Below are 72,089 nucleotides of genomic sequence, written 5' to 3'. Positions count from 1 at the left end.
GGGCGCTGCACCTCTTTGAAACGCCACGTTCACCAGTCAGGGTTTAGATGACTTCTCAACAGCGGCTTTGCATAAATCAACTTTGGGAGTGATGCGTGAAGGGGCTGCATCATGGGGGCGAAGCACGCTAACAACCTGACAGTATCTTATTTTGCACAATAGTGGGGACAAAGAAATGAGGTTAGATTTTAGCTGCTTGACACCGGGTCAACTGCGGGGGTTGGATGAGCCTCAATGGACCCACAAACAGTAATACATGTTATGCAGCTACACGTCAAGAGGCACTTGGCTTCCTGAGATAATAGTTTGTGATGCTAAAATAACCTCCTGTGTTCAGCATCACTTACTCAGTTTTACCCCAAATGTATCATTTTGTTTTCAACCATCAATGGTGTAGTTTCTATCAAACACAAAGTAGAGTTCAAAACTAACCAAAGACCCACAATCAGCTCTATTCTCAGAGCAGTGGCAGATGTTGGGGGGAGGGGACTGCAACCAAAGGTGTGATAAAATATGGCAGAGATCTTGCATACACAAAGGATGATTGATGAACGCTGCTGCCTGCAGAATTAGAAGATTTCCAGTGTTTAAAATAAAAACTGTGTTAAAAATAATGACTAGAGAGTAGAGCTCTGTCCATGGGGGCCTCGCGGTTAGTACACTTGCTTACGAAATAGATGGTTCGCGGTTCACGACTGTCTGTGCCTGTTCTCTGTGAAATGTGAAATTGCATCAGGAAGGGCGTCCAGCGTGAACCATCTGCCAAATCAACCTGCAGAGCTGAAACTGTTATGCTCTCGTGACCTCAACTTTAAAAGAAAGAAGCCAAAAGGACTTATTTACAAGAGTCGGTATTTCACTTTGCAGAATGCAGACAAAAGGCTTTTTAATGTTCAAATGTTCCAGCTTGAAAATCCACATTTTCAGTACAGTCATCAAGAAATAGCACAAGACCTGTGGTTGCCATGCAGGACTCATGAGCAGTCGATCGGTGATCAAGACACTCCAAGCCAAAAACACCTCATCGCAACAGTCTACAGCACTCAATCTAAAACTGACAGTACAAGTGCATTTGGGGTCTTAAGGCCAAAGCCAAGCATCACAGCACTACAACGATGGTAGAAACCGGGTGAAGGACCAAGGGATCAAGGCAGGAGGAGTAGGGAAACAAAGAAACAGACAAAGATGGCTCAGATTATGGTATTAGACATCCATACAGACTTATCACCCTGTCAAATCTCCCACAGAGAAGTAATTGTTTTAAGCTCCACTGTGGTGACCAGAACTAGTTCTCTGTACTTTTTGCATATGCATTAACTTGGTTGCTCGCTGTACAACAGCAACCATTTTTCCCATAGTCATTAATATGTGAGGTAAAGGTAAGAGGGTTTTGCAATTAAACTGTTTTTAAAGCAGTTTTAAACGACAGGAACATGTATTTCAGTAATTTAACTTTTTGTTTCTAATTGTTTATACATGGTTGTGTCTGTCCTTGTCCTCTGGCTCCCCCTTGTGACTATTACTGGGTTTGGCTCTGTCACTGTTCTGTCTTTCTCCTGCACTTCCTGTTTTGTCTTGGTGGGCATGGTTTCCTTGTGTGCTCTGGTTAACTTTCTTCCTGTGTCTCTTCCACAGCTGTTTTCAATTTGTATTCACCCTCACCTGAGTCCCATTTGTGTGATTGCCTTCAGTGTGTATTTATACCCCTGTGTTCTTACTCCTGTGCTGCCTGGATGTTGTACTTTTTGTTCTCTTCTTGTACATAGTTTTCTAGTGTTTCCCTTGCAAATGGCTTCTTGATGGTGAACCTGGTTTTCCCCTTGTGTATTTTTTTTTAAGGTTGCCTGTTACTTATTGAAGATTGTTGCTTGTTACTGATTGCTTTCCTGTATACTGACCATTGTACAATATCTGGCTCTGGCAAATAAAACAGTTTTTCTTACACCAACCTGTCATTTCTCTGCATTGGGTTCTCAACCATCCTCCACCTGTTCAAATGGCTAAATCAGCGTATCAGTTAATATTAATCCATGCAAAGTTGTTTTGTGTGGAAAACATCTATCTCAGTTTTTTGTTATTGTTTATAAAAATGTTAATGTTATAGTGATGGCAGTAGTTAGGGTTGGTTAAGTCCTGTCTGCTTAAACACCTCAGTGACACCACGACAGCAGAAACATTGATCCACGTCCGGTCACTGTTGCAGACCTTTAAAACTGTTGCTGCTTAAACTCGTTATCTTTACCGCACATGGGATGTGATGCAAAATTCACTGCACATGGCATTCTAAAAGTGCAGAATGTTGAGTATTACAAGAATTCATTACATCTAAAACACAAAGTAAAACTACTGAACTATTTTCATTGTTGTATTTATTTGGTGTAATATTCAGATGTGCCTCACATAAGGGGGGTCACAATGCACGTACACTGTGCTTGTCCACACAATGAAACTGAACAGAAAACAAACATTAAATGAAATAAAAATAAGCAACTGAAAAATACAAATGGTCATCTGCTTCACTTCAGGGATCTTTGGTGGCTGCTATTTGCTGGTGCACTCAGCAAAGATCCCTTAATGCGACAGATTACCTCTCACTTGAAGGTGCTATGATTTTTATGTCACTAAATATTGCAGTTGTCACACTTGACGACATAAGCAAAGCTTCCCTACTCGGCCACTCCTCTTCAAACCTTCCTCCTCCTCTATATTGAGCAGAATAACAGAAGTTGAATTCTTAACAGGTCAAACAGCTTTTCTCTATGTGGGAAAAGCCAGATGTGCATGGTTTTGTGTCTGGCAATGTTCTTTTTTAGCCTTTGAAGGCAATTTTTTTAATTATTTTGACAAAGTAATTGTTATCCACCATCCTGAAAGATTCAGCAGCTACACAGTGAGTAATAAATACTGCTGTTTCTTCATCAAGGGGGAGGAGTAACAGTTTCACGGGACAAGACGAAATAACCTAATCATGAATGCATGACTGGACACTGAATTTACAGTAAATAGGACAGACAAATTTAGAGGACACACAAAGTTTTGCTTCATTCTCCGCACAGGAAACCATTAAGCCTCTAAATCTCCACGTAGAAAACAACTGTTGGCTGCTGTATTAATCTTCTTAAAATGTCATTCATAGCACCTTTAAGTTCACTTTTTGAAATAAGTGTTCCAATTTCCTGCCACAATCCGACTCTTAAAAGTAATAACAAATGATGCTAACATACCTGACTAATTAGAGGACTATATATATCTAATCCCTTTACATCCTGCTCTACTTTGTGCTCAGACAATGTACCATCTGGATATTAAAAAAAAAAAAAGAATTGGCCTTGCCCCACATGCGCACACACGCTTCAGGCCGTGCACCGTAGACTGTCAAGATCAAGCTTAAAGGACATGTCTCACGTTTATTTAACATCTTAGTAACAGCATAAAACTACTCATGATTGTAAGTGTCTCTGCACAAATAATTAGTGATCTCTGATCTATTTTATTCCTCTCACTCTGAGCGTTAGCGGGTGCATTTCTGGAAAACGTTTTTGACAGTCCTCTGCATTTTTCAGTGTGTGACATCCTTATGAGCAAAACAGAAACCTCTCAGTGACTGACAGACAGAGGGAAATGAACCTGCCCCATCCGAAAACAAAGTTTCTGAGCTGCCGTTCGAAAGTGATGGCTCAGATTTACAGAGAGGAGACGACACGCTTCACCCCGAAATTCTTAACTTTTTCAGAGTGTGATTTTTGAGCCTAAAGGAATGCGCTGTTTGTGTGGATGCTGTCTAATGAAGCTGTGGACATGGACGTGGGACATCTGACACTGTTTTTAACAGGCTGCCTGGGCACAGAGATGGATTTGTTACATTGGAAAGTCAGAATACATTATTTCCAGGAATTAATGGACAATATTTTATGTGCCACAATCGAGAGAGAGAGATGCAGCCGGCAATTTCACACATGCACGTTTCGTTGATCGCATGAAATTTACATTCGGACATTAATCCATAACACAACGGTGAGTGTGGCATGTTCCCCTTTTGTGTTTTGTGGATAGATTTCTTTTTGTTGTATGTTGGGGGGTGTGGCTGGATATTTTGGTGTTCTTTTCTTTTCTTTGCTCTCCAGGTGGCATGAGAACTGATTTGTCTGTGGAGAAGGTGCTGGCTGAAGAGTCTTTCACCCTCATCAACATCATGTGTAGCACCTGTGACTGGTGCTCACATGCAACCTTAAAGACTTTCAGCTGAAGCAGATAATTGGATGGCGTTCTGCATTTAAGTCATGTGTGATTCAAGCAGAACTGCCGGGAACTCGACCTTGTGATGTTCGTTTGTGAGACGCTGAGGACCGTGCCTGGGTTTGACACATCGAGCCCGTGAAGCAAGGAAGGGTGAGGACACATGCTGTCAGCACACATCAAAGGTGATTAAGTGTTTGACTAATTGTTGATAATAACTTGGTATTTTGTTACGCAGTATACTTGAATTTGAGATGAGAATTGTGCAGCTTGCTTCTCACTGCTGTGGCGTGCGGACGAGTGATCCTCCACCTGTTGTGAGAAGCTGCTCATTTGCATAAAGTTTAAAATACAGACCTGAATGTGTTGCTGATAGTATGTGTCTTTTGAAGGATAATTGTTGTAACTGCTGACTTACCTCACCTCTTCTAATCCTTCGCAGAGAGTCGGTTTGTCGTGTCCACCTGGGGGGTGTTTGGCGGTAGTGGTGAGTCCAGGAGCACCGGGCTTCGATGCTTTTGGGCGCTGGAGAGCGTGCCAGCCTTCACTCCACCAGAAGGACGCTATTTTAGTTTTAACACTTTATTATGCACCAGCGGATGAAATCAATAAATTGTTTTTTGGAACCGCTTTCTGGTTATTTTTAGCGCTGGGTTCCGTCTGACGCAGGTCCGCTCCTCAACCCGCGTCGACACATAACACTTTTTCTTTTTTACTGTAAGAGAGTGTAAATTTGGAGCTGTGTGTGTGTGTGTGTGCGTGCGTGCGTGCGTGCGTGCGTGCGTGCGTGCGTGCGTGCGTGCGTGCGTGCGTGCGTGCGTGCGTGTGTGTGTGTGTGTGTGTGCGTGTGTGTGCGTGTGTGTGCGTGTGCGTGCGTGTGCGTGTGTGTGTGTGTGTGTGTGTGTGTGTGTGTGCGCGCAGCTGATGAGACGCTCATTCTCCTCCGGCAGCAGATGTATTTTTTTTAGATTTTATTGATAACAACACTCAGTTAATTGTGCACAAAGCTGATCCTGGAGCAGAGATGGTTATTGACAGGTTGCGTTTCTGACTCATGGACGTGCAGGTGCACAGAAACCCTTTTATCGTGACTGCATTAAAATTGACAGTTATCACTTAGAAACGAGTCATCATAATCAATCAATCAATTCAATCAGTCAATTTTTTTATATAGCGCCAAATCACAACAAACAGTTGCCCCAAGGCGCCTTATATTGTAAGGCAAGGCCATACAACAATTATGTAAAACCCCAACGGTCAAAACGACCCCCTGTGAGCAAGCACTTGGCTACAGTGGGAAGGAAAAACTCCCTTTTAACAGGAAGAAACCTCCAGCAGAACCAGGCTCAGGGAGGGGCAGTCTTCTGCTGGGACTGGTTGGGGCTGAGGGAGAGAACCAGGAAAAAGACATGCTGTGGAGGGGAGCAGAGATCAATCACTAATGATTAAATGCAGAGTGGTGCATACAGAGCAAAAAGAGAAAGAAACAGTGCATCATGGGAACCCCCCAGCAGTCTACGTCTATAGCAGCATAACTAAGGGATGGTTCAGGGTCACCTGATCCAGCCCTAACTATAAGCTTTAGCAAAAAGGAAAGTTTTAAGCCTAATCTTAAAAGTAGAGAGGGTGTCTGTCTCCCTGATCTGAATTGGGAGCTGGTTCCACAGGAGAGGAACCTGAAAGCTGAAGGCTCTGCCTCCCATTCTACTCTTACAAACCCTAGGAACTACAAGTAAGCCTGCAGTCTGAGAGCGAAGCGCTCTATTGGGGTGATATGGTACTACGAGGTCCCTAAGATAAGATGGGACCTGATTATTCAAAACCTTATAAGTAAGAAGAAGAATTTTAAATTCTATTCTAGAATTAACAGGAAGCCAATGAAGAGAGGCCAATATGGGTGAGATATGCTCTCTCCTTCTAGTCCCCGTCAGTACTCTAGCTGCAGCATTTTGAATTAACTGAAGGCTTTTTAGGGAACTTTTAGGACAACCTGATAATAATGAATTACAATAGTCCAGCCTAGAGGAAATAAATGCATTAATTAGTTTTTCAGCATCACTCTGAGACAAGACCTTTCTGATTTTAGAGATATTGCGTAAATGCAAAAAAGCAGTCCTACATATTTGTTTAATATGCGCTTTGAATGACATATCCTGATCAAAAATGACTCCAAGATTTCTCACAGTATTACTAGAGGTCAGGGTAATGCCATCCAGAGTAAGGATCTGGTTAGACACCATGTTTCTAAGATTTGTGGGGCCAAGTACAATAACTTCAGTTTTATCTGAGTTTAAAAGCAGGAAATTAGAGGTCATCCATGTCTTTATGTCTGTAAGACAATCCTGCAGTTTAGCTAATTGGTGTGTGTCCTCTGGCTTCATGGATAGATAAAGCTGGGTATCATCTGCGTAACAATGAAAATTTAAGCAATACCGTCTAATAATACTGCCTAAGGGAAGCATGTATAAAGTAAATAAAATTGGTCCTAGCACAGAACCTTGTGGAACTCCATAATTAACTTTAGTCTGTGAAGAAGATTCCCCATTTACATGAACAAATTGTAATCTATTAGACACATATGATTCAAACCACCGCAGCGCAGTGCCTTTAATACCTATGGCATGCTCTAATCTCTGTAATAAAATTTTATGGTCAACAGTATCAAAAGCAGCACTGAGGTCTAACAGAACAAGCACAGAGATGAGTCCACTGTCCGAGGCCATAAGAAGATCATTTGTAACCTTCACTAATGCTGTTTCTGTACTATGATGAATTCTAAAACCTGACTGAAACTCTTCAAATAGACCATTCCTCTGCAGATGATCAGTTAGCTGTTTTACAACTACCCTTTCAAGAATTTTTGAGAGAAAAGGAAGGTTGGAGATTGGCCTATAATTAGCTAAGATAGCTGGGTCAAGTGATGGCTTTTTAAGTAATGGTTTAATTACTGCCACCTTAAAAGCCTGTGGTACATAGCCAACTAACAAAGATAGATTGATCATATTTAAGATCGAAGCATTAAATAATGGTAGGGCTTCCCATAACACGACATCACACTTATGTCAACTTCGGAATTAATCTGTGCCTCATTTCTTAATGTTATCAGCTGCATTCCATTGAAGCGCACGCTGGGACGCTTCTAGTAACTGTCACTTGTCGGAAACACCCGAGTACTCACGTGTACTTTGTTATCGGATGTCTCATAGCTGTTTGCTGCAAATAACATATACTTTGAAACCAGGCACAGAAGTGCACAAAGTAATCCCGGTGGATCATCAGATGGCCACTAACAGCTTAAATCTAAATTATGATTTTGGTGCAACATGTTCTACGAATATGATTCAAAATTTGAATCTCTACAAAGGTAATGGATCCAAATGCATTCTTGGACAATCAGTTTGGTTTTTAATCACATTTATGAAAGAAGAATGAAAATACACACTACCTCACTGTGATTCATCATGAAAAGTCAAATTTCCACATCGAGGACAATCACATTTTCGGATCGTGAACCAAATGCGACATCAGATGACCCAAAAAAAAAATCTTGATATTAACTAGACAGTAACAAGGGCTTCATTTTAAATTTTTCAAAGAAAACCTTGAAAGGTGCATTATGGAGCTTTTAACATCTACTGGTAAGGTTTCAGATTGAAACCAATCCTCACCCGCTCTCTCCAAGCCTGCACCCATGAACATGCCCATGAGCTCATGAACGAGCGTTCTGGTGCCTGTGATAGAAATACACCAGACTGAAGACAGCAGAGCTGAAATATCACACAAAATCTGTCACGTTCGAGACAAATCGAGGGGAGCAGATTGGATTGAAACTAAATGGTGCCTGGTGAGTGTTGCACTTTTATCACCTCTGCTTTTTAAGCTTATTGTTTTCATACCAAACCAATGTCCCACACCTTTATTTTAATGAAAGCGGTGGGATGAAGCGCTCCTCACCACCACACTGACACTTTTCTGCCAGAACACAAATGCTTTATGTTCAAGATCCACAGTACTGATACATTATGGAGAGCAAATGACTTGGTAGTTAGCAACTGACTGACGATGGCACGCACGGTAATGTTGCCTCAATTGCCAAAAAAAACACAGTTGCACTATGTTCACTTTATTCTGTATTGTTAGCTCTCCTGTCCAATCGAATGAAAGCCAACTCATGGTTGGCTTAAAGAAAAATAAGCAGATGTGCCACCATTTCTCAAAAACTGTGTGAAGGGATATGGATCCATATTTTCCCCAGATGTTGATCTGTTTCGGTTTGGTCTGATGAGTTACAGTTATAATGCTTTATTACTGTTTGTTTTGTTTTTGTTTTGTTTTTTTAACCAGTCTGTAAACAGATTTACAGTTGAACATTTTAACATAGGATTCTGTGGAGCCAGCCTCAAGTGGCCATTCGAGGAACTGCAACTTTTTTTTCTTCTGGGTGTGATTTATTTTTAAAAGCCTAATGTTGGGGCTTGTCTTCAGCAAATACACCTTTTTTTTTGTTTGTTTGTTTTTTAAGTCTGTGTTGTGTTGGAAACTGGCCATTTGTTGCCGTTACCTGGTTCCTTGTTGCCAGTCACAAAATCATTTGTGGGACACAAATCACAATCCTGTCTGGATGTCCTGTACAGGACAAGACAACTCGGAGGGCGACGGAAATCCAAATGGACTCCTTTACGCTGAGGACAATAACAAGGCTGTTTGTAGGCAACCAAGAAAGTTGGTAAATGGCTCATTATCTCTGGATGAGTTTACAATCTGTTCAAACACAGGAATTAAAATGTGATTAACAATGTAAAACTTTATGTTGCACCTTTTTAAAAAAAAAAAAAAAAAAACTAAATTTTTCATCAGAAGGTCTGAAACTGAAGAAGCAGTTTCAGGCCCTTAATTTTGAAAAACGTGCCTCATGAAAGCTGAATATAACTGGAAGATGATTTTTTTTTTTCACTGAACTCTGACTACTTGCAATATTTGGAAATTAATAAGTTCCATTAAAAGATAATGAAATCTGGCATTATTAATGTTGTTAGCAGCTTCAAAAATGAGGTGGTCAGAAACATGTGGTCAGAAAACCACCGAAAGTGTAATTTCAGTCATCATAGAATGCCTATTGTCTGAAATCTATTTATAAACCACTCACCTTTCTTGCTGAAATAAGCGCCCAATTTTCCTTGCACAACTTTTTTCCCGGATGCCATGATCATCGACTCGACTGGACTGACGCTATGTTTGTTTGATCCAGTTTGAATTTTCCTCTGTACACCTGCGTGGTGCATTGTGGGATCAAATCAAAAGCTGTGTTCACCGCAGGGACATGTTCGGCACTATCCGGGATTATTCAAGATTTTTTTTGACGAACGATGCGTAAAGAAATCTGACCAATGCAACTGCATCAGTCCAAACCGGTCTGGATCTGGGCCTGCTCACCACCGAGGGATTACCACGACTGTCTCCTGGTTGGTCGTGCCGGATAACAACGTTGAGAATTGAGTCTGGCCAATATACTCTAGATATCTGGAGGCCGATACTGACAGCACTGATATACACTCAACAAAAATATAAATGCAACACTTTTGGTTTTGCTCCCATTTTGTATGAGATGAACTCAAAGATCTAAAACTTTTTCCACATACACAATATCACCATTTCCCTCAAATATGGTTCACAAACCAGTCTAAATCTGTGATAGTGAGCACTTCTCCTTTGCTGAGATAATCCATCCCACCTCACAGGTGTGCCATATCAAGATGCTGATTAGACACCATGATTAGTGCACAGGTGTGCCTTAGACTGCCCACAATAAAAGGCCACTCTGAAAGGTGCAGTTTTATCACACAGCACAATGCCACAGATGTCGCAAGATTTGAGGGAGCGTGCAATTGGCATGCTGACAGCAGGAATGTCAACCAGAGCTGTTGCTCGTGTATTGAATGTTCATTTCTCTACCATAAGCCGTCTCCAAAGGCGTTTCAGAGAATTTGGCAGTACATCCAACCAGCCTCACAACCGCAGACCACGTGTAACCACACCAGCCCAGGACCTCCACATCCAGCATGTTCACCTCCAAGATCGTCTGAGACCAGCCACTCGGACAGCTGCTGGAACAATCGGTTTGCATAACCAAAGAATTTCTGCACAAACTGTCAGAAACCGTCTCAGGGAAGCTCATCTGCATGCTCGTCGTCCTCATCGGGGTCTCGACCTGACTCCAGTTTGTCGTCATAACCGACTTGAGTGGGCAAATGCTCACATTCGCTAGCGTTTGGCATGTTGGAGAGGTGTTCTCTTCATGGATGAATCCCGGTTCACACTGTCCAGGGCAGATGGCAGACAGTGTGTTTTCTGATGTCAATGTTGTGGATCAAGTGGCCCATGGTGGCGGTGGGGTTATGGTATGGGCAGGCGTCTGTTATGGACGAAGAACACAGGTGCATTTTATTGATGGCATTTTGAATGCACAGAGATACCGTGACGAGATCCTGAGGCCAATTGTTGTGCCATACATCCAAGAACATCACCTCATGTTGCAGCAGGATAATGCACGGCCCCATGTTGGAAGGATCTGTACACAATTCTTGGAAGCTGAAAATGTCCCAGTTCTTGCATGGCCTGCATACTCACCGGACATGTCACCCATTGAGCATGTTTGGGATGCTCTGGACCGGCGTATACGACAGCGTGTACCAGTTCCTGCCAATATCCAGCAACTTCACACAGCCATTGTAGAGCTTATGGTAGAGAAATGAACATTCAATACACGAGCAACAGCTCTGGTTGACATTCCTGCTGTCAGCATGCCAATTGCACGCTCCCTCAAATCTTGCGACATCTGTGGCATTGTGCTGTGTGATAAAACTGCACCTTTCAGAGTGGCCTTTTATTGTGGGCAGTCTAAGGCACACCTGTGCACTAATCATGGTGTCTAATCAGCATCTTGATATGGCACACCTGTGAGGTGGGTGGATTATCTCAGCAAAGGAGAAGTGCTCACTATCACAGATTTAGACTGGTTTGTGAACAATATTTGAGGGAAATGGTGATATTGTGTATGTGGAAAAAGTTTTAGATCTTTGAGTTCATCTCATACAAAATGGGAGCAAAACCAAAAGTGTTGTGTTTATATTTTTGTTGAGTGTATATCTGATGATCTATAGACACATAACAAATGGTAATGAAATGATACTTGGGCTTGATGTTTTACAGCTTAAACAAGAACTTTATTATAAATAATAAAGTGAGTCAATGAACAAGGAAATGAGTGTGTGGCTGAAACTGGAAACATGATTGCCTGTGAACAGGAAGTAAAGCCAAGAAAAAGCATAAGGAGCAGATGTTTCAGAATAAGAGAATTCACAAAAAAAAAACTTGAGAAAACAGATAATACAGAAAAAAGCATCATGGAGTAGAATTAACTGGCAACACAATCACCAAAAGAACAACACAGAGACACCAAAGACGTGATCAGATCGCCAAACATGACTGGGTGGTTTTAGAAGTTTTACACTGTGTGCAAATGGGGTACACAGCACAAAACTTAAGTTTGACCTTTCCGGGCAATTCTAGATCCCATATCCACGTGGGCCAAGTTTGGTGAAAAACTGATTTTTGTCCTTTTGACCACAAAGATTGATATTTGGTCAACTGAAGCTCACTTTGGCGATTCCAGAACTGAACCCGCCTCTGCATGTTTGTCACGTTTTGTTACAAATCAGAAAGAAACTCAAATTTTGACCGTTTTTGATTGCCGTATCCTTTACCCCAACGATTGACCTTTGGTTAATTTGATTTCACCTGGGCAAGTCTGATGTCACCTAAAGAGCCAAAGTTTGACCTTTTTGACAAAAAAAACCTTAACCTTGACTGACCTTTTGCAGAAACAAACCCTTTTTAAAGGCATTTCTGCCACTGACCTTCTTATTCAAGCACCAAGAATCACATCAACTGGATAAAATATCTGGGACCAGCAGAGCAACAAACACACATTATAGTTTGATGTTCACATCAAAGCTGTGAATTTGAACTCATAATTCAGGAAACAAAGTTGGATTAAAAAAAAAACGGAATTCTCCAGTCGCGTCTGACTCATCAAACTGTCACCAAAAGGTGTTGGAACACATTCAGGAGACGCTCTGCTTGTTCATTTTAATTTTCGATGATGTCGGCAAACAACAGGGTTGAGTGCAGTAAATGAAGATGATTAATAAGACGATAATCTGCTTGCTGTGTTCTATTAGGAGACAGGAAGTTGTAATGGCTGCCGAGCCAATGCCATCGTCGGTGTGTTCAGCTGAGTCGGATTGCTCAAACTGGGAGCACGGCGTGTTGTGCAAATTAGCACAAGCTTGGCATCAAACACTGCAAAAAGTAATAATGAGTGAAAATGTTCTTTTTGGCTGCGTGTGTGCCGGTAATGATTGTGCACGAGGTGCATTACTGAGCCGTCATGCTGCTGTGCTTCAACAACAACAACGACAAAAAGAAAAGGTCATCATGGTTCACGTGTCTATCGCGTTGAAGTTCCCCCGTAGAGCTACTCGGGTTTTGTTATTTCTTTTTAACTTCTTGACCTACGGTTCTCCAAAACCGCCTTGAACCGAACGTGCTTTTCTTAATGACTTTGTGCTGTTTGGAGGAAACACAGAGAGCTTCAAGCATAGAGAATGAGGCCTCTGAACAGCTGTGAGACTTCTTTTGTTGACGTGTTATATTGTGTGAGAAAGCGCACTGCAGGCTTGTCGCTGGAACGCTGGCTGTCGCCGTTATTAAACACAGCATGTGTTCAGCCTGCAGGTGGTCTTTGGAAGGAGCCCACAGACGACCTGTTCAACGGGCTGCTTTGATTTTCTCAAGAATCCTGCATTAATGAGCTCAGATTTTACAGTTAATATTCAACATCAGGCTCAACAGCAGCTACTAGTGGAACAGTGGAAAGAACATGTACATGTCAGGCACATCTCCAGAGGAGGGGGGGCGGAGGGCATGTGACCACATGTCTGATTGTGTGCACAATAACTCAAAACCCAGAGAAAGAATTAGGAGGAATTTCTTTTTTGCTGTCTTTGAGGCAAAGTAACCCTGTCTGTCATATACCATGGGGACAGGTCCCAAAACCGGAGGCCTGTCAGTGCCACCGCTCATCTCCTGATTCCGTAACACTGAGCAGAGGAGTCTACGACTCCCCCTGGACAGGACGCCAGTCTGAAGCAGGTCACTTCCCCAGCTGAGACCAGTACCTGTTTACAGGTGATGGATCGAGACAATGCAGATTAAATGTCTTGTGTGAGGTCACAGACAGGCAGCGTGAGCAGGATTCAAACCCATGTCTACATACCAACTTTATGGTGGGTAGACCAACAGGTATGTATGGACATAATGCAAAGATGACGTACTAACATCAAAAACCAGACTGCAAGCAAAATCAACTTTATAAATTACACAGAAGTTTGAATTGTGCACACATTGACCTGCCTGATGTCTGCCCTCGACACGCCCACATTCAACCACAAATATGCAACACACTTCATGAATATTCAAACATATGCTCCAAACATGTACTTATCATGGAAACGGAGAGGAAAAGCAGAAAAAGTCCATCTGAAACTGAATACCGTGTGTGTGTGTGTGTGTGTGTGTGTGTGTGTGTGTGTGTGTGTGTGTGTGTGTGTGTGTGTGTGTGTGTGTGTGTGTGTGTGTGTGTGATAACAGCAGTGGTTTGACCCGAAAAATAAAATATAAATCCAGAAAGTAGCAACACTAGGGGGCGACAATAAGTTGTTTTGAACCCAGTCAATCAAAATGAATCACTCACTCCATGTTTCTGCTTAATATCAACATCACCGTCAATTAAACTTTACAAATCACAGAACATCTAGATATTGCTGTTGTTGTTGTGGTGGTCATAGGATCGATTCCCACTTGTGGCCTTCCTGTGTGGAGTTTGCGTTTTCTCCCCGCGTCTGTGTGGGTTCCCTGCAGGTGATCTGGCTTCATCCCACAGACAAAGTCAGACTGGTGACTCTAAACCAACCATAGGTGTGAATGTGTTTGTTTGTCTGTGTGTGTCCCTGTGACAGACTGGCGTCCTGTCCAGGGTGAACCTGCCTCACACCCTCTGACTGCTGGGATAGGCCCCACCGCCCTCCATCCTCCCCGGGATGGGCTCCAGGCCCCCGTGACCCTTAATTGGAGGAACTGAATGAATGAATTTTTTATTCATGGTACAGTTCTCCCAGAACTGTTTGGGCTGTTGTGATGTAAAAGTACTGCTGTCTTTGTTGAAGCTGTACATCCTTTCAAATGTCAAAAAAAAATGACAAAATGTAATTTCTACCAACAAATCCAGTGGTAGAAAGCCAAGCATTATCATGTTGGTTTATTTTTGTAACATGATGCAAAATCACAACTTGTTTAAATGAAGACAACTGGAGGAAGTGTACGTGGACATGCATGAGGTTTTGAGCTGACCTTTGACCTGACACACTTGCTGAATGTGTTCCTGGGACGTGCATTCTAATATCCATGAGACATCTGTAAATCACTTCAGATCTGGTTACAAAAACAGTGTTTCTAGATTTACAAGTGTTTTATTTCTCACTAACTTTTCCAAAACATATGTATAATATATTAGATTTATACAGAAATAAACTGTTTCAGAACATTTTCCACTGTCTTGATTTATTTTGTTTACACGAGCAGCCAGCTGACGTCACGCTGCCTTTCTTTACTCCGATTGGCTGTCGAAGAATTGTGCTTCTGTCGTTCAGGGGCAGAAATTCTAAATGGTTTACAGATGCTGCAAATTTTAATCATTATGAATCTATTATATAACTGCTGAGAAATAAAATTATAGTGATTCATCCATCCACTTTTATACCTGCTTACTCTAATTAAGGGTCACGGGGGTGAGGCGGGTTCACCCTGGACAGGATGCCAGTCTGTCACAGGGACACATACAGACAAACACACACATACATGCACACCTACAGACAATTTAAAGTTTCCAGTTATAGTGGTGCTAAAGATTTTTTTTTTTTTTCTGACTTGAGCCCAGAGGTGGAACAACTTTAAGATAAAATCTGAGCAGCAAAAATAATCTGAGCCCATTTTTAATATAAAATTTCAAAAACATTGTTTAAACATTTGTTTAATCCCACTGAAGGAGGCAGGATCTTGTCCAAATGACGGTGATAATCCAGTCATGACCACTAATTTTCATTTCAGCAGCTGCTGTGTGTTGATGAATTATTAAACGTGTGGTTTTATGTGATTCAGATTAAAGCTTTAATAATTTAACGGTCTCATTGGAGTAATTTTGGCTCACGATCATCTCTAATAACACTAATATTCTAAAGTCATTATTTGTAATTAAATGTACAAGTTATGACTCACTCACGCACAGTATCACCCTACAAGGTCTGTCAATAAAGTAACGGTCCTTTTTATTTTTTCAAAAAAACTATATGGATTTCATTCATATGTTTTTACGTCAGACATGCTTCAACCCTCGTGCGCATGCCTGAGTTTTTCCACGCCTGTCGGTTACGTCATTCGCCTGTGAACACGCCTTGGGAAGGAGTGGTCCCGACCCCCGACATGTCTATCTCAGCTTTCAATGCTTACCAGTCCAGTAAGTATCAGAGAAATTGTGGAGAGCTGGGCATGTCCAAACTTGTCCTCTGACACGCCAAAACGGAGGTGTTCCTTTGTCTTGCTTCCACAGCGAACCGGTCGTGACGCGCGAAGCCTCCGCACGGCTTTCCATGACAAAATCTCTTGTTAAAAGTGAAATCTGCCAGAAAATGGCTGATGTCCAGCTCTTGTGATAACCAGAGAAAGAGCACACGACGGTCTCGTATCCACAGAGCCATCAGCTTAGAAATGATCCGGTGGTTTGTGCCTCGTCGTCGCAGATTGGAGCGCAGCGCGCCGAGCGTCCTTAAAGGGGTCCTTAAAGCTTTGGTAACAGAACTTATTCTCTGTGAAGCCCATAAAATTTTCACCAAAAGCCAGATAAATTTTTCGAATGGTTTCCAGGTGCCAGTCTCTAACAGCTTCTGAAAAAATTCTGATGGAAAAAAGTCCTTTTCATTCCGCCATTTCCTGAGAATGAAAATGAGCCGAGGGGGCGGGACCACTCCTTCCCAAGGAGTGCTCACAGGCAAATGATGTGACCGACAGGCGTGGAAAAACTCACGCATGCGCACGAGGGTTCAAGCTTGTCTGACGTAAAAACATATGAATGAAATCCATATAGTTTTTGAAAAAAATAAAAAGGTACGATACTTTATTGACAGACCTCGTATAATGTAATATTATTTTTATATGTGTGTAATGCTGCTACACAGAAACATGTTCGTATTCATGGGTCACAGTTTGCAAACATTTTGGTCTCTAGTTTGTGTTTTATAAATCTCAGCATATGCATTGTTGTGCACATCTTTTAGTCCTTGTGTGTGTGTGTGTGTGTGTGTGTGTGTGTGTGTGTGTGTGTGTGTGTGTGTGTGTGTGTGTGTGTGTGTGTGTGTGTGTGTGTGTGTGTGTGTGCGCACACATCAGTTTAAAAATGAGGCCTCACGACCCTGAAGAACTGGATTTTTGTTCTCCTGAGATCGTAACCAAATATCTCCGTCCAGGGACCTCATGACTCCATAAATTATTTCAAGTCACATTTAAGTCTAAAAGGCCACAAAGTCCTTGAGACGTGAACCTCACGGCCGACAAAAGTGACTGTCAGTCAGTTCAACACTTCTGATGGCTAAGTCCAGGAAATTCACTGACACTGTGGATCTTTGTCTTCATCAAGGAGGATCACAAACCCAGACGCTCACTGGGCTTCTCAAATGCTTCATCCATTGATTCTACAAATATCACAGTATTGTCTGCAAAGTCAAGACCACGTCCTCACCGACTGACACCCAAGGTGCTCCGATCTCCACGACCTCACCCAGCATCTGGTCCAGAGCGCTGATCGGAGTCTGAGCCTGAACACATCCCTGATGAACACCAGAACTCATCACTACGTGAACAATTTAATATTTAAAATTTAATCATGTGCACAGTTTATTCCTCTAATGTTGAGAAATCCATGCTCAGCTGCTGATTTTTGTAAATGATGCAGATAGATATTACTAATTACAACTAAGTGAAGAGATTCATGAGCAAGGAAGTAAACATGTAAAAAAAAAATACATTAAAATTATCCAAAAATGATGTGGTTAAGAAGACAACAGAAGGAACAGCACTGCCCTCTAGTGGTTCAGTCAGTTCATCACAGTGTCAGTGTCCTGGGCACTTAAATATCAAATGATTTTAAACTGTATCACCTCTATTAAAAAAAAAAGCCTGTTCTGTTCATGTTGATAAGTCAAGTGTTTCCTCTTATGAAGCACCAAAAATGTTGCAGAAAGACACAGGCCCCGAAGTAGAAAGTCAGTGTTTTGTTCTCCTGGCTAAAGTTATTTCTGGTCATTTGTAGTATTTTCCTCTTTCACCGTTTATTCCAGCCACATCTCCCTCTCATGTTTTCATTTAGATTCTTTATTGTCGTTGTAACAAGTGCAACAGAAAATAAGGTGTGAAGGTAAACCACACGCAGACCTAAAAGGTCTTAAAAGAAAATAGACCTAAAATGTAACAGAAAGAAAAAGGTGTGTTCAGAGTGCAGCTTAAGAAAAAGAAAAGTTATAAGGACGTAGTAGAATATGCAAAAAAAAGAGAAACGTAAGTACAGAAACTGTGGGATATTTGCACATAAACAAAAATTTCCCTCATTCCCAGTGTGTCATGTGACCTGGCTGTTTGGTTCCATTCAAAACTCTAACAGCAGTTGGGTAGAAACTGTTTTTCAGTCTTTGTTCTTGCTTTAATGGTCCTGTGCCGTCTGCCTGATGGCAGCAGCTCAAACAGAGAGCGTCCAGGGTGGGACGAGTCCTTTAGGATGGTGTTGGCTCTCCTGAGACACTAAGAGCCATGAAGGTCCCCCAGTGTGGGTAGAGGTCACCCAGTGATCTTCTCTGGAGCTCTTTCCTGTTTTCCCTGTGCAGCTGCTAAACCATTGTAGCACATGGCCTCAATTCACCGTAATTAAATAAATGCATTAATGTTTTCTCAACAAAAACCTGAGGTTTTGAACTGAGGACAGAGACTGTTGTGTGTTTCACTCCTAACTGGGAAATTCCCGGTTCCATCTGGAGATAAGCTTTGGAGACACCACCTGTGGGCCTCCACTCTGGCCCCACATCACAACAGAACTGTAACTCAGAGTTTCAAAGGAGCCCTTGCTTGTTTATCAGTTAAATTTCAGTCACTGTGAATTACATGTCATTATAATTGCTTCACTTCAGAATCTGAAATTTCCCAGGCCAGGAGAATCCACATTTTATGGTCTCACACCAAGGCCAGAACCTCTCCAGACTGCAATAGGATATCTTCCATGATAAGATGTGGCCATAAACTTTGAGCCTTGGTAACCAGCTGTTATCTAGGTATACCATAGGTATAGGTGAGGAGAGTTTTGTTTAAATAGGAATGCACAAGACCAGTATTTTATGTTATGCTTATATAAAATTCTAATGTTGTTTGTGTTGATTATTCAAACAAAATGCTTTGCATATATTCACTTCATTTAAATTATGTGTTCTTTGTAACTGCTGTTGTGTTTAAATGTGATGTTATTTTTCTGACTTATCCATGTTGTGATAATGGAATATTCTGTTATGTTATATTCATCCCAAAAATGTCTTAGAACAAATAGTATACCAAAATAGTTAATGTGTTTAAATAGTTAAATCATTTCTTTGTCTTTCTCTTCACATGAAGTCTGTGAAGTTACCCATCCACGTAGGTGGGGTTTAATGACGTAAGCCCCCTTTAAAAGTTTTGCAAAGGAGCTCTTCAGCCCTTCTTCTCCTCTTTTCAGCCTCTTCTGCCTCTCTTCTCGCTTCCTTTCTAAAATGCTTAACTTTATTTTTGGGTCAACAAGGCCCCATGCTAGCCTAGCTAAGCTACACGTGGCTTCATTTGTTGTTTTATTCTTTGATACCTTTTAACAAATTAATAGCCTGATATTGTTAAGGTTTGTCAAGTCTTTCAAATTTTTAAGGGAACTGCAGAGCTAAACTTTTCAAAATAATAGCGGATTTACAGAAAAGTGACTTTCCTTTTCTGTACTTTCCAACGCTGCTCTTAAAGTTTTCAACTTTTTTCTAAATTCACAAGGACTTTTAATCTGGCTCCAACAAACTTTTTAAAAGCTACCAGAACCCATTTTCAACAAACATCTTCCACCTCTGGGGTCAAGCAAGCTGATGATAGACCTGACTGCAAAGCATCAGCCATCCTGTCGGTACAACCAGCTGACACTGAAGCCTTGGGATCGCCGGGGAGACCACTGGTTTAACCCCTGACCCAAGTGAGCTCACGCTGCAAAGAGCCTAACACATCAAGGACAGACGGATGGTTCATCCGAACCATCAATCAATCAATCAATCAATCAATTTTATTTATATAGCGCCAAATCACAACAAACAGTTGCCCCAAGGCACTTTATATTGTAAGGCAAGGCCATACAATAATTACATAAAAAATTCAACAGATCATCATCTTCATCACTTCAACAGATCAACTAAGTGACCCAGTTAAAGGTTGCAGAAAAAGGGTTTTGTTGTCAATGGATGCAAAGTGGCTTGTTTTTAAATATATTCATATAGTTGTTTAATAATTTTCTTAATAATAATTGGCTTCAAATTTCATTACTAAATTCAAATCAGATTTATTTACTTAACGTCTTTAAACTTTACCTCACTACTTTCTTTCAACGTCTCATAAAGTAAGTCCCTTCGGCTGCTCCCTTGTTTGCACTCGGGGTCGCCACAGCAAATCCAAGGTGGATCTGCATGTTGAATTGGCACAAGTTTTACGCCGGATGCCCTTCCTGACGCAACTCCACATTACATGGAGAAATGTGGCAGGGGTGGGATTTGAACCCGGAACCTTCTGAACTGAAACCAAGTGCATTAACCACTTGGCCACCACCCCCTTTCTTTCAATGTCTCATGAGTAAGCAAATTGTGTCCATAAATGAACTTATTTAATCACTGTCCACTCAAAATGCCAGTAAACTGTTCATGTCTTGTATATTTGTAAATAAAATGTAAATATTTCTGCTGTGGTTCATTTTGTGTTCAGAAGGAAACCTTTGGTCAATCGTATCGTAGAATTCAGACTTTCAGACCTGAGACTGATTAATTAAATTGAAACTGATTGATTAATTGAGACTGTTTAATCATGTTTAAATTAAAGTACCTATGCTTTAAATAGGTGGTTCCCTGAGGTAATAAGATATTATTCTAATTAAATAATTATTAAACCCTAAAATTGTTAATTATTTTGGTGACCCATTAAATGAGGTCTAAGCCAGTTTAATTTAATTTGGGAGTTAAACAATTCTTTCAGTACATATTTTTGGTGCTCTCCGTGAGGCCAATAACACATTGCGAGGCTTAACTACTCATTCACTACATTAAACTGATGCCTCCATGAGGTGCCATTCATTCCAATTAAATTAATGTAATTTGTTACACCACGTACAGAGGCAGTATGTGAAGCTTCATCAGCTCCTCAATGAGACAGGAGGATGAACAGCATGAAGGGGTGGAAAAGGATAATTTAGTAGAACACAAAGAACAAAAATGTACAATTGTATCCTCCTTGTCAACATCAGAGTCATCTGCTCAACTATAACAGCCTAAAGTTTAAAGAGTGAACAGCAGAGGTGTCAAATCCGGCTTCAGAAAGTAAAAACCTTCCCATGTGTTGCTTCTACCTGTGCACCTAAAGCAGGTGATCTCAATAATTAGCTCATCCACCTGCCTGAAGAGCTGAACTAATTACGATCAGCTGGTTTATTGGGAAGATGGAACAAATATGTGGCTGGACTTTTACTCTCTGAAGCTGGATTTGACACCCCTGATGAACAGCCCTGACACTTGCTGGCTTCTTTTGCAGCTTTGGTAATGATGAGTATAAGAAAATGTGATGTACAAGTGTGTTTTAAAGGCTCAGCATTCCTATTGTGCATCTCAACACTATCACATTGTCCTCATTCATATCCTGCACCACCCTCACATACTCTAAAAAAACACAACTCCTGTCTTGACACTCTATGTGAGCTTTCTCTGCACACACATGCAGCTACTTCTGGATAGAAGACACGTCTGCGTCATTGGCTGGACTCTTGACATGTACGGTGGGTGAGGTTCCAACTCTGGACACAGCAACATATAAGATGTGATGCGACAGTACAGGTGTGTTTAAAGGTGATTCCTGATGTGCTAGAATGGGCCCGTGACTTTTTTTGTTGAAAGACAAAAAAATGGTCTTGTGGCTAATTGTAATCTTTAGAGTTTGAATGGTACCTGAGTATCTGAGGAAAGTACAGATATCTTGAGATCTTCCATTGTCTGCTTGACTGATGTGGTAGCTTTTGAAGATGGTTGAACTTTTGGTGGAATCCAGAGAGCTGAATTCAGAGGAGACACTTGTGCACTAAAATACACTTAAATACTGTTCTGTAGTAAAATGATCTTGTGACAGTTTTAACTGACTCCATGTTTGGATCTTGGTAACAGGTTAACATCTCATCAGAAACAATATTTAGAGGACCTGCCCTCCTATTCTGACTTCTTTCTACCTGAATGAAGAGAGTTACAGGTCTGCATTTTTGCAGAAATTAACTTTTTTGTCTCTGTCACACCGCAGCCAGGGGGCGATGTTGTAGAGAAGCATTGAAGGAAAAAATAGGAATAGTTTGTCGATTTTTCTGGCGTTTCTGCCTCAGTTATTTTTTATTGATTCCAGTAACACAGACTGACCTTCTCACTTATTTTGTGCCAAACATACAGTTTGAAGCCCAGATGAGGAGCTCACCGGCGTTATGTCAGTGACCACAGTCACAACCCTGATTCACCTCAGATCAACCCAACAAGATCCCAGGGGTAACAAGTGAGTTCTGCAGTTCAAAAGTGCCAATACAGACATGATGTAACATTCTTCATCCATAGCGACTTGTGTTTCCGAAGTCTTTCCGTGCTAACCTCGAAACAACCCCATATTCCGGGTCCTTTTGAAGCAGCAGGACCTTCGTGGCCGTGACGATGGTGGGGATCGAACCCACGCGGCTCACACAAAAGACTATTCCTCTACCAGGTCAGCCAAAGGGGAACTCCCCGTTAGCCAAGCTAGCGGGAACATCTTTTCAATTGGGACCCGGGACTTTCATCCCGCTAGTTTCATCACTTCGTGCACAGCCGTCATCATGGTCTGGCTAGTAGCGTGTTGTGTGCATGCATCATCCCAAATATACCCGGATGTACAACTTGCCAGCCAAGCAGTTTTAACATTAGCGAAGAGCACTGGCAAAACAAGAGACCCCGTCCAAGCAGGACTCTAATCCAATTAATTTTTTCCACAAATCTGATTGGTTAATCATGCGAGATTTCAGACCGTATCAGGGTAACGGTGGCAAAATATTCAACCGTTTCACATGTAAGGATTAAACAACTTGAAGCTGTGCATTATACATTTTGAATGCACAACGCGGAGTCTAAAACAACGCTTCGCGTCGTGCTTTGCGTCGTGTTTTAGACTCCGCGTTGTGCATTCAAAATGTATAATGCACAGCTTCAAGTTGTTTAATCCGCTTATACCCTGGTCCCACACAGCGAGCTAACACACATTTGTGGAACTGTTGATACAACTGTTGCTACACACAATTCGACAGAACACCCGGCTGCATGCGCTGCTACGCTGATGCCATAATGGCAGTTAGCTGAGAGCGAGAGTCGCGTGCCGCCCCCGCTGCAGAAACTAGTGAATTTTAAGCTACCATACGAAAGTACTGATGTAAATTCTGACACAGAATTACCATTTCACATGTGATGGATTACTCCACGCCCTGGAGTGACGCTACCTCACGGTAAGGCTCACCGACCAAATTATCTACAGAAAAATAAACCGTGCCAATGGAATTGGATTAGAATGGGAATCACCACCTTCTGATGATTTGCAGACAGACATTCATGCTGTTATACAGTCACAAATATTAGTTTTACTGGCTCCACTAATGTGTGGCCAGGATAACTCCTCTTTACTCAATTTGTGACCGTATAACCAGCATGAATGCCCGCAAATCACCAGACACAGTTATTCCCTAAATATACTGTATCTGCATGTTGCAGCATTCTGCCTGAAAGGGGGGCATTCCAAAGCACACATGAGCCAAACTGGTCTAACAGCACGACAGGGGAAGTCCTTTCTTCTCATGGTCACATCTGGACAAAAGAATGGTACCAAAATCTTCCATCACATAAAGCTGATCGGTGTGATTCATTGGACTTTCCCTTGTCATCACGACTCATCTGCTTCCTTCAGGAACACAAATCATTGTGTTTTTGTCATGTTTGTTCACATAACCCAGATGTGGTTGTGTCTGTGTGATGGTTTGCAGTGACAAAGGTCATCAGAAACCACATTGAAGCTCTCGTCCACCGGGCAAGTTGTATCTCCGCTAGATGCATTGACCCAACACACTGGAACCCAAATTTACCCAGGTTTTTCAATCTGAACGATTTGTTGATTACAAAAAAACTGTTAAAGGACCAGAACCAACTCTTGATATTCTAAAGTCTATTTCAACTCTTTCAATTATTACTTCGACTAAACCAACTCTGCTCACTGAGGTGTGGATCTAAAATTGACGTGTTGTGAGCTTTTGTTGAAGTAACATTGGTCATTTAACGTTCACGATCCGGTGCATCAGCAAAGCAGAGTCATTATCACAGCGGTCTGTAGACGAGAAACTCAAAACCAGCTGGATGAATCTGGTCAAAGGTGACAAAACGGTCTGAAAATATCTCAAGAAGCCAAGCTAGAAACTATAAGTGTCATTCAGCAAGATTTGTGACAGATTAGTATGAATGACTTCATAATGTAGTCAGTTACACACTGTGATAAACATATGTGCATTTATATCATGTGAACGTGTACAGCTGTGCACAGCAGCCCTGACTTTCATTTCATGTTGCATTCTTTGTAACAAATTGTCTAGGCTGTAACACTTTCAGAAAGGCATTACCATGGTAACAAATTAAGCTAAACCAACACTTAAAGTTGTCGAACTGCTTTGAGTCTCTTGATCAAAGCAAATCCCCCCCATCGCTTACATGTCTCATTTTGATCGTTGGACTCAACTACGGCAAAGCTACTCAACATTTTTGTTTAGTCACTTTAATGTCAACATTTCAATTCATGGTGCAACAACAAATCAATGATTTAACCTCTTAAACCCTAGAGTTCCCAAATTTGGGGACTCGCCCTGTTTTGGAACATTTGAGCACTCATAACTACCAAATGCTGACACTAACACACTTATTATAAATCAAAATGTCAAGCAAAGTCTCCTAGAAAAGTATCCACTTCAATCACATATCAACTAACCACAGCTGCAATCGCCAAGCAAACAAGACAAATCGGAATTCGTTTTTTTTGGGGTGGGGGGACTCATTTACTCCTACCAAGTATCATTTAGTTTCAGTCTCCCCCCCCCCCCCCCCCACATACACAACATCCCCTAGGACCTTTTAGCTGATCCAAACTTTCGCATTTTTGACATTTTACAAGCTGAGACATAAATCATAATGTATGGGTATGTGATTTTGGTGAAATAGGCTCTAAGGCCTAACCAGAGCTCAAAAATCACCTGCAAGGTGCTGAACCAGAGGTTTGCAGAGCTTGTCTTTACTGTACAGCGCCACCAAAGGGAGAGACTGTGCAAGCAGAATTTTGTCACACCAGCTTGTGAAAAACCATTGAATTTAGGTGCATTAAGACGTCAAAAGACAGACTGTTCACATATTTACACCAGCTGAAAGCTGCAACACGGGGACAAGGACATACTGGTCCATCGTTCTGGCCAATACGCAACTGATCAGAACAATTACAATCCAACATCTCACTGGCCAACTGATAAATTAAAAAAGAAAAAAAAAAAACAAGAATTTGTTCAAGTTTTTATTTGTTTTAGTACAACAGTTCAAGTCAGCTAGTCACTGTAACTATCCAGATGCCAAAGTGTATTGCTCATTTGCATTCCACCTATAGACCCCGTCCCACTGATGTCCAACACGACATCGATTCACGTCTGGCAGTTAATTCACAGCAAGGAGACCTGTGCTTCAGAGCTTCAAAATACAAAAGCCAATAGGACAGCAGTGGCACAAAGCATGATTTCAGGAGAGACCAAATACGGGGAGCAAAGCTGCACAAAACACCTGCGTGTGTAACAGCTGACGCCTTGTGCTACTTTAAATTTACACTCGATTGCTGGAACAGTTCACACATTTTCAAAAAAACGTACTATGAACTAGGCAAGGACCAATGCAATAGAAGCATGCTTCATAAAAAAGGCAAGTACACATGATAGTATGCAAATGAAGGGCCAGAAGCTGCAGACAAAGCCACATATCCAACTGGAATGGACTCAAGGTGGATGGGGGGGAGCAACTCGCATCTAAAAACCAGCACAAATACCCTCTGAGGCACAACTGAAAAATTGGAACGTGTGTTCATTTCAAGAAGGTGGGGTAGTGAACACAACAAAATACTGGCCAAACAAAAAATAAATCATTCTTTGGATACGTAAAAAACCCTATACAATCCCCCCCAAGTGCATGTTTCAGTCTTCCGAGGTTCCTTCTTCCGAGCCGCCCCTCTTTGGTTTCTTTGTTCTTTCGTACTTCTTACCAACTTTTTGTCCTGTCAAAGGACAGAGAGTTATTTCACAATAAAAGCACCACCTCTATCAAATGTGATAGCTGATGTGACAATGACCTTCTCTTTGAATTTCTCATTCATCGCTGCCATAATTTGCTGTGCGGTTTTCTTTGTTTGCCTCCATCTTCTGATGAGTTTCTCCTCTGCCATCTTGCTGAAGTTGTTGTTCTCCTCCAAAGCCTTCTGCTGGACCTCCTTCCCATGCTCACGCTTCTCAGCCAAGTGCTTCAGAACCTCAGCTTCATGGTTCTGAGTGGAGTGGGACATCAGATCAATATTCTACATTAACACCCACACACACCTGAGGTCAGAATGAGGACCTAAAGTCTGATATGCATCATATTCCAGAGTACATGTGGTACAGTTTCTGTAACATCTGCTCTTTAACTTAGGATTTTTGTGCATTGCTATCATGCATTTTATTGTTGTTTATTTTCTTTAGTGCTTTGATTCCTGTGGAATCCCTGTACAAGGACTTTTAATGAGTGATTCTCTTCCCCCATGTGATCAGGTTTTACCTTACGTCTCTCTTCTGCAGCATCCAGCTTCCTCTGGATTTCCTCCAGTGAGACATCCTTCTTCTTGGGAGGAGACAAAGGGAATTCACCCTTGCCATCAGGAGCACCCAGGAGGACCTCAAAGGCCTGTCCGGAGGCCCTCTTGTCCAGTTCCTTGAACCTGAATATCTATCAACAAATACAAAAAAAACATGAAGTGACGCAGTGCAACTTGTGAGAGAAGACAAGATCTCCTAGCATACCTTCAGGAGTAGCCATCTTTCAGTGCACTGGCAGGTCAATTTAACTGGAATTAGAGGGGGCAAAGTAAAATTAGCCTCCATCCCTCTGAAATTGCCTCAAGTGGATGGTTTTTCAAGATTCTACTGACTAGACGAGCCAAGACACGCCAATTTTCAACATCCACTGGCGACCCCCTCTGGTAGTCTACGGCAGTGCAAGAAACCACCGCCCATCAATCCACACAAAACGGCACCGACCCTCAACCGACTGCATTCAACAGCCGCCGTTTGTCCAACATGTGGCCGCAGCACCCCTAAAAATCACTACACAAGCAGCCATGTCACTCCAGAAACGACAAGGGGGCGTTTGAAAAGCAAACTACAGTGTTGGAACCAACGACAGCAAGACACGTTTAACGGAGACAAAAGGCTGATCGGGCGGGTGGTGGCAGTGCCAGGTGCAGACAGGCAGAGACTGAGCCCGCTGCACCGACAGAGGGAAAAACACCAACACACACACCATCACAAATCAGATTAAACAAGAATGAGGACACCCAGGGGAGGTGGAAACGTGCACCTGTTTAACTGAGTCCAACAGGAGGGGCGTCAACTCGGGTTATCGGAGCCTGCAGCTACAGAGAACAAAAACGGAATAGACAATTTCGGAAGTGATGCACAATACCACTTACAAAAAACTGACATCTTGAATAATACAATCCAGAGCAACTGTCAGTTTTATTTGGTTCAAATAAAAAAGTCTGCTGATGTTAGACTTTCACTTGAGGTGAAGCCCCAGCTCTCGTGATTTGGCGCTATAGAAATAAAAAAAACTGAAAATTGAGTTGATGGTTATTGACGAAGCTCCCGTGATTTTTTTTTCCCTTTACATCTCCTGAACATTGAGCACTTCTTTTACATTCACACTTAAACACCACATTTGTGTCGTTTTGGCTCCGTCACGTTACCACAGAACGCGCCTTCTAACGTCAGAAATAATAATAAAAACAAACGTTTTATTGAGCCAGCAGTGATCATTTAAAGCCACTTTTTCTTTGAACTCTCTGGTGTTAGTGACCAAATGGTCAAACAAAGGAGCTTTTGACAGCAACGTGACGAGCAGCTGCAAACAAAGACACACTGACGGAGATCGAACGGAGATTTATTCACACGCCTACAGGAGCCGTCGAGGGACAACAGACAACAAAACCTACGTCAATTACGTCTGTCTGCGTCCATCCGTACAAAGAATTACCGAACTGCCACCAAACACAATAAGCGCACACTCGTGAGATTTAAAGTTTTAAAAGACCAACAAAAGCGCCGTTAGCTCACTTAGCAACACGACCGACAACAAAACGCCAAACACAAAAATCACCATCAGACTCAGGACGGCTGCGCCTTCTGCACCACTCTCACTCAACTAAAGAAAGCAGAATAACCTCGGCACGTTTACTGGCTGTAAAAGATGGGTTTTGTCGTCGCACCCACCGTCTCCGAGCTACTGCGGCGCTCCGCTCTCACCGTGACCACTACTCCTCTGAGCGCGAGCGCCCCAAACCCCAAATAAATGGACCAACGATGCGCGCCGTCACGGGGAACATGGCGGGTCATTGGCTCGCCTCTGGCGCCCACTTCCTCTTGTAATTGTAGTTTTTGTATTGCTTAGCTTGAACTTAAGTCCATTTCAATATAAAATTTGGCTGCTGTTCCAACGAAAGGAAGCTGGCTTTGTTTAAAGCATTTTGTACACTGCACATCTGTGGATAAACTGTCCCCATATTATTATTTTTTTTTCTTTTGTTGTTGTTATGTATGGTGTTTTGTTTCTTTTATCTGGACCCTGAGTCTGTGATAAAGTCTATCTAATATAGTGCAGCAGATAACAAACAATCCTTCAAATGGTGATGCAAGCACCAAATTCGACACAAATACTAGACATTATGAACAAAACAGACTGGCTACTTGAATTTTCAATAGGCAGCCAGGTAGGGGGTCAATTGAAGAATTACACAGGGGTCAAACTTTAAAAATGCTCCGATCATATCGAAAACTATACAACATTATTTTCCTGATAATAAATATCCCAAAAAGGTATAGTTTGGTCAATCTATGACTGAAAGTTATGGGTTAAAAACAGGAAGAATGGCAACAAAAGTCAATTTAAGTTTGTACCAGGATCAAAACTTAAAGTTGCTTAAATTTTGTTAAAAAAAAAAAACGGATGCAAATTATTGGTTGAATTATTAAGGAATAGTTAAAAAGGAATAATTTGTTATGTGGGCCGCCCGAAGAGGAGGTACTGCTGGCCAACGCCAGAGGGCGCCCTGCCTGTTGTCGGGTTTCAGGCACCAGAGGGCGCAGTCACCACCCAGGAGCCAGGACTACCAGCTGTCAGAAATCATCTCATCACCATCCCATCCCATATAAGACTGGAGGAGACACCACATCTCTGCCGAGATATCAGTTTACCACTCAGGTAAAACTCTCAGCTGTGTCTGTGCTCAACGCACTACTCATTGTCTTTCTTTGAGAACCTTTGCAGACGGACCTGTTATCTTCAAATCAGCTGGAGCTGGGTTTTGGACATTTGAGGAGTGGCGGACTTCACTATCCTGTTACCAAAACCAGAGAAGTATCAGTCCGGTCACTGCACGTATCTGTGTTTTGTGTCGGAGGTGGAGATTCTCCCACAAATGGAATCGAAACTGAATTGCTGATTGTTCTGCTGGGTGTGCACACACCTACCATTAACCTGTCTTCTGTTCCTGCCAGCAGTACCAGATCTGACAGCTGAAGTAGAGGCCACCTGGGGACTCGGGACTTGGCGGCTTCGGTGTACTGCAGGTCTTCGTTGGCGGCGGAACCTTGTGGTCCCCGGCTCTTCTCTGGATAGGCTTCTCCTACCCTCGGACCTGCCCACACGTCACCTGTTGACTTTGTAATTGACTGTCTAAAAATAGTATTCGACCTGTTGTGCACATTTGCCACAATAAATTGTATTTATTTGACTACCCATTGACTGTTCATTGCGCCCCCTGTTGTGGGTCCGTGTCATTACATTTCCCCAACAGGATATCTCCAGCCAACGTCATGGATCCCGAGGGGCGTCAACCACCAGTTGAACAGCCAATGGAAGAGCAGGGTGCACAGGCGTCTGCAGGAGGCGTGATTGGTGAGTTGCAGCAAATCCTCACCGCCTTTACTGCTCGGTTGGATCTAATGACCGAGCAGAACGTCATCCTCAATCGTAGAATGGAGGCTCTCAACCACCGCGCAGGTGGAAGCGCGCGCCTCAGGGCGCTGCTGCAGCTCCTCCTCCTGCTGACCGGTGTCGAATATAGACATTCCACTGGTCATTCAACGACCCCCACCCACCATCCCCTGAAGCATACATAAGTCCCCCAGAGCCATACGGGGGTTGTGTGGAGACGTGCGCGGACTTTTCAATGTAGTGTTCGCCTCGTCTTTTCACAGCATCCCGTGATGTACGAGTCGGACGCCAGCAGGGTGGCTTATGTAATTAATTTGCTTTGAGGGCGAGGCACGTGCCTGGCTACGGCGCTCTAGGAGCAGAATTCACGGCTTCCTTAGCTCTTATACTGGGTTTGTGAGGGAGTTCAGAACAGTCTTTGATCACCCAAACAGAGGCGAGACTGCTTCTACAACGCTGCTGTCAATGAGACAGGGGCGTCGGAGTGCAGCTGAGTATGCGGTCGACTTCCGCATAGCAGCTGCGAGGTCCGGATGGAATACCGCTGCACTCCACGCCGCCTTCGTAAACGGACTGTCGTCAGTCCTGAAGGAGCATCTGGTGGCTAAGGATGAGCCGCGGGATTTAGATGGGCTTATTGATCTGGTTATACGGTTAGACAACCGATTGGAAGAACGTCGACGGGAGCGAGACGAAGGACGTGGCCGGGCACGCGCCGCCCCTCTCCCCTTCCCGTTCTGAAGCAGCCCCCGCCTTCCCCACGCTCCAGAGCCCAAATGCTCCGTGTGACAACAGCTCCCTCTGCTGACAAAGCTATGGACACGAGCAGGGCCAAAATAAAATTAGAAAACAGACAGAGGAGGCTGGCCCACGGAGAGTGCTTTTTCTGCGGCTCTAACAAGCATCTGCAGAAACAATGCCCCACTCGGTCATAACACCAACGCTCACCTTTAGAAACTGGGCTAAGGGTGGGCCATAACACACATGCGGGTACTGCACGTAAATCAATCAATCAATCAATTTTTTTATATAGCGCCAAATCACAACAAACAGTTGCCCCAAGGCGCTTTATATTGTAAGGCAAGGCCATACAATAATTATGTAAAACCCCAACGGTCAAAACGACCCCCTGTGAGCAAGCACTTGGCTACAGTGGGAAGGAAAACTCCCTTTTAACAGGAAAGAAACCTCCAGCAGAAACCAGGCTCAGGAGGGGGCAGTCTTCTGCTGGGGACTGGTTGGGCTGAGGGAGAGAACCAGGAAAAAGACATGCTGTGGAGGGGAGCAGAGATCGATCACTAATGATTAAATGCAGTGGTGCATACAGAGCAAAAGGAGAAAGAAACAGTGCATCATGGGAACCCCCCAGCAGTCTACGTCTATAGCAGCATAACTAAGGGATGGTTTAGGGTCACCTGATCCAGCCCTAACTATAAGCTTTAGCAAAAAGGAAAGTATTTAGCCTAATCTTAAAAGTAGAGAGGGTGTCTGTCTCCCTGATCTGAATTGGGAGCTGGTTCCACAGGAGAGGAGCCTGAAAGCAGAGCGGGCTAATCAAGAGCTGGAACAGGCCCTGCGGTGTATGACCTCCGCGCACCCGACGGCCTGGAGTCAACATCTGGCCTGGAACGAGTACGCTCATAACAGTTAAGTTTCCTCAGCAACCGGCCTCTCCCCATTTGAGGCATGTTTGGGGTACCAGCCCCCATTGTTTCCGGCAGTGGAGGGAGAGGTCGGGGTTCCCTCGGTCCAGGCCCACTTCAGGAGGTGCCGTCGGGTGTGGCGTACAGCCCGCTCTGCCCTGCTGAAAGCCCGGACGAGGGCAAAGAGCCATGCAGACCGCCAACGTGACCTGGCCCCAGAATATCAGCCCGGGCAGGAGGTCTGGCTGTCAACAAAGAACATTCCTCTCAACACGGAGTCGCAAAAGCTGATGGACAGATATATCGGACCATTTCGGATCACCAAAATCATCAGTCCAGCCGCAGTGAAGCTGAAACTCCCGGCTTCACTGCAGATCCATCCTGTTTTTCATGTCTCCAAGATCAAACCATACCACACCTCGGACCTTTGCACCCCCGGACCTGCGCCGCCTCCTGCCTGCATCATCGACGGCGAGCCTGCATGGACTGTCCGCAGGCTCCTGGATGTTCGCCGGAGGGGTCGGGGTCTCCAATATCTGGTGGACTGGGAGGGTTATGGACCTGAAGAACGCTCCTGGGTGAAGAGGAGCTTCATCCTGGACCCGGCCCTCCTGGCCGAGTTCTACCAGTGACACCCTGACAAGCCGGGTCGGGCGCCAGGAGGCGCCCGTTGGGGGGGGGGGGGTCCTGTTATGTGGGCCGCCCGAAGAGGAGGTACTGCTGGCCAACTCCAGAGGGCGCCCTGCCTGTTGTCGGGTTTCAGGCACCAGAGGGCGCAGTCACCACCCAGGAGCCAGGACTACCATCTGTCAGAAATCATCTCATCACCATCCCATCCCATATAAGACTGGAGGAGACACCACATCTCTGCCGAGATATCAGTTTACCACTCAGGTAAAACTCTCAGCCTTGTCTGTGCTCAACGCACTACTCATTGTCTTTCTTTGAGAACCTTTGCAGATGGACCTGTTATCTTCAAATCAGCTGGAGGTGGGTTTTGGACGTTTGAGGAGTGGCGGACTTCACTCCTTTTTCCAAAACCAGAGAAGTATCAGTCGGTCACTGCACGTATCTGTGTTTTTGTGTCAGAGGTGGAGATTCTCCCACAAACGGAATCGAACTGAATTGCTGATTGTTCTGCTGGGTGTGCACACACCCACCATTAACCTGTCTTCTGTTCCTGCCAGCAGTACCGGATCTGACAGCTGAAGTAGAGGCCACCTGGGGACTCGGGACTTGGCGGCTTCGGTATACTACAGGTCTTCGTTGGCGGCAGAACCTTGTGGGCCCCGGCTCTTCTCTGGATAGGCGTCTCCTACCCTCGGACCTGCCCACACGTCACCTGTTGACTTTTGTAATTGACTGTCTAAAAATAGTATTCGACCTGTTGTGCACATTTGCCACAATAAATTGTATTTATTACCCACTGACCGTTCATTTGCGCCCCCTGTTGTGGGTCCGTGTCATTACACTTCCCCAACATAATTTGCACCATGTGTCATGCAAATTATCATGTTACGGGGTAATATATGTCACATGTCATAGAATCCAGTGGACGTCGACATTGTTTGCCCTTTAATTTGAAGACCAAACATTCAACGCAGTCAAAACTATTCCATTTATTAATCCTATTAACTCAACCAATAATTTGCACCACTTTTAACCCAAATTGAAGCAACTTTAACTTTAGACCCCTGTACAAACTGAAATTGATCTTTATCACCATTTTTCCTGTTTTTACGCCATAACTCTATAACATTCAGTCACAGATGGTGCAAAAAAATGTTGTATAATTTTCAATATGATTGTAGCATTTTTAAATGTTGACCCCTGTGTAATTCTTCATTGACCCCTACCTGGCTCCTATTGAAAATTCAAGTCACCATTCTGTTTTGTTTAGATTTTTGTTGTTGTTTGCAAAAGAGTTAATGTCTAAGGAGTATTTGTGCCGAATTTAATGCTTGCATCACCATTTGAAGGATTCCTCTGCTGCACTAATAGAAGTTCTTCAACAGTGAAGCAAAACAGCTGTTTAACTAATCCAAATTACTATAAATTGAGTTGTCAAACTATTTGAATTAAAAGTTGGAGAGACGCATGTTAGATTAGGTTTTCCTTCCTTGACTTTGGTAAATGAAACAAACCTAAAACTGTTGCATTTTCTTCCATAAATCTTGTTAGGGTTCACACTATTTTGTTCTGGCAGTGTCAGTGCATGGTGCATGCTGGGACAACAACAACTCCAAGACCACTCAGTTAACTGTGGAACAACTAAAGAATTCTTAATAGAAGCAATGTCCCGTTTCAGAATGGTGACTATTTAGAGACTGACCCTGTTGTGTCTGATGATTTTGCGGATGTTAATGCTGGATTTTACGGTCACACATTGAGTTTTTATGGCTATTCCATGCTAGTAAACATTTTGAATTACAGTTGTATGATGATTTCCATGATTTTCCTTATAAATCATTGTTGTTGGATCAGCAATTTCGTTAAATATATCATATAGCAGAGGAACACACTGATATTGAGAAGTGAAATGTGTTTCTAGTATTTACAGAAGGTGTGGAATAATTCTTTAAACAAAATTAGGAAGGTGCCTACATTTGGGCACCCCAACAGAAAAAATACATCAATATTTAGTCAATCATCCTTTTGCAGAAATAGCAGCCTCAAAATGTTTCCTATAGCTTCCAATGAGAGTCTGGATTTCTGGTTGAAGGTATTTTGGACCATTCTTCTTTACAAAACATCTCATAGATATTCAGGTCTGGGGACTGAGATGGCCATTCCAGAACATTGTACTTGTCCTCTGCATGAATGCCTTAATAGATTTTGAGCAGTGTTTAAGGCCGTCTTGTTGAAGATCCAGCCCCGGCAACTTCAACTTGTCACTGAGTCATGAACATGTTCTCAAGAATCTGCTGATACTGACTGGAATCCATGTGGCCCTCAACTTTAACAAGATTCCCAGTACCTGCACTGGCCACACAGCCCCACAGCATGATGGAACCACCTCCAAATTTTACTCTAGGTAGCAAGTGTTTTTCTTGGAATGCTGTGTTCTTTTTCAGCCATGCATACCGCCCCTTTATAATTCCAAATAACTCAATTTTAATTTCATCAGTCCGCAACACTTTATGTTGCAGGTCTGTGGGTTGACTATGACTGTTCTCAACATCCGTCGCTTCAGCTTATCTGAGATTTTTCTTGGCCTGCCACTTCAGGCCTTAACTACACTCAACAAAAATATAAACGCAACAGTTTTGGTTTTGCTCCCATTTTGTATGAGATGAACTCAAAGATCTAAAACTTTTTCCACATACACAATATCACCATTTCCCTCAAATATTGTTCACAAACCAGTCTAAATCTGTGATAGTGAGCACTTCTCCTTTGCTGAGATAATCCATCCCACCTCACAGGTGTGCCATATCAAGATGCTGATTAGACACCATGATTAGTGCACAGGTGTGCCTTAGACTGCCCACAATAAAAGGCCACTCTGAAAGGTGCAGTTTTATCACACAGCACAATGCCACAGCTGTCGCAAGATTTGAGGGAGCGTGCAATTGGCATGTTGACAGCAGGAATGTCAACCAGAGCTGTTGCTCATGTATTGAATGTTCATTTCTGTCAGGACCTCCACATCCAGCATGTTCACCTCCAAGATTGTCTGAGACCAGCCACTCGGACAGCTGCTGAAACAGTCAGTTTGCATAACCAAAGAATTTCTGCACAAACTGTCAGAAACTGTCTCAGGGAAGCTCATCTGCATGCTCGTCATCCTCTTCGGGGTCTCGACCTGACTCCAGTTCGTCGTCATAACCGACTTGAGTGGGCAAATGCTCACATTCGCTGGCATTTGGCACGTTGGAGAGGTGTTTGAGGTGTTTGAGGTTTGAGTTCATCTCATACAAAATGGGAGCAAAACCAAAAGTGTTGCGTTTATATTTTTGTTGAGTGTAGTACTGTGCCTGTGGTCTTCCATTTCCTCACTATGTTCCTCACAGTGGAAACTGACAGCTGAAATCTCTGAGATAGCTTTTTGTATCCTTCCCCTAAACCATGATGTTGAACAATCTTTGTTTACAGGTCATTTGAGAGTTGTTTAGAGGCTCCCATGTTGCCACTCATTAGAAAAGATGCAAAGAGGGAAACATTTGCAAATGACCACCTTAAATACCCTTTCTCATGATTGGATTCACCTGTGTAAGGAGGTCAAGGGTCAATGAGCTTACCAAACCAATTTTGTGTCCCAATAATTAGTGCTAAATGTATTCAAATCAGTAAAATGACAAGGGTGCCCAAATTTATGGACCTGCCCAATTTTGTTTAATTAATTATTGCACACTTTCTGTAAATACTAGAAACTTAATTTCACTTTTCAAATATCAGTGTGTTCATCTGCTATATGATATATTTAACTGAAATTTCTGATCCAGATGACCAATGATTTATAAAGGAAAATCATGGAAATTATCATGGGTGCCCAAACTTTTACATACAACTGTACATTTGTATTAGGATTTTACGTTTTCTGGTAATGTCCTCTGTTTTTGTATTGTGAGTCTAGGCTGAGCGTGTCTGACCTTTTGGCATCTCGCACCTGCAATCTATCATCCAATCCTGTGCAGTTTAAAGACCAGCTCATTCTTCCACTTCTCACCAGTTTGTTGACTTTCCTCTTTGGGACACTTGACTTTAATTCGTAGTTTTCAGATCAGTGTGTTTTGTTTGAACTTTTTAAGCCTGCCTTTAACTTTGCTTGTTTGCTGTGTTTTCCCAGTCTTACTTCCTGTTTGCTCACACTGAGCCTCCAGGGACAAGGACCAAGGACAAATTTGCTCCCCACCAAGCCCTTTGCACTCTGTGAAATAAATACCTCATCATTTAACTCTGAGTGCACAGTTTGTGTTTTGCGGTTCAATTCATACATCTGTCACAATTTTTGTCTGTTCAGGGGCAACAAGAAGCAGTTTACTTAGTGTTTCTTATTTCCCTGTTTAATAACACTAATTGGCTGGTTAGCCCACAATGGTGTTTTCATTCTAAACTAGAGCACCGCGCTCATAAAGCGCAAACCTCCGTTAACACTAGTTTCCAATTCCATAAGTTTTTACCTTTAGAAAACATTTTCAAGGTCAAAGTCCTGTTAAAAGTGGCTTTTCATAAGAGCCCTGTCCCACCTTGACGATTTAGTCAGCCTATACTGAGAGCCCCATTTCCACCGAGTGATCCGGCTCGGTATGGTACGGGTCAGAACATTTAAGTTTGGCTTGGTTTGCATTTCCACCGCTGGCAGAACCCTTTTTTGGTGGTGTAGGTAAATCCATAACAGAAAAAAATGATTGTGATTGAGGCACTTTTGATTGAGATATAATGCAAAATGTGCACCAAATGGGCTTTTCAATATTAAATTCAAACATCCACAAAATGCGAAAACATAACCTTATCAATACTGGAGAGGAAAGAATTCAGAAAATACTATTCAATTCAACTTTACTGACCTGGATAAGCATTAAAAATGAAATGAATGAAAATATACAGTGCATAGAGCATACACAATGAAAATGAATAAATATGTGCACCAGTAAATGGATTAAAGATAAATAAATAAATAAGGTGACAATCCGATCTTGATAAAATTAAAAAAGGATTATAATAATAAAAATACATGCAATTTTCCAATTCCAGCTTCATGTAGATAACTGATAGCATGATGCTGTTTGGATCCCCCTGCAGATTTGAGCTTCTTGCATGAATAATCAATCAATGTTACTGATTTCAATGTATTTGTTATTAATCAAGTCATTTGTTCTGAATCCTGGTGCTTTTGTAGAAACGGCCGGCGTTATGGAGATGTGAACGCTGGGACTTTATTCATCTTCAGTTAACTTCACCCAGCCTGTTTGTTTTCAGATTATTTTTAGCTTACCGTTATTCTGGCAACAGGACGAGCAGATCAATGTGACTCAGTGATACTGTGCTGAAAATATTATAAACTTTAGATCTATTTTTACTCTTGTCATGATTTTGCCTTGATTTACATTTTCGAGGACAGTGCAGGATTTTGGTGGAATGGGAAATACACACACACGCTCATCTTCAACCGCTTAGTCCAATTAAGGGTCGCGGGGGGCTGAAGCCTATCCCAACAGTCATAGAGCGCGAGGCAGGTTACACCCTGGACAGGATGCCAGTCTGTCAGAATGGGAAATAATCACACATAAATCACTTCACCAAATGAAGTGGTCCCATACTGAACTCTTTGTTGAAGGAATGTGTTGCCAGGTGTGTGTTTTTCAGTCATTATTTAATTAACAAGTCAGAGTTGATATTTTTTTAGTGCAATTAAATCAGTCATCAAGAAAACAGATGGCATTCAACCAAAGCAAGAAGTTCTCAAAAAAAGAGTGACCGTGCATGAAGGAGACTAGTGAGGGAAGCCACCAAGACACCCAGACAATTCCAAAGGAGTTACATATTTCTGTGGCTATGAGAAAAGTGAGGGAAGCCACTAAGACATCCAGTGAGGGAAGCCACCAAGATACCCAGACAACTCCAAAGGAGTTAGAGGTTTCTGTGGCCGTGAGACTAGTGAGGGAAGCCACCAAGACACGCAGCAAGAGAAGACACCCAGACAACTTCAAAGGAGTTACAGATTTCTGTGGCTGTAACAACAGAAACTGCACAAAGAACGTTTGTCTTTTGCGCCATCAGCCACAGCTTCATGGTGGAGCAGAGCAGAGATGGATTTTCATAAGAGAAAACACATCTGTAACAGGCTGGAGTCGCCCACATGGACTCTGACAAACTGCAGCTGAAAATGAAGAGTTTACGCGTATTTCCAGAACAAGATAAATGCCATTTTTGCAAAATTTAAATTCCTACCATTATCATACACAGGACAACATTGAGAGCATTTCACATTTCATTAATTTGGTAACTTAAAATGAGATGGATCTCTGTGATTTCTGAAAGTGAATTTCAGTTTGATTTCAAATTGATATATTTTAAATTTTCATTTAATATGTGTTAAAAGGTGGTTAAAGTTATTCCAAATTTCTTCTATGTTCGGCTCCATCATCAATCAATCAATCAATTTTTTTATATAGCGCCAAATCACAACAAACAGCTGCCCCAAGGCGCTTTATATTGTAAGGCAAGGCCATACAATAATTATGTAAAACCCCAACGGTCAAAACGACCCCCTGTGAGCAAGCACTTGGCTACAGTGGGAAGGAAAAACTCCCCCTTAACAGGAAGAAACCCCCAGCAGAACCAGGCTCAGGGAGGGGCAGTCTTCTGCTGGGACTGGTTGGGGCTGAGGGAGAGAACCAGGAAAAAGACATGCTGTGGAGGGGAGCAGAGATCGATCACTAATGATTAAATGCAGAGTGGTGCATACAGAGCAAAAAGAGAAAGAAACACTCAGTGCATCATGGGAACCGTCCAGCAGTCTACGTCTATAGCAGCATAACTAAGGGATGGTTCAGGGTCACCTGATCCAGCCCTAACTATAAGCTTTAGCAAAAAGGAAAGTTTTAAGCCTAATCTTAAAAGTAGAGAGGGTGTCTGTCTCCCTGATCTGAATTGGGAGCTGGTTCCACAGGAGAGGAGCCTGAAAGCTGAAGGCTCTGCCTCCCATTCTACTCTTACAAACCCTAGGAACTACAAGTAAGCCTGCAGTCTGAGAGCGAAGCGCTCTATTGGGGTGATATGGTACTACGAGGTCCCTAAGATAAGATGGGACCTGATTATTCAAAACCTTATAAGTAAGAAGAAGAATTTTAAATTCTATTCTAGAATTAACAGGAAGCCAATGAAGAGAGGCCAATATGGGTGAGATATGCTCTCTCCTTCTAGTCCCCGTTAGTACTCTAACTGCAGCATTTTGAATTAACTGAAGGCTTTTTAGGGAACTTTTAGGACAACCTGATAATAATGAATTACAATAGTCCAGCCTAGAGGAAATAAATGCAAATAAACCCTGGGGTTGTTCTTATTTTCTTCAATTAGTGATGAGTATAAAGATGTCCTAGCTTTATGAAGGGCTTTTTTATAGAGCAACAGACTCTTTTTCCAGGCTAAGTGAAGATCTTCTAAATTAGTGAGACGCCATTTCCTCTCCAATTTACGGGTTATCTGCTTTAAGCTACGAGTTTGTGAGTTATACCACGGAGTCAGGCACTTCTGATTTAAAGCTCTCTTTTGGCATGAAGGCTGTAAAAGTGATGTAACAGATAAAAGATCCACTCTGCACAGTTTCTCTGATCATATCAATAAAAGCCTTTCTATGAGTGTTTTTAAAGGACTGTTTGTATTTCTTTATTTTTTATTAAAGTAAATGAAGTCCAACACATATTTAGTGACATGGAAATGTGCCTCTGTCCATCCCCTGACCCCTGACCTGTCTCAAAAATAAATGATTTCCGCTCGCTTTAGTCCTTATGTTCATTCTCTTTCTTATGGGCTCTGAAAATGGAGGGACGATAGACACAAACATTAATGCAATAGTTGTGTTGATCCCTTTGAATCAAATCACTTTGTCCTCGGCTGCTTTTCAGTAACTTGGACCAGGACTGACTCCTGACCAAAGATTCATCCAAATCAGGTCAACATGCAATGTGCAAATATTTGCTCATTTTGAAATGGATGCCTGCAACACGTTTCCAAAAAGCTGGTACAGTGGTATGTTTCCCACTGTGTTGCAATAAGCGTTTGGGAACTGAGGATACTAATTGTTGAAGCTTTGTAGGTGGAATTCTTTCACATTCTTGCTTGATGTACGACTTCAGTTGTTCAACAGTCCGGGGTCTCTGTTGTGGTATTTTGCTCTTCATAATGCACCACACATTTTCAATGGGCGACAGGTCTGGACTGCAGGCAGGCCAGTCTAGTACCCGCACTCTTTTACTACGAAGCCACACTGTTGTAACGCGCAGAATGTGGCTTGGCATTGTCTTGCTGTCTTGGTTTCAGCCTTGCTGCTTACATGTACAACCCCTGGCAAAAATTATGGAATCACCGGCCTCGGAGGATGTTCATTCAGTCATTCAGTAATTTGACCTTCAACAGGCTTTTCTTTCTACAATCATTGCCTCTAAATCAAAGGTAAACTGAACATTTTCCTGGAAATTTGCAACTTTTCTGATCCATTTTTAATCAGTTTGCACACTGTAAAGACTGTTATACAACCCCTGGCCATAATTGTGGAATCACCAGCCTCAGAGGATGTTCGTTCAGTTGCTTAATTTTGTAGAAAAAAAAGCAGATCACAGACATGACACAAAACTAAAGTAATTTCAAATGGCAACTTCCTGGCTTTAAGAAACACTATAAGAAATCAGGAAAAATAATTGTGGCAGTCAGTAACGGTTACTTTTTTAGACCAAGCAGAGGAAAAAAATATGGACTCAATTCTGAGGAATAAATTATGGAATCACCCTGTAGATTTTCATCCCCAAAACTAACACCTGCATCAAATCAGATCTGCTCGTTAGTCTGCATCTAAAAAGGAGTGATCACACCTTGGAGAGCTGTTGCACCAAGTGGACTGACATGAATCATGGCTCCAACACGAGAGATGTCAATTGAAACAAAGGAGAGGATTATCAAACTCTTAAAAGAGAGTAAATCATCACGCAATGTTGCAAAAGATGTTGGTTGTTCACAGTCAGCTGTGTCTAAACTCTGGACCAAATACAAACAACATGGGAAGGTTGTTAAAGGCAAACATACTGGTAGACCAAGGAAGACATCAAAGCGTCAAGACAGAAAACTTAAAGCAATATGTCTCAAAAATCAAAAATGCACAACAAAACAAATGAGGAACGAATGGGAGGAAACTGGAGTCAACGTCTGTGACCGAACTGTAAGAAACCGCCTAAAGGAAATGGGATTTACATACAGAAAAGCTAAACGAAAGCCATCATTAACACCTAAAGAGGAAAAAAAAAACAAGGTTACAATAGGCTAAGGAAAAGCAATCGTGGACTGTGGATGACTGGATGAAAGTCATATTCAGTGATGAATCTTGAATCTGCATTGGGTAAGGTGATGATGCTGGAACTTTTGTTTGGTGCCGTTCCAATGAGATTTATAAAGATGACTGCCTGAAGAGAACATGCAAATTTCCACAGTCGTCGATGATATGGGGCTGCATGTCAGGTAAAGGCACTGGGGAGATGGCTGTCATTACATCATCAATAAATGCACAAGTTTACGTTGATATCTTGGACACTTTTCTTATCCCATCAATTGAAAGGATGTTTGAGGATGATGAAATAATTTTTCAAGATGATAATGCATCTTGCCATAGAGCAAAAACTGTGAAAACATTCCTTGCAAAAAGACACATAGGGTCAATGTCATGGCCTGCAAATAGTCCAGATCTTAATCCAATTGAAAATCTTTGGTGGAAGTTGTAGAAAATGGTCCATGACAAGGCTCCAACCTGCAAAGCTGATCTGGCAACAGCAATCAGAGAAAGTTGGAGCCAGATTGATGAAGAGTACTGTTTGTCACTCATTAAGTCCATGCCTCAGAGACTGCAAGCTGTTATAAAAGTCAGAGGTGGTGCAACAAAATACTAGTGATGTGTTGGAGCGTTCTTTTGTTTTCATGATTCCATAATTTTTTCCTCAGAATTGAGTGATTCCATATTTTTTCCCTCTGCTTGGTCTAAAAAAGTAACCATTACTGACTGCCACAATTTTTTTTTCCTGATTTCTTATAGTGTTTCTTAAAGCCAGAAAGTTGCCATTTGAAATGACTTTAGTTTTGTGTCATGTCTGTGATCTGCTTTTTTCTACAAAATTAAACAACTGAATGAACATCCTCCGAGGCCGGTTGATTCCATAATTTTTGACCAGGGGTTGTAGAAAGTTTCTCCAGATGCTCTGAATCTTCTGATTATATTATGGACTGTAGATGATGGAATCCCTACATTCCTTGCGATTGAACATTGAGAAACATTGTTGTTAAACTGTTGGAATGTTTTTTTTTTCATGCAGTTGTTCATAAAGCGGTGATCCTCGTGCCATCATTGCTTGTGAACAGCTGAGCCTTTTGGGGATGCTCCTGTTATACCAATCATGACACTCACCTGTTTCCAATTAACCTGTTCACCTGTGGAATGTTACAAACAGGTGTTCTTTGAGTATTCATCAATTTTTCCAGTCTTTTGTTGCCCCTGTCCCAGCTTTTTTGAAAAGTGATGCAGTTATCCATTTTGAAATGAGCAAATATTTGCACAAAAACAATAAAGTTTTTCAGTTTGAACATTAAATATCTTGTCTTTATGGTGTATTCAATTGAATATATGTTGAAGAGGATTTGTAAATCATTGTATTTTGTTTTTATTTACATTTTACACAATGTCCAACTTCACTGGAATTGGGTTGTACATGTACAATCAAAGCAGAGGAAAAGCACTCACAGGGACCAGAAGTGGAGGTGCACGGCTCAAGAACAAGTCATATAGAAATAAAGCCAGCAATACTCGTGTCCTTCTTAATAAAGGTTTTACTGTCTCATGGCAAGGCAACAGGATCAGGAGCACAGACACGTTTTGACTAGGTCTTCCTCAGTGTGAGGAAGATCCTGATCCTGTTGCCTTGCTGTAAGACATTAAAACCTTTATTAAGAAGGACACTTGCGTGTTGCTGGCTTTAGTTGTACAATAACAATAAAGGCTCTATTCTATTCTACTTTTTCAAGCAAGAGGTCAGACATTTGAGTTCTGTGATGTCTGAAATGTAGAATGATTCTCCACAGGGACATGAAGCCAACTGCAGGAGTCAAGGATGCGACAGCCTCACACCATCTATGCAAAGTGGCGTGCACAAATCAGAGCGCCCCAGCGGAAAAGTGATCATAAGTGTCATATTGTTTCCTTGCAGTTTTTCTGTCAGTAAAAGCCAGTGATGTCATTCTGTGTGTTCAGCTCCAGCTCAGTGGAGAGAACAGATGGTATCCTCAGCCTGAGAGAGAGAGAGAGAGAGAGAGAGAGACATCAGGGGGGTTGTGTGTCTTCATGCTCTAATGGCAACACCAGCCAAATTCTGCAAATGTGCTTGGAAGAGGATTGGTTTTGGAAAGTATCTGCTTCATCTGGGGAAAAGGTTTTGGATTCTCTGGACCGTGGTGTTGCTGGTGGTTTTATTCTGTATTCACCGTGTCTCTTACTCATTTGCATGAACAAGCAAAATAAAATGTTTACTGAAAACTGAAGTCAAAATGGAAATGTCCAAACCTGTATTTTCTCAAATATCCATAACAGAAACCAAGTCCAACTTTAACAGCAAAAATGAACATTACAGCCTCGTAAAAAGGATGGATTGTCTTTGCAGCCATGACACCTGTTTGGGGGCACTTTGAAAATAAACTCGTTCAAGAAAATTTTAAGCCACACAGTTATGAATATTTAGGGGCGTGGTCACTTTGAGCCCTGCTCACTGCAGTAGAATGACCATATCTGTTCTTTCCGAGGATTTTATTGTAAATATCTGAGATAATTTAGTGCTAAATTGCACTTTGTAACAACGGACAGTCAAAGACGTCTGTGTTCCAGTATTTCCATATTTCCATCGAGTGAAATTTGCATGTTGTTTGATTTGTATGTTTGGACTGTTTGGTGACTTTAGCGCCATGGTTTCCTCCACAGTAATTGAGGAAATATACATTACCGCATTTTTTAAGTATCAGGCCAGACGTTTGGACCTCAGCCTGTCATGTTGACCTTTAACCAATTTTGCTCAAAATCAAATAACTTTGTCCTTGACTGACCCTCAGTTATTCCATTAAGATGCCATTCCAAATGCCATTAAACCTCTTGGAGTTATTTTGACACTCATGCATGTACGAACACTGTGTGTGGGTGTGAAGTGGAAAGTTGTGTGGGGTTAACTGCACGGGGTTTCCTAAAGCTTTGTGAGAAAGTAGAGGACAGATGTTTGCAGGATGAGGAGCTCAGGAGGTGATTATTAATCTGTGCTTCTCCTCCTGGGCAGCTTCTGCCTGTCAGACACACACGAGCAGCTGGTCCACAGGAACCGTGTCTTTGAGTCCAGTGGAGTAAATGTTTCAGTGGGACGGGGTGCGCTGTGGGTGGAGCTGGATTGACTCCTGACCCATTTTTTCATCCAAAAACACACCTCCCTCTTCTGTCCTGATCACTGAGGCAATGGAATGCTCTGGTGGTTGTAGGTTCAGAGTTTCTGGGCTGCACCTCCCTCACTTTGTGCTGTAATTGTCCACATAGGAAGTCTGTTTGTCTCTCGGGCATGCCGAGAGTAAGCTGTTCCCAGAGCAGGTAGCCAGAACTCTGCTATTACGCAAATACACTCAAGGAAGAAGAAGTGGAGGAAAAAAAAACATGAAGTGCGGCAGGATGAGGAAAAAATCCAGTCAGATTCTCCAAAAACAAAACTCAGGAGTGTAAATGCTGCATGCACGGTGTCTGCGATGCTGTGTGTCGATTGTCACATGACAGCAAATCAGTTGAGCAGTCATGTTGAGAACTGTGATTAAGTTTTATGTAACTGAGTTACATAATCCCAAACGGGGCGGCTCTGCTCGCAGGAGGCTGCAGGCAGTCTGGAAGGGGTTTCAGCATCCCGGCCCTTCCCCCACATGCACCTCTCACCGTGCGTGTGTGTGAGACAGAGGCAGAGAGTGCTCCTCACATGCACAGAGTAGGGTGGAAAAGTTGTCTTGTTTTTGTCGAGGGGGCACTTTTGCTCTTTGTGTCCAAAATTTGAAAACAAGAATGGACTTAGCCAAAATGGAAGCACAGGTCAGGACGTGTGATCTGACACACATTAGCTTTAAATACAAATAAATCCCTATCCAGAACAATCTAAATACAAACACACACACACACACACACGTCTGTAACGGTGTGATGATGTCATTAGGAAGATGTTCATACCAATCAATTACAAATATCTTGCTGATCAATATACACTCACCAGCCACTTTATTAGGTACACTATGCTAGTACCGGGTTGAACCCCCTTTTAATTCTTTATGGCATAAATTCAACAAGGTTTTGGAAACATTCCTCAGAGATGTTGGTCCATACAGACATGATGACATCACCCAGTCTGTCCATTCAGCCAGTCTGTCCATCATCCTCTGACCTCTGACATCAACAAGGCATTTTCAATCCACCATAGCTGCTGCTCACTGGATATCTTCTCTTTTTTGGGACCATTCTCTGTATGGTTGTGTGTTAACATATCAGTAGATCAGTAGTTTCTGAAATTACCCAGATCAGCCCATCTGGAAACCAACAACCATGCATGTTCAAAGTCACTTAAATCCCCTTTCTGCCACATTCTGATGTTCGGTTTGAACTTCAGCAATTTGTTTTGCTGCCGTGTGATTGGCTGAGTAGGTATTTGTGGTAACAAGTAATTGAACAGGTGTACCTAATAAAGTGGCAGATGAATGTATACTTTAGATCATCCATCTAGGCTTTTTAGTTGTTGATATATAAAATAAAAAGTATTATTCAGACCACTGGCCTGTACTTTTGACCAAACTACTCCTTAATCTGGCTGCTAAAATTTGACTGTCCTCTTTAAAATCTAATCCATGCTCCCTACCTTAGTCATGGCTTGCTCAGGGGGGCGTCCACCAATGTGGTCCTTTATGAAACACACTTGAAATGATGATGATGATGATTAAATGGCCAGTCTTTGTTTGTTTTGTCACTCCTTAGCAATTGACAAGCTCACTGGAATTAATAAATTGTATCCAGAAAGCTTTCACAGCACTTCACTTTTTCCACATTTGTTATGGTACAGCTTTATTCCAAAATGGATGAATTGATTTTTTTTTTCCTCAAAAATTCTACACACAATACCCAATAATGACAATATGAACAATGTTTTTATGAGATTTTTACAAATTTATTAAAAATTAGAAAAACTGAGAAATCACCACACTCAAAACGCAACTGCTGACTCAACGAGAAAAACTGATGTACATTTTGCATAGATATTTTTTCAGACTGTTACAACAAGTACTAAAAGGATCAATGTGAGTTCCAGGAAATATGCGTGATTGGTGATAACAGTTATCACAAACTTATCAACCGGCATGTTGACAAACTGATTTAACGGTGTCCTTCTGTAGAGAAAATGCAAACAAATATAAATTCAACTAACAAGTACCAACAAAAACTATTTAAGGACCTGTGGCCCACTCTGGGCCAACTATGCTGAAAATGTACCAATCTGTCATTAACCTTGGATCTGTTCCAAAATGTTTTAAACCTGCAAGTGATTAAATCATTACCTAACACATCATATTTGACCCGAGTGTATTGAAAAATTACAGGCAATATCAAAGCTAGCATTCTGTTCCAAAATTTTTGAAAAGGTGGTTTCACGGCAAGCTCGTAGACCACCTCACTGAGAATGATCTTTTTGAGCCGTTGCAGTCTGCTTTTAGGAAATATCACTCCACAGAGACGGCGCTCACTAAAGTAGTGAATGATCTTCTGCAAGGTCTCAGACACCACTATGGTTTTGTGCTGTTAGATCTCAGTGCTGCATTTGATACCGTGGATCATCATATTTTACTGGATAGGTTGGAGAATCTTTTAGGATTACTGGAAGTGCCCTTGCGTGGTTGACGTCATACCTGACCAGTCCTTCTCAATGTGTTTTGTATAATAATACTACCTCTAACCTTAATGACGTGAGATTCGGGGTTCTACAGGGATCCATTTTAGGCGCCTTGCTTTTTTCTCTATATGTAGCACCCCTTGGGCGTATACTGCAGTGTTTGGGATTGCCTTTCATTGTTATGCTGATGATACTCAGTTGTACATGCCAATAACTGCGGGAAATCTCACTCCCATAAAATCCCTGGAGGACTGTCTTTTATCAGTGAGAAGCTGGATGTCTAGTAACTTCCTACTTTTAAACTCTGATAAGACTGAGATGATGGTTCTTGGTCCAGTGAGACATCTCCATCAATTTGACCAGCTGGCGCTCAGCCTAGGTTCATGTGTCATACATCATACAGAGAAAGTGAGGAACCTTGGGTTAATTAATTTATATTATATATATTATAATAATTTTTGATCCCACGTTGTCCTTTGACCTCCACATCAGGGATGTCATTAGGATGTTATTTTTCCATCTGTGAAATATAGCGAAGATCCGCCCCATCCTGTCTATGGCTGATGCTGAGACCCTGATTCATGTTTTTTTTCTTCTAGACTAAATTATTGGAATATCCTATTTGCAGGGTTACTGCAGTAAAGCATTAGGGGTCTTCAGCTGGTTCAGAACGCTGCTGCCAGACGTTTGACACAAAGCAGAAGGTTTGAACATATCACACCCATTTTGGCATCTTTACGCTGGCTCCCTGTCTCTGTGAGAGCAGATATTATGGTTTTATTGACTTAAAAAGTTGTTCATGGACTGGCGCCATCTTATCTGGCCGATGCAGTGGAACCCTACGTGCCGGCCTGGGCTTTGCGGTCGCAGGATGCAGGACTTCTTCTTCACCCTGGGAACACAGAGAAGTCAGCAGGTCAAAGAGCTTTTTCTTATCATGCACCCACCCTGTGGAACAGTCTTCCTGCGACCGTGAGGCAGTCAGAGTCCACGGACATTTTTAAGTCAAGACTTCAACCTATTTTTATTCTCTTTCTTATGAATTGTTTTTATTTTTATTTTTTTTTAGCTTATTTTTATCTGTTTTATTCTTTTACTTCTGTTTTAAATTATGTATTAGAATTTTTTTATTATTTATTTATTTTAATTTTTATGTTGAACTGTTTTGTGTGAGGCGTCTTGAGATGGCTTTTGTTGTGATTTGGTGCTTTATAAGCTGATTAAATTGAAATTTAAACTAATATAAATTTATAATACTTGAACATCAAAATTCAAAAAGAAGAAGAAATCAGGCATTTTCTTGTTTTTTTGATGGAGTCTCCATTCAATCAAACACCTGATTTCTTCTTCTTTCTTTTCTTTTTTGTTTTGTGTGGACGTTGGACGTGTTACTGGATGGTTCTTTTTGTCTTTGGTCTGAAGCACACAGCGTCCATTTCTTCCAAAAAACCATCTAGAATATTGATTTGTCTGAACATACGTTTCACTGTGTGAAGATCCCAACCAGAAGCCCCTGAGCCCAGAGGAGTCAATGCCACTTCTGAACGAAGGAAACATAAATTTTCTTTTTTTAACTAATCTTAGTTGAACTAAAGTTATCCAGTTAAAGCTAAGATTTACTTTTGCATTAACTACCTAATATTTGGAAATATTTTATCACTTCTTTCTTTGACATCAAAGTATCTAGCTTGATGTCTTCTAAATCCAACCCGGGACAGTTGGACTCACCATCACCTCACTGATGCACTGCACTGACCTAAGAAGCCGTCTGCTCTAACACGCCCGACTCTTCAGCCTCAGCCCACAGCCGTCTGCACTGTTTTGGGTTTTGTCACTAATGAGACTTAGTAGATGGGACACACACCTACACACACACACACACACACACACAGATGGGGTACAACCAAAGACAGGACTGTAATCGGTGTGTCCCTGCAGCGTGACGAGCTGAGAACAGCGAGCAGGAAAACATCGACCACGGGGTGATATTAACTTTAATAATGCATGGAACATTAATGGCACTTTGTTTGCTTTGTATCATCAGCAACTTTTAAAAGCAATTACGTTTACTTATTATCAGTATTTATTTATTGATGGTTGAATTTGTGGAACAAATCAAACTTTTCTATTTATGCTTTAATTGCTTTTTTTTCCCGCCCATTCCACTTGTGAAACACTGAGTCATAGAAATCGAAAGAAAATATTATGTTTGAATGTATAAAAGTTCTTCTATCACCACTAGGTACCTCGTTTTAAGCAAAAATAATTAAAGTGGCCAAATTATTCACCTTTTCAACAAGCTAAAACAGCAGATTTTGTTGCACTCCTTCTCCCGTTAGGGGTTGCCACAGCAGATCAATGGTTTCCATCTCATCCTGCACTCAATCTTGCTCCTACTGACTGTCATTCTACTTCTTTTCATTCTCCGTCTCTCCAGAGCGTATCTCCACATCTCCAGGCTCGTTTCAACCTGCTCATAATAAGAAAAGATTCAGAGCTGATCCTTGATGTAATCCCACCTTTAACTTGAATGAGTCTGTCATTCCTACTGGGCATCTTCCCTATGACTCAGAAACATCAGTGCAGCACTGGATGAAAGATGCAAGGGTCTGCCAGGAGTGCAGAAAATCACTGATCTTTTATGCACACACACACACTGATTACAAGCAAACAGATCACAGGTGAGGAAGGTTACCTTTAGTAGCCATTCAAACCTGTGTGTGTCAACGTGTGTGCATGTTATCAGGCCAAAATCACCAGGGGATGTAAACTTTTGATCAGGGTCATTTGGTTAGTTTCTGTTGTCGTTATGATTTGAAAAGAGTAAAACTGTTTGATAATAAATGGCTTCACCCAACCACTAACCATGAGTGAAAAAAAAGGTTTGGGTTTATCATTCATATTCTCTGAAAAACAGCCAAAAAAAGAGAAAATTCTGCCAGGGTATGTAAACTTTTGAGAACAACTGTATATGTCCTGCACTACCCTCAGGTACTTCACTTCCACTCCAGTCTTCCTCATGCAATGCCACATGTCTTCTCTTGGCACGCTGTCATAAGCTTTCTCCAAATCCACAAACACACAATGTAACTCCTGGCCTTTTGGATTGCAAGCTCTTGCTTGCCTCTACTGGTGGTTGGCTCTCACTGCGGTATTGTATCACTTCCTGTTCCGGAGCACAGCGGTGTTTTGCTGTATCTGTTAGCTGTTTAATCTGCGTAGTTAGATTGATCTAGTTAACTAGATAACGATTTGTTTCACAGTGTAATCTTCACGTGCCTTAACTAAAGCACTCCCTCTGCTGAATCACCTCTAAATTATTCACTTTGTGTGTTTTTAGGAATCCGCTAGCTTAGCGCAGCTACTAGCTCTTAGCCGATTTAGCATGGCGGCTTCTCCTGTCTCTCCCGCACTTTTCTGCTCTCGGTGTGAAATGTTTAGTTATTCCTCGGCCTCCTTTAGCAGTAATGGTACCTGTAATAAGTGTAGCTTATTCGTAGCTTTGGAGGCCAGGCTGGGCGAATTGGAGACTTGGCTCCGCACCGTGGAAAATTCTACAGCTAGCCAGGCCCCTGTAGTCAGTGCGGACCAAGGTAGCTTAGCCGCCGTTAGTTTCCTTCTGGCAGATCCCGAGCAGCCGGGAAAGCAGGCCGACTGGGTGACTGTGAGGAGGAAGCGTAGTCCTAAACAGAAGCCCCGTGTACACCGCCAACCCCGTTCACATTTCTAACCGTTTTTTCCCCACTCGACGACACACCCACCGAGGATCAAACTCTGGTTATTGGCGACTCTGTTTTGAGAAATGTGAAGTTAGCGACACCAGCAACCATATTCAATTGTCTTCCGGGGGCCAGAGCAGGTGACATTGAAGGAAATTTGAAACTGCTGGCTAAGGCTAAGTGTAAATTTGGTAAGATTACAATTTGTTCATGTAAATGGGGAATCTTCTTCACAGACTAAGGTTAATTATGGAGTTCCACAAGGTTCTGTGCTAGGACCAATTTTATTCACTTTATACATGCTTCCCTTAGGCAGTGTTATTAGACGGCATTGCTTAAATTTTCATTGTTACGCAGATGATACCCAGCTTTATCTATCCATGAAGCCAGAGGAAACACACCAATTAGCTAAACTGCAGGATTGTCTTACAGACATAAACACATGGATGACCTCTAATTTCCTGCTTTTAAACTCAGATAAAACTGAAGTTATTGTACTTGGCCCCACAAATCTTAGAAACATGGTGTCTAACCAGATCCTTACTCTGGATGGCATTACCCTGACCTCTAGTAATACTGTGAGAAATCTTGGAGTCATTTTTGATCAGGATATGTCATTCAAAGCGCATATTAAACAAATATGTAGGAGTGCTTTTTTGCATTTATGCAATATCTCTAAAATTAGAAAGGTCTTGTCTCAGAGTGATGCTGAAAAACTAATTCATGCATTTATTCCTCTAGGCTGGACTATTGTAATTCATTATTATCAGGTTGTCCTAAAAGTTCCCTGAAAAGCCTTCAGTTAATTCAAAATGCTGCAGCTAGAGTACTGACGGGGACTAGAAGGAGAGAGCATATCTCACCCATATTGGCCTCTCTTCATTGGCTTCCTGTTAATTCTAGAATAGAATTTAAAATTCTTCTTCTTACTTATAAGGTTTTGAATAATCAGGTCCCATCTTATCTTAGGGACCTCATAGTACCATATCACCCCAATAGAGCGCTTCGCTCTCAGATTGCAGGCTTACTTGTAGTTCCTAGGGTTTGTAAGAGTAGAATGGGAGGCAGAGCCTTCAGCTTTCAGGCTCCTCTCCTGTGGAACCAGCTCCGAATTCGGATCAGGGAGACAGACACCCTCTCTATTTTTAAGATTAGGCTTAAAACTTTCCTTTTTGTTAAAGCTTATAGTTAGGGCTGGATCAGGTGACCCTGAACCATCCCTTAGTTATGCTGCTATAGACGTAGACTGCTGGGGGGTTCCCATGATGCACTGTTTCTTTCTCTTTTTGCTCTGTATGCACCACTCTGCATTTAATCATTAGTGATCGATCTCTGCTCCCCTCCACAGCATGTCTTTTTCCTGGTTCTCTCCCTCAGCCCCAACCAGTCCCAGCAGAAGACTGCCCCTCCCTGAGCCTGGTTCTGCTGGAGGTTTCTTCCTGTTAAAAGGGAGTTTTTCCTTCCCACTGTCGCCAAGTGCTTGCTCACAGGGGGTCGTTTTGACCGTTGGGGTTTTTACGTAATTATTGTATGGCCTTGCCTTACAATATAAAGCGCCTTGGGGCAACTGTTTGTTGTGATTTGGCGCTATATAAATAAAATTGATTGATTGATTGATTCTATACGTCTCCATCAGAAAAACATTGTATCTGTGGTGCTATATATGCCATTGTAACTGTATAGTTCTAGTTTTGTTTTCAGTTTGACACTGTTTCTGGAGTTAAAGTGCTCATATTGTGCAAAACTGGTTTTTATTTATTTTTATATATATACATACATATATATATAAACGCAACACTTTTGGTTTTGCTCCCATTTTGTATGAGGTGAACTCAAAGATCTAAAACTTTTTCCACATACACAATATCACCATTTCCCTCAAATATTGTTCACAAACCAGTCTAAATCTGTGATAGTGAGCACTTCTCCTTTGCTGAGATAATCCATCCCACCTCACAGGTGTGCCATATCAAGATGCTGATTAGACACCATGATTAGTGCACAGGTGTGCCTTAGACTGTCCACAATAAAAGGCCACTCTGAAAGGTGCAGTTTTGTTTTATTGGGGGGGGATACCAGTCAGTATCTGGTGTGACCACCATTTGCCTCATGGAGTGCAACACATCTCCTTCGCATCGTCCATGAAGAGAACACCTCTCCAACGTGCCAAACGCCAGCGAATGTGAGCATTTGCCCACTCAAGTCGGTCACGACGATGAACTGGAGTCAGGTCGAGACCCCGATGAGGACGACGAGCATGCAGATGAGCTTCCCTGAGAAGGTTTCTGACAGTTTGTGCAGAAATTCTTTGGTTATGCAAACCGATTGTTTCAGCAGCTGTCCGAGTGGCTGGTCTCAGACGATCTTGGAGGTGAACATGCTGGATGTGGAGGTCCTGGGCTGGTGTGGTTACACGTGGTCTGCGGTTGTGAGGCTGGTTGGATGTACTGCCAAATTCTCTGAAACGCCTTTGGAGACGGCTTATGGTAGAGAAATGAACATTCAATACACGAGCAACAGCTCTGGTTGACATTCCTGCTGTCAGCATGCCAATTGCACGCTCCCTCAAATCTTGCGACATCTGTGGCATTGTGCTGTGTGATAAAACTGCACCTTTCAGAGTGGCCTTTTATTGTGGGCAGTCTAAGGCACACCTGTGCACTAATCATGGTGTCTAATCAGCATCTTGATATGGCACACCTGTGAGGTGGGATGGATTATCTCAGCAAAGGAGAAGTGCTCACTATCACAGATTTAGACTGGTTTGTGAACAATATTTGAGAAAATGGTGATATTGTGTACGTGGAAAAAGATTTAGATCTTTGAGTTCATCTCATACAAAATGGGAGCAAAACCAAAAGTGTTGCGTTTATATTTTTGTTGAGTATATTGCACAATATGAGCACTTTAACTCCAGAAACAGTGTCAAACTGAAAACAAAACTAGAACTATACAGTTACAATGGCATGAAAAACATCCTATCTAACAATGTTAAACAGCTTATCCTTCTCTCTCCACTGTAAAAAGGAAGGTACTTCAGTTGACAACAACCCCCCAATTAAACTTAAATTTCCATAAAAATCACCATTTTCTTATATATTACCATGAGGCTGGGAATTTGACCTTGACCTCTGACCTCAATTGTTGAAGTGATCCTAACAAATCAGATACATTTTTCCCAGTCATTATTATTATTATTATTATTATTATTATTATGACAAGAAAGTGATGATCCCAAAATTTATTAAATTACTATTTTATGGTCAACAGATTTCATATATTAATTTTTACCTCCGCCAAGGAGGTTATGTTTTCGGTCGCGTTTGTTTGTTTGTTTGTCTGTCTGTCTGTCTGTCTGTCAGCAGGATAACTCAAAAAGTTTTGAACAGATTTTGATGAAATTTTGTGGAGTGGTTGGAAATGACAAGAAGAACAAGTGATTAAATTTCACAATGCTAATGCATTAGCATGTCTATGGCATTTTCAATGTTAAAAGTTAGCATTAAGCAGTTGCAGCTGTCATCACGTTCAGGTGCATTTGTTTTCAAATTCTAATATTTCTTAAATTTATTTTTGTTTATATATTAATAATCTAATGATTATTATATACAATTTTAGAGAAAGAGACAAAAAGAAATAGATCACTGTGCCCAGGCCCGGCGCCAGAAAAAAAAATATTAAGGGGGCGATGAGTTTATCACAGGGGGTGGGGTCGTGACCCCCCCCCCAAAAAAAAGTGCGCATCGGAGGGGACGTGCCTCTGAGCGTGCGTAATGAATTGGGTGCGCTCCTGGAAAGCTCGTGTATTTAGGCTACACCGTTGTAAGAGACTGACTAAGAGTAAAGAGTGATGACAGTATTTTAGGGCCCGAGTAGGCAACATCCTACGAGGACCCTATTGTAATTGCACTGTTTATTATTATTATTATTTATTATTAGGGCCCGAGTAGGCAACGTCCTACGAGGACCCTATTGTAATTGCGCTGTTTATTATTATTATTATTATTATTATTATTATTTATTATTATTATTATTAGGGCCCGAGTAGGCAATGTCCTACAAGGACCCTATTGTAATTGCGCTGTTTATTATTATTATTATTATTATTATTATTATTATTATCACTTTTGAAATCGAAATTTCGGCCTCTTCCCATGCTCAAAAACTCACCAAACTTTCCAAAGTCGTCCGGCCGGATCTGAAATTCGATATTTTGGGGGCGTCGCACATGGTTGCAGAAAAATCGCGAAATAGCGCCCCTGAGAAATTTTCAAAAACCCCTCCTCTTTGGGCTTTTTTCATCGTAGCCTCACGAAATTCAGTACACATATTTACCATGCCAGGACGCACGAAAAAGTCTCTTACTGTCATGGTGAAATATCGACAGGAAGTCAGCAATTTTGATTTTAATTTTCGATTTTGAGCAAATTTTTGCCATTTTTGGCCATTTCCACTACTTACATTTGAACGAACTCGTCCTAGGGATTTCATCCGATTGTCTTCAAATTTGGTCAAAATCATCACAACACAATGGTGATCAAAAGTCATCAAAAGATTCTAATTAAGTCAAAAGGCGTGGCTGCTAGGGGTCGTCAAACTTTGGCGAGCTTTTCGGAGCACGCCATTTCACTTCGAACGGCTGTCACGCCCACATACTTCATCGTAGATCCTTCAAACTTGCTGGACATGATGAGGGCTCCACCCTGAACGTCTACATATCTTACGTTCCCACCTGCGCCATAGCGCCCCCCGCTGGTGGCGGGAAATGTCCTATTTTTACTTTAAGAGGTCCTGATGTCACATACTTAACCCAATCAACTTCATTCCAATCAACTTACGAGTAACGGCTTCTGTGTGGCGGCGTACCGAATATCGCCCCTTCGCCATGAAATTACGTTCTTCCTTTTGACGGCTTTAATTTTGTCATATCATCATGAAAATTGATACACAGGTCAAGCATGACAACCTCCTACAATTCATAGGGGCCTCGCCCATGGGCGGGGCTAAGTGCCTCAATAGCGCCCCCTTGAAAATTTCCAAAACCCCTCCCCATAGGGTTGTTTTTGGAGTAGGGAGATGAAAATTGGTACACATGTCTGACTTGCATAGACGTACAAAAAAGTCTCTTGCACCATGAGTCTACTTCAAACAGGAAGTTGGCCATTTTGAATTTTCTTCTCATTATGGCGAGATTTCCACATGTTGTATTTGAACGAACTCCTCCTAGGGATTTTGTCCAATACACTTCAAATTTCTTTGACAACATCCAAAGATGATACTGACCAAAAGTTATCGAAAGCTTTTCTCTATGTTGAAGGGTGTGGCCGCTATGGTGCAACCATTTTGACCCTTTGCCATGGAACATCAAGTCATGATAACTCCTACATGCTTTGCCTGATTGACTTGAAACTTCACATGTATGATGATGGTTGGCCCCTGAACACAACCAGCCCCTCTGTGTGTACACTGAGCGCCCCCTAGGGGATGAACAATCAACATGTCATAACTCCTTGATGCATTGTGTGATTTGTTTAAAATTTTAACTGTGTAATGAGTGGTTGCCCCTGCATGCACATGCCCACATGTGGTCACAAGGGCACCCACTGGCCTGGGTAGGCGGTTGCGCGGAACGAGGGCCCGTATATGACTGCTTGCAGTCCTAGTTATTATTATTATTATTCTTGCCACTTTTGAAATCGAAATTTCGGCCTCTTCCCATGCTCAAAAACTCACCAAACTTCCCAAAGTCGTCCGGCCGGATCCAAAATTCGATATTTTGGGGGCATCGCACATGGTCGCACAAAAATCTCGAAATAGCGCCCCCGAGAAATTTACAAAAACCCCTCCGCATTGGGCTTTTTTCGTCGTAGCCTCATGAAATTCGGTACACATATTTACCATGCCAGGACGCACGAAAAAGTCTCTTACTGTCATGGTGAAATATCGACAGGAAGTTGGCCATTTTGATTTTAAGTTTCGATTTTGAGCAAATTATTGCCATTTTTGGCCATTTCCACTACTTACATTTGAACGAACTCGTCCTAGGGATTTCATCCGATTGTCTTCAAATTTGGTCAAAATCATCACAACACAATGATAATCAAAAGATATCAAAAGATTCTAATTAAGTCAAAAGGCGTGGCTGCTAGGGGTCGTCAAACTTTGGCGAGCTTTTCGGAGCACACCATTTCACTTCGAACGGCTGTCACGCCCACAAACTTCATCATAGATCCTTTAAACTTGCTGGACATGATGAGGGCTCCGCCCTGAACGTCTGCATATCTTAAGTTCCCACCTCCACCATAGCGCCCCCCGGTGGTGGTGAGAAATGTCCTATTTTTACTTTAAGAGGTCCTGATGTCACATACTTAACCCAATCAACTTCATTCCAGTTCTAAAACATGCAGAACAAATTGGTGGACATAGGTGATGAACGCCGTGAAGTTACGAGTAACGGCGTCCGTGTGGCGGCGTGCCGAATATTGCCCATTCGCCATGAAATTACGTTCTTCCTTTTGACGGCTTTAATGTTGTCAAATGATCATGAAAATTGATACACAGGTCGAGCACGACAACCTCTTACAATTCATAGGGGTGTCGCCCATGGGCGGGGCAAAATGTCTCAATAGCGCCCCCTTGAAACTTTCAGAAACCCCTCCCCATAGGGGTTTTTTTTGGAGTAGGGAGATGAAAATTGCTACACGTGTGACTTGCATAGACATACAAAAAAGTCTCTTGCACCATCAATCTACTCCAAACAGGAAGTCGGCCATTTTGAATTTTCTTCTCATTTTGCAATGATTTCCACATGTTGGATTTGAATGAACTCCTCCTAGGGATTTTGTCCAATGCATTTCAAATTTCTTTGACAGCATTCAAAGATGATACTGACCAAAAGTTATCGAAAGTTTTTCTCTATGTTGAAGGGTGTGGCCGCTATGGTACCGCCATTTTGACCCTTTGCCATGGAACATCAAGTCATGATAACTCCTTCATGCTTTGCCTGATTGACTTGAAACTTCACATGTATGATGATGGTTGGCCCCTGAACACAACCAGCCCCTCTGTTTGTACATTGAGCGCCCCCTAGTGGATGAACAATCAATATGTCATAACTCCTTGATGCATTGTGTGATTTGTTTAAAATTTTAACTGTGTGATGAGTGGTTGCCCCTGCATGCACATGCCCACATGTGGTCACAAGGGCACCACTGGCCTGGGTAGGCGGTTGCGCGGAACGAGGGCCCGTATATGACTGCTTGCAGTCCTAGTTATTATTATTATTCTCACTCTTGAAATCGAAATTTCGGCCTCTTCCCATGCTCAAAAACTCACCAAACTTTCCAAAGTCGTCCAGCCGGATCCGAAATTCGATATTTTAGGGGTGTCGCACATGGTCGCAGAAAAATCACGAAATAGCGCCCCCTAGTAATTTTCAAAAACCCCTCCGCTTTGGGCTTTTTTCGTCGTAGCCTTACGAAATTCGGTACACATATTTACCATGCCAGGACGCACGAAAAAGTCTCTTACTGTCATGGTGAAATATCGACAGGAAGTCGGCCATTTTGATTTTAAGTTGCGATTTTGAGCAAATTTTTGCCATTTTTGGCCATTTCCACTACTTACATTTGAACAAACTCGTCCTAGGGATTTCATCCGATCGTCTTCAAATTTGGTCAAAATCATCACAACACAATGGTGATCAAAAGTTATAAAAAGATTCTAATTAAGTCAAAAGGCGTGGCTACTAGGGGTCGTCAAACTTTGGCCAGCTTTTCGGAGCACGCCATTTCACTTCGAACGGCTGTCACGCCCACATACTTCATCGTAGATCCTTCAAACTTGCTGGACATGATGAGGGCTCCACCCTGAATTAACTGTGTGATGAGTGGTTGCCCCTGCATGCACATGCCCACATGTGGTCACAAGGGCACCCACTGGCCTGGGTAGGCGGTTGCGCGGAACGAGGGCCCGTATATGACTGCTTGCAGTCCTAGTTTTAATTGTTATTTGAACGTATAGACCCTCGGTCAAGTGATTTCCTGCATACCACAAAACCAAACCAACAACTGATCTGAGAAACGACACGAGACAGTAGATTAACCCCACATACAGCCCTCCATCACAAGCGCAAACACAGCGCAATTGGGCATGTGTGCCACTCCATGGCACAGAGCCCAACTACGCATGCAGTCACAAAGTTCTTCTGAAAAACTGGAGCGATCTGAATTCGGTTGGATGAATATGGGTGTGTGTGTAGAGACAATTCACCTCATTCACAACGTGACAGAACTTAACGATGCGCAACAACACAGAACACTATTCTTGACCGTGCGTAATGGTTCCTGATAATTCTCCACCAACACGTGCCATTAATCGTATCGTGTGGTAACAGGTTGCAGCAGTTCCTGAGGACACCTGACGCCTCTGCCTCGAATCATCACATTCATGATCAGCGGCCAAGAATGTGTACTTTGTGGCATTCGTGACTTGTTGTCGTTATGTGTAAATGTAGCATTAACACCCTTCCCAAGTGAGTCGTGCTGCATGATCTGCCTTTTGCTTGAGGACTTGACGAATCCCAGGAACTCCAGCTCTGACACTGCTTGAATAAATCGAGCATGCTTTAGTTCGTCCACCTTGCCATAATCGCTGGACTCAGGATCCTTGCCCTCTGCCGCACTGGGTTGATGACGTGAGGGGGGGCGTCACCCCCAAACGCCCCCTCGTGGCGCCGGGTCTGACTGTGCCAAGGAGGGAATCTCTTTAGGGTCAGTGACCCTATGGCCTTGTTTAGAGAAGTGTTTCATAAATGTTAAAAAAATTCATATATTTGCAGTTTAGTTGAATAATAAATTGAATTTTGTCTTATTTGTTTTTGTCTATAAGCACATGCAATATCAATATGAGATGACAGTAGCTTCTGGGAAAGGTGCAAGTTGCAACAAACTGTGATGCCAAGCGCTAAGGATACATGCTATCCAGTCACAGCAGATGAAATTTTTTTTACTACTGAGCAAACATCATTGTTAGACTTTTTTAGGTTCAATGATTCCACGGCGTGTAGATGTTATGGCGTCAGTGACCCCATGGCCTTGGCGGAGGTTTGCACTCTCTGAGTGCTTCTAGTTTTAAATCAAATATTTCATAACCAAATCCATAAAACCAGTCCTGTTGATTTTAAAGAGTTCAGTTTGTGATGATATTCACTGTGGTGACACAGTGAGTGAAGAAGCAAAATGTCAGCGGCGACTCTGTAATGTTACATTTGAGATGATGTGTTTGTCCTCTGGTGAACGGAGAGCTCCAGCCACGGGGGAGAGCTTTTTTTTCTGTGCAGTAAAAGCAGTCTGCGCCTCGGAGCCCGCTAATGAGGGCAGCGTGATGCGGCCGTGAAGGAGCATTAAGAGGAGGAGATTTAAAGAAAGCTATGACAGGGAGCGAGCACTGGGCGGGGCCATGGTTACTGCTGAATCAGGCCTGGTTAGCCTCACGGGCATCCTCAGCTCTGAAACAAAAGGGTAAGATGGGAGGCAAACACAGGGATGAGAGTGTCTGCTGGGAGGGGGAGGAGGTGAGGGAAGCCACAAGGGGATTGACAGAGAAACACAGAGGAGCTGCAGATGGCTGAGTGTGCAGATGAACAATAGCAACAAACCAGATCTTTGTCTGCTGTGATGAAATTAGCTGGTTTGGTGTCACTAACTGAGTTTTATGACTTGGATGCCAGTGAAGAGTTGATAGAAGAGGATTTGGTGAAACGTTCACATCTTGGATTTTTTGTTGTTGCGGTGTTTTAGATGGAGGTACAGAATAAAACCTGTTTGTGTGTCTGCCAGTGGTAATCATAATCCCAATCTGGACTATTAGTGTTGTCCTGATATCATTGTACCATCATCCACTTGTGCACGCCAGATGTCTTGCAACATGTGAAGATGGACTCCTCCTCCATTCTGGATTATTATCTGAACATGTCGCCCTTTGACTCTCATCTCTCAGACGTGACACTCGTCGGTCTGCTGCCATGTTACAGACGAACACGTGTCCTGTGATTATCACAGAATGTGGGACTTTGAACTGGTGTCAGTTGAGATCTTGCTTCATTAATGCTCAGTTAAAACGTGGAGGCCTCCATGAGTGCAAATCTTTAACTGATTTAACGTGCACAGAGTGCCAATGCTAGTCCCCAACACACACAGTGACCGCGTCCTTTAACTAGCTGGAGCTCCTGACCAGTAGATAAATTAGGAGAAATCCCTTGAAGTTTGTCTTTTGGGTTCTAAGACTGTATTTGAAATAAATAGAAATTAAAAACAACCAGCTGTGTTTCTGACCTGACAAAGCTACCACACTGGGACTTGGGCAGAAATCTGGCAGTTCTGCTTTAAACCTGGAAGGTTTATAATATGAACACGGATCAAAAGTAGACGTGTTTTTATGGCTGACTGGATCAGGTCCTGACAAAGAAGAAAAAATACCACAGCTCAGGGATAAGAGATTACAATAATCAATAACCTGTTCAGTCAAGTGTGTATGTATTTTTTGGGGATGGGGGCATTAGAGGATCTTGGTGGAATCCTGTCGTGCTTAAATTCAAACTTGTCCTCAGTATACTGGTTTGGGATGTCTGGTGCTCTGATCAACCATCCTACTGTGTTTAAATATCTTACAGCCGGCTGAGTTTATAGACCCAGTGTCTGTCCAGTGGCTTACAGTAGTCCTACATTTGGTCATTTAGTCAGTACCTGCTGTTTCAGATGATGTAAAAGCAGCAAAACTGGCATGCAGCATTAATCGAAACAGAACTTGAATGGCAACACTAAACACATGGACTCCACAAAGTTAACACCATGCTAATATGAGTATGAAAATACGGAGAATACCAGTCAAAAAACAAGCCACGACCACTACAGCCTGACTCCAGAAAGGACAGCGAGGGTGCAGGTTTCGTTGTAACCACCAACTCCATCAGATGATTTCACTGATGAACTCATCTTGTCTGTGCTGTTTCTGTACTCAAGGATCAATAAAGGCGATCTTATCTTAATGCCCACAACAGAGCAAACCTGTTGTGAAAGTGTAGGTACACGGACCCACAACAGGGGGCGTAATGAACGGACAATGGAGAAAGGTGAATAACAAGTTTTACTGTTGTGAAACGAGCACAACTAATACAACAACCAATAATTTGGGGTTTAGGTCGAAATCCGCTGGTGTCGTGTGGGCAGGCTCGAAGGTAGGAGACGTCCGTCCCAGTCGAACCGGAACCACCCAGATCTCCTCTGCCACCGAACCCTGGGAGTACTGGAACCGCCAAGTCCCGAATTCCCAGGTGGCCACTGCCTCCGCTCGTCGGATCCGGTACTGCTGGCGGGAGAGAGCAACAAACACACAGGTGTGGATGCGACAGCACCCAGTAAACGGAGAGGGGAGAAGCCGCCTCCACCTCTTGTCACTATACAGCAGGAAGGTGAGTACTTATCCAAGTAATTAGCTTTCAGTAGTCAGCTGTCCTGAAAAGGTTTAACAAGTTTTATCTGGTTATGCAGAATATGCGTGCAGAGAACGTTACCTCAATCTTAAGGCGATATCTCGGCACTGAGGTGGAGACGCCGTCCTGATGATATACCTCCGTGCTGAGTGGAGTCAGCTGTGTCCAGTAATGGGTGACAGCTGTCACCCTGACTGCTCTCGTAAGGCGGCAGCGCCCTCTGGTGCCTGGAGCCCGCACTCCAGGCAGGGCGCCCTCTGGTGGTGGTGGGCCAGCAGTACCTCCTCTTCAGCGGCCCACACAACAAAACCATTATGAAAACCACTGCCCAGTCCACCTGGGGACAGATCATTATTCCGAAGGTCCATTGGTCCAAAGTTCCCTAAAGAAGGCCATCCAGCTCATTAGCCAGCAGGCTAACAACATGCAGCGGTGACTATTCAATATTCCAAAGCCTCAAAAAAGTCTTCAAAACAGCAACGGCACCTTTCTGTTCTCTAATCTGCCTCAGAATTTGAAAGTTTCTCCATGGCACATTCTCGGTTGGCTTCTGGCATGGCAGCAGTGGAGTCCTAAAGCTCTGGGAATTCACCTGCATGCTCCTCTGCCGCCAAGGGGCTTCCTGGTCGACCATTACGCCGACTCCACATCCAGCTTGACGGATCTTCGGACCAATGAGCCTTTGGACTATTTAGAAGCTAGTCCCCGTCTACCCAAACCAAGATTAACCTGTTAGTTTTAGTTTATTTCATTAAGTACGAGGTGGGGGTGTAGTTGGACTTCATCTGTCACGCCGGTGTTGCCCACAATCCACTTTTTTATCCCTTTCTGGGGTTGGCGGCAGTTCAAGGCAAAGTAAGCAGTGTCAAGGTGATGACATGTAGAGTCGCCCCATTTCAGCTTGAAACTCGCTCTTCAGAAAACCTGTGTGTGATGTCATAGAGGGTTTTCCTAGCAGTGTGTGTGTGTGTGTGTGTGTGTGTGTGTGTGTGTATATATATATATATATATATATATATATACATATACACACACACAATCTGTGTTATCAGTTCATCTTGAGGAGTGTGTGAGATATCAGAGATCTTTCATGCATGAACATCTTCGTCCACTTGTTGTGAATGAGGTAGGGTGTGTAACAGTTATCAGACATAAAAATACAAACAAATAATGACATAAAAACATAAATCCAAACAGTCAGTGATTCTGAATGCTGAAGACTCATCGCTCCAGGTTACTGGTAAAGAAAACCAGTCAGAGATCAACAGGGAACAGCGAGCAGAGGTTGACGTGTGCGGGATCAGAAAGTCTGCCCCTGTCACAGGATTTCTAATAAAAGGTCACAGAGGTCAGGCCGTGGTGACGGCGCCACACCACGCTGGTGGAAGGTGACAGGGTCAGCGTGAGAACAAAGTCAGGCTGAGCCGTCTGACAGAGAGCGTACGGGCGAAGAGCGCTTATGCCTTCTCAGTGTGTGATGCCAGGCGCATGCTGCCAGGCCCCGCCCCAACACTGCCAGGGTGATGTCATGCGTGTCTGCTGAGCCAAACAATGAAGTGATCACACAGACGGGACGTGGCAGGAGGACAAACAGAGGCACAAATATGGACAAAATTCACATTTCATGCATTTTTTTCCCGTTTTCTTTACATTTGTCACATATTCCAAATATTCTGAGGAGGATTAGAGTTGTGTTTTGGTTCCACCCACCAGCCTGTGCCTGCAGATGGATATCACAATATCAACGGTTAAATCATCGATCAGTGCACTTGATCATCAGTCAATCAAGAGGCCATTTGATTGTTTTCCACATTGAGGCTCCTTTCCAGGGATTTTAAACAGAAAGAGCAGAAACTCCTCTAACATTCATGAATCATTCTGTTTACATACAAATTCATATATTTTCTGCCTCTGTTTCTAAATTTATCTCTCACCATCTACACTGGGGATGATGACACCGGCCAATAACACTCTGCCTGTTAAAGGGCCAGGCCAGTACAAAACGACTGTCAGCTCAGTTATTGATCACAACCAAAACATAGTGAGTCAATACAGTCTGCATCATGATCACACAGACCAGGCTCAGGTCATATGATGACGCCATCGTGACATCATCATGTGATATCACAACATGACATCCTGGGCCTGATGTACTCAGAGTTAACGTGACGTAGACAGATGTACAGTAAATGAGGACTTTATGAGTGTTAAAGCACAAAATAACATTAAATCAGCCCCGTAAGTTAAGTTACTGGATAGAGGTGCAAAGTACCTCTTCATTCATTCATTAATTTTCTATACCTGCTTACTCCAATTACAGGTCACGGGGGGGTGGAGCCTATCTCAGCAGTCAGAGGGCGTGAGGCGGGTTCACCCCGGACAGGACACCAGTCTGTCACAGGGACAAACACATTCGCACTGTGGATGTGGGAGGAAGCCGGAGCACCCGGAGGGAACCCACACAAACATGTGGAGAACATGCAAATTGCACACAGAAAGGACACAGGTGGGAAGCGATCCCAGGACCTTCTTGTTGTGAGGCAACAGTGCTAACCGCTAAGCCACCGTGCTGTCTGCACCTCTTCATCCAGATGTTACTGAATTAAATTAATCAAATGTTGGTTCCATCAAACACAGAGAAGCTTACAGGATGTTCTTTGAAGCTTGTGTAGTGAAAGTGACAGTAATGACAATGACCTGATTTGATTCTGGGATTGATGGTTCTTCATAGATCCTCCATCTGTGGTTAGTAGCCCGACATTTCATTAGCAGCCCAAGGCTTTAGCTTTCTTGCTTTATGGTGTCACAAAGCTGAAATTACCCTCCAGTGATTGGTTGGTTAGTAAGTTGGTTGGTTAGTAGGTTGGTATGTGTTGTCGATGTTTGTTTGTGGTAAATGTTCCTTTGATGCCACTTGTGCTTGACTGTAGCGTTGCATTTCTCTGTTATTGCTATTTGTTTCTTTTTTGGTTCTTCCCTTTTCATTTTTTACTCCCAATCCTCATGTGGCAAAAACAACACGTTGTCATCCATGTGAAAGCGCCGCCCCGCCTGCTCGCCATCCTCCCCGTGACCCCCGTCTTCACGGTCTCAGTGCCGCGCCGATCGTCTCCCTCTCTCTTTTTGTCTGTCTCCTCCTCAGCAGCGGTGTCCGTCACTCACCGGCCTGCTTGCTGTGGGTGCGAGAGACACAGAGGTGCAATAAGAGAGCGGGAAGATGAGAAGGTGGCAGAGCGCCTGAAGCACGCCGCCGCTCATTGACTTAACTTCGATTGGTAGCAGAGCCACAGTACATTTCTGCAGGCCAATTACACAACAATTTCCTTAACAAAACCCAATAGTGAACCACTGATGCACCGCTATTCAATTATGTAAGAAGACAGAGAGGTTTCCTCGCCGCAGCCAATCAGGAAACATGATTTTGTTATTTTTTACTTGTAAGACCTTTTAACACCGTGGCAGAGTGGAAGCTCATCTTTGGAGTGCTGTTATTTCACTCGCACACTGATTTCCTGGGCTTTGTCCGAGTCGTTCATTTCTAATATTGTTCCCGCACACTGACACAGATAAGGATGTGCTCAGTTACTGTAGCAACACGTTACGCAGCAGCTACCTCGGACAAACAGGACGCCTGTGAAAAAAGGAGCAAAAGGATTTTAATTTGACCAGACGTTAGTAAATCTTACTTTATGAACGTTTGCCCATCACAGGCGAGCCGAAGCTAACACTAACAACACAGTGATTTGCGCGCTGTTGCCATGTGTGATTACGATGTGCATGTGTACGTGTTTGTCTCCTTCCAGCGGACATTGCATGCTGGGATACAGCCAGACTTCTGAAGGAGCATGGTGGCAGCACTGGGTGTGTCCACAGCGTCGCTACGGTTTCCTGATGTGCAGGAAAGTGAATCCACAGCGCTGAAACAAAGACTTCATTTCTGCTGTGATGCCATTAACAGGATTCGTTTTAGCGACGTCAGGAAACCTGTATTCACCCATTTTCTTTGCACCAGACACAACAAAGAACCCCCCCCCCCCCCCCCGTGACGCTCAGACTCAATGTAGTGTGAACTGATTATTCAGTGAATGTCGCCATCTGGTGGCCCGCAAAAAGAACTGCTGTGTTACGTAACAACTATGCTGTTCTGGAAAAATCAAAGGCCGTGATGCAAAAAAAAAAAACCAAAAACCTCAAAGGCCATGATGATCTGTGCTGCTTTCAAGTACTCCACGTTCACTCCAACAACAGTGACTTTAAAGCTCTGACATATTTACAAAAGTGTTAATGCGGATGCCATCTTACAGAGGTAAAAAAAAAAAAAAAAAAAGTTCGATGCGGACGCCATCTTACAGAGGTAAAACATGTTTGATGCAGACGCCATATTACAGAGGTAAGAAAAGTTTGTTTGCACCGAAGGAAACAGCAGCAGACCTTAAATATATCATTATCTTCGATCATCTCAGATACTCTTACTTATTTGACTAGTTATATAATGAATACACCAAAAAAAAAGCTAATCTCTGAAATGCTAATAAAATTATGTAACTTAATATAAGGCAGGTGGTAGTGATGCCTGTTCTAGCAGTACATTATTATTATTTTTATTAATACGTATATGTCGCGGACATGAACAAGCAAAGGTCTTCAGCATCTCACCATGTCATTTAGGTCCTTCAGATTTTTTTTTTAGCAAATGCTTCAGGGGAGCATTAGCATGGCTAAAACCTTTCAGCTTCAGGAGGGGCTCCACCTCCCCTGACCCTCCTAATTACAGCCCTCTTAACCCTCTGCCACTTTAAGCATTTTTTTTAAATGTTGATGTAAATTTCTTAATGATCAAACTTTTCAGCTAGTTGACAGTAGGGCTGCACAATATGGCCAAATGATCATATTTCAATATTGTCATATCAATCTGATATACGATATGACTATGATTTGACACAAAATGCAGCAACAGTGAAAATTAAACCTTCTTAAACAAAACAGTAATAATATCACACTCATTTTACACTCATCATAAGGTTAGGATATTGTGCCCTCCAGAAGTATTGGAACACTTGAAATTTCACACATTTTAATTTGTTTATGCCATTTCAAATACAAGAAATACCAAAAAATATAAAGAATAAAAATTTCTAAAATTATCTTCCTCAAACTCAAACTGAAAGCAAATCTCTAAAACTTGATAAAACCTGTAAATAATGATCAGTTTTATTGCCAGTTTTCTTCAGACAAGTCAGTGGATGGAAACATGAACATTTCCAAGTCACTGAATATGTCTTGGACTTTATTTACACCAATGATGAAGAAATACAAAAGTTTCTTTCACCAAAACATCAAATCTAGTCTTTCATCTCAAATGTACTTTCTGTCAAATTGTATGTGAACTATCGGGTCTTCTTTTGAAGAAAATCCTCCTCTACACCACTTCATCAGGAAGCTGGATTTTATATTTTTAATTAATTGACATCAAGTTGGAGAGATTTGTTTTCAAGTTGAGTTTAAGGAAGATAACTTTAGATTTATTTATCTAAAGTTGTGTCACTGGTGTGTCACTCAGATGGCAAAATTAAGAGATTATTTAAAAAATAAGTCCTTCAGAGAACAAAATTAAGAGGTTACACAGGTTTTATACATAACAGAGGAGGAGTAAATTGCCTGTATTTCTTTCAGCCTGAGTGTCTTTACATTATATCTCTTGAATCAACAGCTGCCGTCTCATTTAAAATCACTGGAGAAACACGTATAAATAAGGCAACCAGAATTAAAGAAATGCCTCTTTTAACAACCCAAACCTCATTTCTGGCATAAAAATACGGTTGTTTACTCACCAATATAAGTTTGGCGTCATTATTAGTCCATGGTTCAAATGCGTATTCACCTTCCACTCTGGGTCAAAGATTTTTATTTTAATAAGGTGGATTTTACACATCGCCAACTACTGGAAAGGAGGAACCTAGCAATCAATATGTGTCACCAATTTCAAAATGCAGCTGTTTTTTGTTTTTTTTTGCATGTACCATGACATGTCAATCATCTGTGTCCAATCAGATTTCAGGAGAGTCCAGTGTAACCCCGGCCTCCGCTCTGGCTCCACCCATGCGAGGAAGTGTTCAACATTTGATATTTCCTGTTTCATTGTGAATTTGCCACTGAGTTCCCTCGAGAGTCAACAAAATCTCGTCTGTCAATCCAGGAAGTGTTGAATGTTTGACATTCCTCTTTCACTGTGGACTGAAACTTTTGCATTTCCTGTTTGGGACTCAGTGTACCATGAGTGAGCTTCACACCACTGCATGTTGCTTTGCTCATATTATTATTATTATTATTATTATTATTATTATTATTATTATGGAGAAATTCCATTTGTCAAGAAATTTTTTTTTAATCCTACTGATATCGTAAAAAGTCCACCATACTGATTTTGTTTGTTGTTTTGTTGGCAGTTTCCTCGCATGCGAGGATAGTGGGAAGGCCTTTTTTTTGTTTTGTTTTTTTTAGTTTATTTTCTACAAGCCCTCTGGTGGCTGAAAAGTCCAATACAGGATGCACAAGACCTGTTACACTTGGGGCAAATGAACACTTGAGTAGGCTGGGCTTGTGCTGCTGCCCGCTCTTTCTGTCTTTGACGCTTCTGGCGTGAGGCCTCACTTCTTTCTGCCTCAAACTTCAGGCTGGCGGATTTGATGCTGGAACGCCAGCTGAGTCTATCTGTAGCTAGATGCTGCCATGACTGATGCTGAATGCCTGCAAGGGAGAGCTGTTTCTTCAGCTGGTCCTTATAGCGCTTTTTGGGGGCCCCTTGGTTTCGTCTCCCTTCCTTGAGCTCGCCAAAGAGAATTAATTTCGGCAGGCATGTATCATCCATCCTGGCTACGTGACCTGCCCAACGAAGCTGTTGTTTGAGTATAATAGACTCCATGCTGGGCAATTTGGCTCTGGTAAGGATGTCCTCATTTGAGACGTTGTCCTGCCACTTGATCCCGAAGATGTTTCGGAGACAACGCTGATGAAAGCGTTCCAGTAATCTGATCTGCTGGTGATACAGAACCCAGGTTTCAGCTCCATACAGGAGGGTAGGGACCACAATGGCTCTGTAGACCTGCACTTTTGTGGAAAGGCGCAGTGCATGATTCTGCCAGACTTTCTTTGAGAGTCTACCAAAAGAACTGCTGGCCTTGGCAAGGCGACTGTCTAGGTCCTTGGCAACAGATGCGTCATTTGAGATAACACTACTGAGATACGTGAAGTGCTCTACTGCATTCAGGCTGGTACCCTCGATGTTGATTTGGGGTGGGGTATATGCTGTATGGGGGACTGGTTGATATAGCACTTCTGTCTTTCTCAAGCTGATGGTGAGGCCGAAGGCTCTTGCTGCTTCAGCAAAACAGTTGACAATGTGCTGCAAGGCTTGCTCCGTATGGGCGACGAGGGCGCAGTCATCTGCGAAGAGCAGCTCCATGATTAGCTGTTCTGTGATCTTAGTGTGGGACAGAAGGCGCCGCAAGTTAAACAGACTTCTGTCGGTTCTGAAGCGGATATAGATGCCGTCTGTCAAGTCTTCTTTGGCCTCACGAAGCATCATGCTGAAGAAGATGGAGAACAGAGTGGGCGCGAGGATGCAACCTTGTTTGACGCCATTTGAGATGGGGAAGCTGCCGGACAGAGTCCCGTTGTACTTCACTTGTCCCATCTGGCCTTCATGCAGCTGGCGGATGATGGTGAGGAGCTTTGGAGGGCAGCCAAAGTGTGCAAGAATCTTCCACAAACCCTCACGACTGACCGTGTCAAAAGCCTTGGTTGGGTCTATGAAGGATGCATAAAGGGCCATGTTCTGTTCTCTGCACTTCTCCTGGCTCTGTCTCAGGATGAAGATCATGTCGGTGGTTCCCCTGTTGGCCCGAAATCTGCACTGACTCTCGGGAGTATTTTCATGCGCTATGGTAGGGGTAAGCCTGTTGAGCAGCACTCAAGCCAAAATCGTACCTGCTATTGAGAGGAGAGTGATGCCCCGGTAATTAGAACAGTCGGACGTGTCGCCCTTGTTCTCGTACAGGGAGACAATGACCGCATCCCGAAGGTCATGTAGAACCATTTCCTTTTCCCAGCAACTGGAGAAGAGAATCTGAAGCTTGTCGAGGACTGCCTCACCTCCATTTTGGTACACTCTGCTGGGATGCCATCTATGCCAGGAGACTTCCCTGGATTCAGCTGCATGGTGGCCTTTCGGATCTCTTCAAGTGTTGGGGGGTCATCAAGTTCCCATTTCACCTCCACCTGGGGAATCTTCTCGATTGATGACTCTTGCATGCGCTTGTCACTGAAGAGGTTTTCAAAGTGTTCTGACCAACGCTGCATAATGGTTTCCTTGTCCGTCAGAAGGGTGGAGCCATCTGTGGAGCGCAGGGGTGCTTGCACTTGATGTGCTGGCCCATGGATGGTCTTAAGGGCTTCATGAAAGGAGCGCATGTCTCCGGCATCGGCATGTTGTTATGTCTTCTCTACAAAAGCTAGCCACCAGTCGTTCTGCAGTATGTGGAGCTTGCTTTGCAGTGTGGAGCAGGCATTTCTGTAAGCTGTCTTGGCAAAGTGGTCATCAGGTTTAGCTAAAAGAGTCTTGTGGCATGCACGTTTCTTTTCTAGTAGTTCCTGGATCTGTGCATCAGACTCATCAAACCAGTCTTTATTTTTCCTGGCTGAGAAGCCCACTACTTCTGCTGCCGCCTCCTGAATGATGGTCTTTAATCTCATCCACTGTTGTTCAAGGTCGCCAGGCAGGCCTTCTTCGCCACCCAATCTCTCCTCTAGTTTGGCCTGGAACTCCATTTTTGTGTCTATGTCTTGTAGCTTTTGGACTTGTAGCTTCTTAAGCTGTGGGCCTTTCTTCTTAGGAGGGGGCTTGAAAGTGAAAGCAATCTTGGAACGGATCACCCTGATATGTAGTACGTCTCTTCTGTCATGCTGTCGCGTCAGAACGTAGTCCAGAAGGTGCCAGTGTTTGGAGCGTGGGTGTCTCCAGGTTGCTTTGAATCTCTCTTTCTGTTGGAACAGGCTGTTGGTGATCGTCAAGTCATGTGTAGAGCAGAACTCCAGCAGCAGGCGGCCATTGTCGTTACAGTTGCCTATGCCATGTTTCCCTAGCACGTCCTTCCATACATCAGAGTCGCGGCCCACTCTGGTGGAGCTTGTCCTGGGTGTCGACGCGCTGTAGAAGGTTGTGCAGATCGCTATAGAAAGACTACTTAACTCCGATGTCGGCCTGCATGGTTGGGGCATACACACTAACAATAGTGGCAAAATCCTTGATGTTGATGGGGAGCCGGAGTGACATGAGTCGGTCAGAATGTACAACTGGCAAACTGTGTAACCTATGTGCTATGGCGCTCTTAATCATGAACCCGACCCCTGAGAGTCGACGATCTTCTTTAGCCTTCCCTGACCAGAACAGTGTGTAGCCTGTGCCTTCCTCGGTGAGTGACCCTTGGTCTGCAAAGCGCACCTCGCTGAGTGCAGCAATGTCTATGTCAAGCCTTGCTAGCTCTTTGGCGACTAAGGCTGAGCGTCTTCGAGGATGA

General features: G+C 42.7%; 1 protein-coding gene across 1 annotated transcript; it reads right to left on the bottom strand.

Moving 5' to 3' along the window:
* Window positions 1-25,295: 25,295 nt before the first annotated feature.
* Window positions 25,296-48,705, bottom strand: LOC117502024 (stathmin-like). Its single transcript, XM_034161005.1, is given in 8 exon segments — window positions 25,296-26,005; window positions 26,007-26,036; window positions 26,038-26,052; window positions 26,128-26,319; window positions 26,589-26,756; window positions 26,831-26,915; window positions 41,636-41,641; window positions 48,697-48,705. Coding segments are annotated over 6 exon segments (519 nt in total). The 5' UTR covers window positions 26,912-26,915; window positions 41,636-41,641; window positions 48,697-48,705; the 3' UTR covers window positions 25,296-25,972.
* Window positions 48,706-72,089: the final 23,384 nt, after the last annotated feature.

The sequence above is a fragment of the Thalassophryne amazonica genome, chromosome 20 (genome assembly GCF_902500255.1).
Source record: "Thalassophryne amazonica chromosome 20, fThaAma1.1, whole genome shotgun sequence".
NCBI lineage: Eukaryota > Metazoa > Chordata > Actinopteri > Batrachoidiformes > Batrachoididae > Thalassophryne > Thalassophryne amazonica.
The sequence above is the reverse complement of the archived record's forward strand: the minus strand, read 5'-3'. Positions and strand labels throughout refer to the sequence as shown.